This window comes from Nuphar pumila, chromosome 2 (assembly GCF_984573655.1).
Source record: "Nuphar pumila chromosome 2, dmNupPumi1.hap1.1, whole genome shotgun sequence".
Lineage (NCBI taxonomy): Eukaryota > Viridiplantae > Streptophyta > Magnoliopsida > Nymphaeales > Nymphaeaceae > Nuphar > Nuphar pumila.
This window is the reverse complement of record NC_143250.1, coordinates 109919131-109984198: the sequence shown is the minus strand read 5'-3', so window position 1 is coordinate 109984198 and position 65068 is coordinate 109919131. Positions and strand designations below refer to the sequence as shown.

Genomic DNA, 65068 nt, shown 5'->3' with positions numbered 1-65068 from the left:
CGGAAGATGCAGAACAAGGATGACGAAGAGAAGGCAAAGGCAAGAAATATTGCTGAGAATTTGAGAAGAAGGCTAAGGATTGACACACAGACGAGGGAAAAGAGGAAGAAGAATGCGGAGGAGTGGGAAAGGGATGTTAGCAATATGATGGCGGAGGCTCATAGGAGAAATTTGGAGAGTAGAGCAATGCGACAGAAGGAGGCGGAGGAGAGGCAAAGGCAAATGAATAAGGAGGAAGAGAAGGAACAGAATATTCCTCAGTTTGAGGAAGAAAAGGAAAGGCGAAAGAGGGAGTTGGAGTTCGAGGAAGCTAAGGAAATGCAAAGGCAGCAGAAGGAGAATGAGGAAAAGAAGGAAAGGCAACGGAAGGAGATGGAGGAGGAGGTAGAGAAGGAAAGAGAAAGGAAGAAGCAGGAGGAAGAATTGCAGGAAAGAAGGAAACAACAACTGCAAGAGAAAGAAAGGCGGCAGAAGGAGAAGGAGGAAGAAAAGGAAAAGGAAAGGGAAAGGGAAAGGGAAAGGGAAAGGAAGAAGCAGATGGAAGAACTGCTGCAAAGAAGGAAACAAGAAATCGAGGAGAAAGAAAGGCGGCTGAAGGAGGAGGAAGAAAAGGAAAGGGAAAGGAAGAAGCAGGAGGAAGAGGCGAAAAGGGAGAGACAAAGGAAGCAGAAGGAGAAGGAGAAAAGGCAGAGAGAAAGGAAGGAAGAGATAAAGGAGAGAGAAAGGAAGGAGAAGGATGAGGATGCGAAAAAGGAGAGAGAAAGGAAGGAGAAAGAGGAGGAGAAAAGGCAGAGAGAAAGGAAGCAGAAGGAGGAGGAGGAGAAAAGGGAGAGAGAAAGGAAGGAGAAGGAGGAGGAGAAAAGGCAGAGAGAAAGGAAGCAGAAGGAGGAGGAGGAGAAAAGGGAGAGAGAAAGGAAGGAGAAGGAGGAGGAGGAGAAAAGGGAGAGAGAAAGGAAGCAGAAGGAGGAGGAGATAAAGGAGAGAGAAAGGAAGGAAAAGGAGGAGGATGCGAAAAAGGAGAGAGAAAGGATGCAGGAGGAGAAAAGGGAGAGAGAAAGGAAGGAGAAGGAGGAGGAGAAAAGGCAGAGAGAAAGGAAGCAGAAGGAGGAGGAGGAGAAAAGGCAGAGAGAAAGGAAGGAAAAGGAGGAGGAGGAGAAAAGGGAGAGAGAAAGGAAGCAGAAGGAGGAGGAGGACAAAAGGGAGAGAGAAAGGAAGAAGGAGGAGGAGGAGAAAAGGGAGAGAGAAAGGAAGGAGAAGGAGAAACGCGAGAGAGAAAGGAATCAGAAGAAGCAGGTGGAAAAGGAGAGAGAAAGGAAGCAGAAGGAGGAGGAGGAGAATAGGGACAGAGAAAGAAAGCAGAAGGAGGATGAGAAAAGGAAGGCGAGAGAAAGGAAGGCGAGAGAAAGGAAGGCGACGGTGGAGCCGGTAGAGATGGAGATTGAAAGCCAGTTCGAGGCAGTGGACCCACCAGAAAGTCCCAGGTTGGAGCGAGAACAGCAGAAAATAGCGACCAAGGTAAATATATCCGTCCTGTCTGCGAAGATTTAATAATATGTTTAGCGATTTTGGTATAGCGATTACTGTGTTAGGTATTGATATTTATAGCGATTACTGCGATAGTATGTCTGCAACCGATATTATTTATAGCGGTTAGTAGAATAGTACTTATAAGTACAAATGGAAGTAATTTATAATTTATAGGAATAATATGTTATTTTGTGTTACAGGGAGGTCACAGGAGAAGTAGAGCACCAAGTGAAAAGCTCGGAGGTCGCTGTCAATGGCCTGTAGTTCTGTCTTGGTATGGTCAACTGAGTGCATATCAGAAGGACCGACTACAAAATATGCACTTCGGTGGCCTTTTGGACCAGCAATATTTTGAAACTTGCTGGAATACCATGACTCACCTGGTAAATAAGTGGAATGATAAGACTAACACATTCCAGTTTGATTCTTTTGAGATCACCATGACTCTAGAAGATGTGGCGAGGATCACTGGCCTTAAGTGCGCTGGCAGTGCTGTCCTATTACGGCATTCAAACTATAACGCAAGGGAAAACTGCACTGCCCTTCTAGGAATGTCGATGGACGAATGGAGTCAATGTATTTATGGTGGAAGCAATTCCACATCAATGAAGGTCTCAGTTTTCCGTAATAAATGGGAAGGCCACTCCGCTATTTGTGCATCTGAAACAGCTGACCAAGAGTTGCGCGGCTTCCTTCTATATTTTTTTGCCCTTACATTATTTTCCGATTGTTCTGGTTCGAGAATAAGTTCCATGTGGCTGCAGTACCTGGCAGACTTAGACGAAGTCGACAACTATGCCTGGGGTGCCGCTATGCTCGCACACCTGTACAGTCAACTCCACCGTGCGAGTAATGGTACGAAAACAGTTGGCGGATTTTGGCCATTTGTTCAGGTATTTGTTGATTACATACTTAGTATTTGTAGACAAATCTCATTGCAGTCTGTGGCGTTGCTAATAATATTTTTTTTGTTAGGCCTGGGCGTTGGAACATATTATCCCATTGCGTCCATGGTGTGGCCCTCCGATTTGTGGTTTTCCAAAGATCGGTCGCTGGGCCAGAATAAACGTCGCAGATTATAATGCTAAGTCCATTTTAGATGGGCTGCAATTAAACGAGGTAAACGTTCTAAAATTGTTTACAATCGCGTCAGCATTTACCATTGAGTATTATAAGTCGTTGTAATGTTCAACATTCTTAAGTATACATCGCTGCAGGATTGTCTTCCGTAGTGCATATCGTTGTTTCCATATCATGCATAAATAAATTTTAATATATTTGTCATTCGTTATTAAAAAAAATTACCAATGTACAGGTTTTGTGGAGACCTTATGGAGATGGGGAGGACGATGATGAAGACGTTGTTGCGGAGGCTGCCAGATTGTCTGGCCGCGATTTGTGGCTATTCTGCAATTTTGAAGCCGAGATGCAACAAGGTAGTCGAGTTCTCTTACAATCTGGCTTGGGGCAGTCTATCCCAAATAAGCTTTTGGAGGTGAGAAGGAAGATGAATAATGGTGGGGGCAGGCACGTGAATTGGAGCGATCGGTATAGGGACGAATTATTTAATTGGAACTCAGGTGGTGTCCGTGCCGTACCGTATGATCATGAAGGACGACAATTTGATCCCTTCTATTTCGAAAGCTATTGGGAACCAATGCGGAGAAATCGGAAGATTGAGAAAATTGTCAACCCATGCCTCCCAACTGTCCCTTCTCATGTTGTAGCCCAGCCTCTACAACCAAAACGTCGCCTCAATCAGGTTAATACGACTAGTCCATCAGTAACAAATCACGAGGAAGACTGAACTCTTGCTCCAAAAGAGAAGACTGTCTCTGCCGCAAGGTTCGAACTTATTGAGAGGGAGAATAAGAAATTAAGGACAGAAGTAAGCACTATGGGGACCCAATTGAATGCAGTGGTGGACATGATGACCAGTCTTCTTAGGCAAGGTTTCGCAACGTAGAGGCCACCCAGGATAGACGGTCCACCAATAAAAAGTGAGAGACAAGTCTATGAAATTTTATCAGATTCGTCCAGTGACTCGGAATAAATCCTAGATTTTATTTTTTATCACGCTATACATTTGTTGTAATTGTATAATGAGTTGCGGTAACGTGAAATTCTTTTACTTTTTAATTCTTTATTATTACATCTTTTCGACTTTGGGTCTCGGTAATAAATAAACTTTCCTCTATGGGAGGATTAGTAGGTTGATAAGAAGGATGGTTGTCTTCATCTATATTTTCTTTTTTACTAAACTAATTGAGTTCATCATCACTAAAAATATCATCATTTCTAGATAGTAACTTAAACAAGAAAGAGTAATCCATATTCTCTTTATGGGATTCATCCTTCTCAAAACCACTAACGTTATCTAAGAAAGTCACATTCCTAGAAACATATAGTTTGTCGTTCTTAACATCATAGCATCTAAATCTTTTTTGAGTTTCAGAATATCCAAGAAATGCATTAGGAATGACTTTTGGTGAGAGTTTGTCATTTTTGTCGGTAAGGACAAAACATTTACATCCAAAGATTCTTAACCTATTTTAGTCGGGTTCCTTTTGGTATAAAATTTTAAAAGCTGAAGTTTTGTTTAGATTTTTTGAAGAAAAGTGATTTATAAGATAAACGGATGTAAGAGCCGCCTCGGCCCAAAAACTTTTTGGAATGTTTTGAGAAATGAGTAAAGTTCTAGTTGTTTCAATAATATACCTGTGTTTTCTTTCAGCTAGACTGTTTTGTTGTGATGTTTTTGGACAAGATCTATGATGAACTATTCTATGGTTTTCAAGATAGTTTTTAAAACCATTTGAAAGATACTCTCCTCCGGAATCAACTTTAAAGATTTTTAAATTATCATTAAATTGATTTTTAATCATCATATGATATGTCTTAAACGATGCAAAGACTTCATGCTTATGTTTAAGGTATTATATCCAACAAAATCTTGAATAATCATAAAAAAAATAACATAGTAAGCTAATCCTCCCTTAGATACTACGGGTGTCTTCGCCTCGAAAGAATAGCGCACAAAGTATTGGTGAAGACAAATACAGCGATTGTTTGTCATCGCTGATTACAGCGATGCAAATAATCAATAGATAAGGAAAGGATTTGTTGCCATCGCCAGATACTTCGTGCTTTGAGTCAGAGAGCGATCTGTGGCATCGCAGCATAAATCCGAGTGCACAAGTTCAAAAGATTTGTTTGTAAACGTAGATCTTTGTTCGAAAGTCAAGCTTCTCATTTTTCCAAAAATGCAATGATTACAATTGAAATTACTATTACAGAGATCTTTGTCTTCGCAATCGTTGTATTTGTCTTCGCCTCGAAAGAATAGCGCGCAAAGTATTGGCGAAGACAAATACAGCGATTATTTGCCATCGCTGATTACAGCGATGCAAATTATCAATAGATAAGGAAAGGATTTGTTGCCATCGCTGGATACTTCGTGCTTTGAGTCGGAGAGCGATCTGTGGCATCGCAGCATAGTGATTTGTTGGTATTGTTCGAATGTCAAATCACACGTGGAAAACGTATTTTTGAATATTTAAAACTTAATGAGCGGCATGGAAAGATGTATTTTTGAATGCTTCGAACGCAAGCATTTAATTTGGCGGCGGTTATCAAAAAAAGGCGGCATGCGAAAAGCCGAACGCAAGGATTGTTCAAGTGTGCTGCGATGTGTGGCATCGCAGCGTAGGACTGTCAATCACTGTGCTGCAATGCCACAGATTGCTATTCAACGATAACCACAAATCGCCATACACCTCCAGTGAACTTCTTCTCCAGCAAATCTTTCGCGTTCCCGACATCTCCACTTGCCTTTTGAAATCATTATTGTCAGTTCTCTATTTGAAAGCATTAGCTCACATATATGCATGATTGAATCACTATGAAGTTTTTTTGACAAACTTAGAACATATATATGCTTGATTAAATCACTATGAATTTTTTTTGACAACCTTAGAAGACATATATGCTTGATTGAATCACTATGATTTTTTTTGACAACATTAGAACAAATATATGCAAGATTGAATCACTAGAATTTTTTTGACAACCGTAGAACACATATATGCATGATTCAATCACTATAATTTTTTTTTACAAACTTAGAACACATATATGCATAATTAAATCACTATAACATTTTTCTACAGCGGTAAAACACATATATGCATGATTGAATCACTATAATTTTTTTTTTCAAAAGCTTAGAACATATTTATGCATGATTGAATCACTATTATTTTTTTTTTTACAACCTCAGAACACATATATTCAATATTGAACCACTATGATATTTTTTTGACAGCCTTATAACACTTTTTTGCATGATTGAATCACTATGATTTTTTTTTATGAGAGCCTTAGAATACATATATGCAAGATTGAGTCACTATGAAATTTTTTTGGTAGCCTTAGAACACATATATGCATGATTGAATCACTATGATTTTTTTCACAACCTTAGAACACATATATTTAATCACAAATATATGCATGATTCAATGTCTAAGATATTTTTTTGACAACAATAGAACACATATATGCATGAGTGAATCACTATAATGTTTTTTGACAAGCTTAGAACACATATATTCATGATTGAATCAATATAAAAAAATATTGACAGCGTTAGAACACATATATGCATGATTGAGTCACTATAAAATTATTTGGCAACATTACAACCCATATATGCATGATTGAATCAACATAATTTTTTTTAACCGACTTACAACACATATATGCATGATTGAATCACTATGAGTTTTTTTTTACAACCTACGAACATATATATGCAAGATTGAATCACTATGATTTTTTTTAGGGCCTTAGAATACATATGTGCAAGTTTGAAATTTTTTTGAAAGCCTTGGAACACATATATGTATGATCGAATCACTAAAAAAAATTTTAACAGCCTTAGAACACATATATGCATGATTAAATCACTATGAAATTTTTTTGTCAAACTTAGAACACATATATGCATGATTGATTCTAAATGAACTTTTTTTTACAGCCTTAGAGCACATATGCATGATTGAATCACTATGAATTTTTTGTCAAACTTAGAACACATATATGCATGATTGATTCTAAATGAACTTTTTTTTACAGCCTTAGAACACATATGCATGATTGAATCACTATGAATTTTTTGTCAAACTTAGAACACATATATGCATGTTTGATTCTTAATGAACTTTTTTTTATAACCTCAGAACACATATGCATGATTGAATCATAGTGAATTTTTTTTGAGAGCCTTATAACACATATATGCTTCATTGCATCACTGTGATTTTTTTTGGGCAGCCTTAGAACATATGTATGCATGATTGAATTTTTTTTGATAGCCTTTGAAAAAATATATGCATGATTGGATCACTATGAATTTTTTTTGACAACCTTAGGAAACATATATGCATGATTGAATCACTATAATTTTTTGGACAACCTTACAACACATATATGAGTGATTGAATCACTATGAAGTTTTGTTGACAGCCTTAGAACATATATATGGCAGATTGAAAATTTTTTGACAGCCTTAGAACACATATATGCATGATTGAATCACTATGATTTTTTTTTGACAACCTTAGAACACATATATGCATGATTGAATCACCATGAATTTTTTTATAGCATTATAACACATATATGCATGATTGAATCACTATAATTTTTTTTGGCAACCTTAGAACACATATATGCATGATTGAATCACTATAAAAAAAAATCACAATCTTAGAACACAAATATGCATGATTGTGTCACTATAAATTTTTTTTGACAGCCTTAGAACACATATATGTATGATTGAATAACTATATTTTTTTTACAAAAAAGCCGTATTTATATTTTTTTTAAACGCAATCAATTAATTAGCTTCGTGCTTTGAGTCGGAGAGCGATCTGTGGCATCGCAGCATAGTGATTTGTGGGTATTGTTCGAATGTCTAATCAAACGTGGAAAACGTATTCTTGAATATTTAAAACCTAATGAGCGGCATGAAAAGACGTATTTTTGAATACTTCGAACGAAAGCATTTAATTTGGCGCGGTTATCAAAAAAAGGTGGCATGCGAAAAGCTGTATTTATATTTTTTTTAAACGCAATCAATTAATTAGCGGGCTGTTTTCAACAAATGGCTGCACGTTAAAGGACTTTACCTTTGGACGGCGTTTCAGTATCTCCGTTGCAAAGGTGCCATCGATATCTCCGTCCAGGCATGGCGCTGAAGAAGGGGACAATCGGAGCAGTATGACCAGCCATGGCAGACAAGAAAAGGACTAGTGGAGCAATACGACCCGGCACGACGCCAAAGACGATGGGAGCCCTACGACCGGGCACGGCGCCAACGAAGAGGACGATGGTAGCAAAACGACCAGGCACGGCGCCAGAGGAGTGGACGAGGGGAGAAAAATGACCAGGCACGGAGCAAACAGATAGGAGGATGGGAGCTAAACGACCAGGCACGTTGCCAATGGAGTGGACGATGGCAGCAAAACGGCCACGCACGGCTCTGAACAAGAAGACAACCACATTCACAGTACCAGGACTAGCGCTTAAGAGGTATATTCTTTGAAACGCCTGAGCGGTTTAGTAAACATTTGGCTTTTCATGTCGTATTTGGACTAGTGTTGTTTACTGTAGACAATAATTTCAATGTCCAATCCTGAATACCACGCTCATGGTGCACTCAGTGCAACATCCACAGTCTCGGGTGGGCGGCAACGCCCTGACGAGTTCGTAGATGACATCGAGCAGATGCAAGATGAATTTGCAGATGGGAACACTATCAGTAATTTTGTAAGTATTTGTCCACTATCAATTTCTAGGTCATCGGTTTGCATGTTCTGAAGTTCGTAACTTTGTGCAACCAGACAATGTATGATTTTGTCAATTACATTCAGAGCAACCCAACGAGCAATACAGTACGCATCATCAGCCCGTATTTCATGGTATGTCTGTGCCGCTGTTGTTTTGTTTGCTTTCATGACGTACTCACGTTTCTTGGTGGTTAAACCTTGCTATTTCGTGCAACAGATGTACGTCCGGCGAAAGCCATACGACATAGGATTCGACGATGCACTACCTTGTTGGAACAACGATGATGAGTGCATAGACATTTCGAAATTTGGAAAGGTAAGTGAACAAACCTCTTATCCAAGGTTTATTCGTAACATCCCCATCACGATAAGTCTCTGGAACGAAAAATGATTTTATCGATTCGCAGATTTTACTCCCTACACTCTAGCAACATCCAGACCATTGGGTCCTATACGAGATGAATTTTTAGCTAAAACAACTATGGTGCTACAACTCATTGGACTGCCACAGTGGCGTAAAACGCGATGCTATGCATTTGGTAAGCTTGTACCCAAAGGTGAAGTAGCTATTCGAGGTGGACCGGACTGTAATATATTATCCTTTTTTCACAGGCGGGATTCCTTAACGGGCAAATGGGTGTCGACATTGGTGAGTGGATGTTGCTCTGTGCTGACGATGCTCCGTTACAAAGTAATGGGGTCGATTGTGGCATATTCGTAATGAAGCATATTGAAGCAATATACAATGGAGAACAACCTTGTTTCCACGCTGTATGAGCTTCGTATCCGATGTTATTGGGTATTCCTGTTATATATTGGATTTCACATTACCTGTTTTGTTGCAGGAACATATTCCGGTAATACGCGACAAAATATGCGGAAAATTGATTGAGTTTAAAACGAAGGGCAGACAGAATAGTATAAAGTGAAACCTATCGATTGCTCTGTCTGTATAACCTAACGAGGCCCTCCATCACCGTTCTCGCCGTCCTCCTCGACAGTAACCCAGTGGTGCAGTCGCACTGAGGGTGGCCAGCAGGAGCTCCGCCAAGTCATGTAGTGTATAACTGTAATGTTTCAAGGTGTTAGTGGGTATCTAAATTTTTGTCATGTAGTGTAAAAGAGGGTTGACCCCTATATGTTGTAACCTTTTCAGGGTTTTGCGCTAATGAAGCTTAAGTTGTCTTCCCTCTCTATTCTCCTCTCTTCTCCTTTTGTTCTTGCTGGTTTCCCGATTTCAATATGGTATCAGAGCTCTATTGAAAATGAAAGGGTGCTTTGTTGAAGATCGATGAGAGGAAGAAGCTTCATCTGCATCGGTCGTGCTGAGACCCACCTCAGCTTGTGTTCTCCACAGCTGACGTCCGTACCAACCTTGAAGTCTTGAACTTTTGGTCGACTGATGTTGGATTCCATTAGCTCTTGATTTTTGTGATTGAATGAATCAAGAATTTTAATGGTCGGATGAAATCTCAATTTTTAGTGGATTCAATTGTATTTTCTGAAAAAACTGATGAACAGTACCCTGAATGCAAAAAGTTTGTGATTGTGATGCTATCGGTGGGTTTTGTTTGCCCAAATCAATTGTAATCTGGTCATTTTTTGGTGTGTGATAGATTGAGACTGATTTGAAGGGCTATTTGGGTGTTTGGGTGCAATTTTGATGATAGATTTGGGTTCCTAGTTCAGACGGTAACCCATTTTCTGTAGTTTTTCTCTGTTTCGACTAGCATATTGTGTTGGGTTGCTGGTGCTTTCGACCAGCACAAGTACGACCAGCATATTTTTCTCTGGCGAAAGATATTTCTAAATATCGCATTACGTGAACTTATCAATAAGAAAGGTTTGTTCTTAGAAATCGCTGTATTGATGAACCAACGGTAATGTACACCTAAGGCGATTTCTTTAGACGTACTTGTGGATTTATTTGAGACCCAAAGATTCGGTCAAATCGCATTGACTACCATTCAGAATAGGCCTCTGGCATGACATTGTTTTCTTTAATGCGGAGTGCTTTTTTATTTAAGATTTGCTTTTGGTTTAATGAAACTGACGTATATACTGGAAAACTGACGGAGGGTGATAGGACGTTTCATTAATATTTGAATGACATAACACACAGTTCCACTTTGCTTCGCGAATAAGGAACCGACATAATCGACAATTCCTGCATACACGACTTATTCTTCAATCGAGTGCATAGGCGGCTTCGACGCAGTTGTCGTATTCGTCTATACCTTTTTCATAGGTCTGTAAGATCATAATTGAAGAAACCGTCGTTTAAAATTCAAGCAATTTTCAAATGCTGGCACAGGTTTTCATGGTCGTAGCAGTGTAGTTTGACAAAAGACCACCAAGCGTATCTCTTTGTACTATTCGTAAAATAAGAACGCGACATTAAAGCGATGTTTAAGCATACAACATTTCATAGCGATGTTGAATATTATCATTTCGAACATTAGAAGTCTTTATTCATTGCACACATCGCAGTCTGACCCTGTGACTGTCAATCACGCGGGTTGAGCGCACATCTTTTATCAAATACAAGCCTTTTAGACCTCGCCTCCGTCAGTTTCTCCTCCGAAATTAGAAAGGACGTCAACTTTTTGCAGAGTTCTTCGCAGAATCCCGGTATATCAACCTGCATAAACAGATTGTAAACTAGAAGCAATAGACATGCCCTTAATTGCCAATAACAAAGGCCAAGGAATGGCATACAGCGTTGAAACAGGGTTCTACACCATTGTATATCACTTCAATGTACTTCATTACAAATACGCCGCAATCAACGCCATTATCTTGTAAAGGAGCATGGTATGCCGTGCGATAGATCCACTCGCTGACATCGACTCCCAAAATGGCTATGAGGAAACCGATCTGAGAATAATGCGACCGAAAGTAAATTCATGACCCCAGTACACTACACGATACTCATATAGATGAAATCTTACGAGATGGGAAATGTCTAGCCGTAAACCACTGTCAACTTCCAACGAATTGTAACACCATAGTTGTTTTTCGCGTAAATCCATCACGTATAAGACCCAATGCTTTTCAGACTGCCATAGTGTAGGAATCAGTATCTGCAAATAGATCGAAAAAATGTTGTTACCACTGTCAAGCTGTAATATTGCACTGTAGGTTTGTTTGCTTACCTTTTCACTTGTCATAAGGTCTCTGCAGTGATTACCGTTAACCCAATAAGGTTTGCCGTCTTGAAATCCACTGGAGTATGGCAAACGGCGTAATATAGTCTGCAAACCGAAAGAAACATTGCTAACACCAACGTTAACATACGAATCAATTGGACTAAATCAATAATGAAAAACAACATAAAATACAACCGATATACCATGAAATATGGGTTGACGACGCTCACAGTCTGGCTTGGTGCGTTGCTTTTAATATAATTTACGAAATCGGATATAGTCTGTTTGCAGCAAATATGGTGTTGTATTGATCATACGTACACATGGCTTACGTTTATAGACAACTACTACTAGTTTAATACTAACAAAATTACTGATCATGTTGCATTGTGCGAATTCACTGCGCATTCGGTTGATGTCCTCCAGGAGTAATTGACTAAGTTTTCGCCCAACTTCGTTGGTAGATGTTCGACTGAAATGAATGCGGACATTGCAACGACTGATATTTAAATTACATTATATAGTATACAAAAACAAATCGCAAAAAATGCATGAAAGAGACGGATTTTGCTGAACATGTAGACTATGTGTAGACAATATACCCATGATTCGCCATTGTTGGTCGTGTAGCTGTCTTCGTCTGCCTCACCGACTATAATTTTCTATGTTCGAGGGCGGATCTCCAGGTTTATGAAGGAACCGTCGGTTTGGTTGTTGCTGGTTCACGAAGTAGAAGAAAAACACACCTTCCAGTGCTTGTGCGACTATTTATGACCTAAAAGATGTACTGCTCAACCAACATGATCAATGACTACTGTACGACAACTCAAACATTTATGGGTATCCGTTGGAAAATACACATTGAGTAGCCTTTTATTTATAATATATAGATACAACTTTTCACAAGAGAACTGACAATAATGATTTCAAAAGGCAAGTGGAGGTGTCGGGAACGCGAAAGATTTGCTGGAGAAGAAGTTCACTGGAGGTGTATGGCGATTTGTGGTTATCGTTGAATAGCAATCTGTGGCATCGCAGCACAGTGATTGACAGTCCTACGCTGCGATGCCACACATCGCAGTACACTTGAACAATCCTTCACATCACGCTAAGATTGACAGTCCAATAATAATCAACAACGTTCTACGCTGCGATGCCACATATCGCTATCCACGTGTGATTAGACATTCGAACAATACCCAAAAATCACCATGCTGCGATGCCACAGATCGCTCTCCGACTCAAAGCACGAAGCTAATTAATTGATTGCGTTTAAAAAAAATATAAATACAGCTTTTCGCATGCCGCCTTTTTTTTATAACCGCCGCCAAATTAAATGCTTGTGTTCGAAGCATTCAAAAATACGTCTTTCCATGCCGCTCATTAAGTTTTAAATATTCAAAAATACGTTTTCCACGTGTGATTTGACATTCGAACAATACCCACAAATCACTATGCTGCGATGCCACAGATCGCTCTCCGACTCAAAGCACGAAGTATCCAGCGATGGCAACAAATCCTTTCCTTATCTATTGATAATTTGCATCGCTGTAATCACTGTATTTGTCTTCGCCAATACTTTGCGCGCTATTCTTTCAAGGCGAAGACAAATACAGCGATTGCGAAGACAAAGATCTCTGTAATAGTAATTTCAATTGTAATCATTACATTTTTGGAAAAATGAGAAGCTTGACTTTCGAACAAAGATCTACGTTTACAAACAAATCTTTTGAACTTGTGCACTCGGATTTATGCTGCGATGCCACAGATCGCTCTCCGACTAAAAGCATGAAGTATACAGCGATGACAACAAATCCTTTCCTTATCTATTGATAATTTGCATCGCTGTAATCAGCGATGGCAAACAATCGCTGTATTTGTCTTCGCCAATACTTTGCGTGCTATTCTTTCGAGGCAAAGACAAATACAGCGATTGCGAAGACAAAGATCTCTGTAATAGTAATTTCAATTGTAATCATTGCATTTTTGGAAAAATGAGAAGCTTGACTTTCGAACAAAGATCTACGTTTACAAACAAATCTTTTGAACTTGTGCACTCGGATTTATGCTGCGATGCCACAGATCGCTCTCCGACTCAAAGCACGAAGTATCCAGCGATGGCAGCAAATCCTTTCCTTATCTATTGATTATTTGCATCGCTGTAATCAGCGATGGCAAACAATCATTGTATTTGTCTTCGCCAATACTTTGCGCGCTATTCTTTCGAGGCGAAGACACCCGTAGTTTCTAAGGGAGGATTTGCTTACTATGTTATTTTTTTTATGATTATTCAAGATTTTGTTGGATATACTACCTTAAACATAAGCATAAAGTCTTTGCATCGTTTAAGACATATCATATGATGATTAAAAATCAATTTAATGATAATTTAAAAATCTTTAGAGTTGATTCCGGAGGAGAGTATCTTTCAAATGATTTTAAAAACTATCTTGAAAACCATAGAATAGTTCATCATAGATCTTGTCCAAAAACACCACAACAAAACAGTCTAGCTGAAAGAAAACATAGGTATATTATTGAAACAACTAGAACAACTAGAAGCAAAAACCCGCTATCTATCGATTTGAACAAATTCAACCACGAACCGCAAGTCGTCAATGACAAACGACTATAAACTCTCCAAAAACCCGGCATTGTGGAGATCGGGTCATGCAAAGAGGCATGTCAACTAAGTTAATAGCCCACACGAGATTCCTGTGTCCCAAACCTATCTGTCGACTGCATCGTAGCCTGTCATGAAAGAGAAAATATTAGACACTGAATTAAGTTTCACAAGAAATGCCTACCTCCTCGCAACATCGATAACATACCAAAAGCCTTGTAAAACTGTAGCGATCGTTGCCGGAAATCTAGTCGGGAGGAATGTAGGTTTGAACGTTTGCCGGTACTTCTGCAGGGTATTGCTGCATGATGGACATTACACGAGTTAGCTATTTGACAAGCTTCACGCAATAGAGAGCAATATAATGTTTTACATACCTGTTCATTCGAAGGGCTTTGTTGTTTTTTATTACAGGTTGGTTGTTTCTTAGTCCTTTTCTTGCCAACCAATTCTAGTGCACCCTTTGCCCTCCGACGACTGCGATCAGAGGCAGATTTTCTTTTGATACCCTTTGCTTCATGAATATGTCCATCATAATCAACAATGTTCACTACTGACTTATTGAAGATAACGTTTACGCTTCGGCGCAACTTCTCGGGAGTGTCAAGCGAGACATGATTTTGACCTACGTTGTTCGATCCCATTATCTTCGGCTGGTATTCATTCGCTGCAAAAGACTTAATGTGAATTAACTCCACGTTTTCAAGTAACTCCGTTGCAGCTTTTCTCGCACATGCATAGCCTTCTTCGCTTCTCGATGCCAAATCAGCAACATGCATGAATGACCTACACAGTTGTTGGTAACGGGAGGCTATGTGGCACTTCTTGTCAACACCAGATTTACTCGCATTGTCCATAACGAGCATTTCAATCTTCGCGCGTCTCGTCCATCTTCGCATTACGTAAGACTCAGGTATTTCTTGTATCTTCTCTTGATTGAGTGCCTTTAATGCATGACAGCATAGGATACCTTTGAATTCATACATTTTGCACGAACATTCTACCCTTCCGTTGTCGACATTGTACGTGACATGCGCTTCTTGCCTTTCCTGATGCTTTTCGCTCTGACAAAAAATATGGTATTTATGCATATTCTCGGTTTGCACCAGTTCTTTTATTCTGCAATTCATGACATGCAACACCTCTTTCTTGATCCATTCAAATACAGTTAGTGTATACAGAGCTGCAGGTCACATCAATATTTTCATGCCAAAAGTTAGAGGTCGTGTATTGAAGCATTTCACGTCTTGTTCAAGCTCATTCTGTCTTAGACCGTCTACAAATAATTCATATTGTTCCATGAAACGAAACATTGTTAAACATGAATACAGGGTTTTCTTCAGCGTGACATGCATAGATTCAGCTCTTTGTGTGCTTATCATACCTGCACAAAAGTATTGTCTTCCATATGCCAATGCCCACTTCTCTTTTTCTGCATATAAATTTTGTAACCACAGACAGTCAGCAAGGTCGTATGTCTTAATCATTTTGTCCCAATCTGACTTAAAGGTGACCTCGCCTACACTATGAAGTACACACCTTGTAAAATGTTTGTCAAACCCTGTATTCTGATTAAATATGTGTCCTATGTTCTTTGCTGCATTTTGAAAGATATGCCACAAACACAGGCGATGATGTGCATCTGGCCACACATGAAGCACTGCAGCCGCAATTGCGTGATCACCATCTGTAAGTACAGTTTCAGGATGCTTCCCGTTCATTGCCTGTGTAAATACTCTAAACAACCACTCAAAGGTTTCCTTGGTCTGGTCATATACAAAAGCACCGCCTAATATACAACTCTGTGCGTGATGGTTCACTCCCACAAACTGCGCAAATGACCACTGTTCAGTGTTAATCTTTACTGTAGTATCAAACACAAGCACATCATTGAAGCATTCATAATCTAATCTAGACCTTGAATCTGACCAAAACATATTCACGGCATATCCATCTGCGTCCACTTGCATTGCACTAAAGAAACCATGTTCATTGCTTGATTTATTCTGTAAGTAACGAACCAAACAACATATTTCTCCGTTCTTCATGTTATCTGTCCTCTTCCTGCTCAAGTGGTTTCTAAGATCCAAAGGTGTGAATGGCACATTTTCGCGACCACCATCTATGCGGGTAAACAAATTGTATGTCTTCCTTGGTGCAATGCCGGCGCTATCGGCTATTTCAGCCATTGCAGCATGAGCTACAGTTACTTTACGATGTGACCTTAGCATAGGAGTCATAAATGATGCAGATAAATCATGATTATGATCACTGATTAAAGTACGCACGACAAATTTCCCATTCGGATGTCTTCTCAAAACCAATCTCGCCTGACATCCACATCTTGATTCTGGCGTGCTCCTAGTTGGATTTCCCATTGATTTCTTCCAACCTTGCTTGGAACAGACATATGTCTTTCTAACCAAGACACCCTGTGCATTTTTTGACCAAGAAAACCTTCTCACACTGAAGCCAACTTTTAAGGCATAATCATTGTAAAATTTATATGCATCTTCTTCGTTATTAAAATGCATTCCTTCTACAGGAACATAGTCAAGTGCAATTCCATGTACATTCCCAGTTCCTACGGTTTTATTAAGTGTACTAACATCAAAATCAGGATCATTACTGAATTGCATTTCTTCTCCTGGAACATTGAAGTCAGGTGTACTTCCGTGTACATTCCCGGTGCATACGCTTTTATTATGTGCGCTGTCATGGTAGTCTACCTCATCATTTAATTGCATTTCTTCCACTGGAACATTCAAGTCAATAGTGGGTCTAATGCCTGCACCTTTTTTTTCATGTGCATCGTTAGTGCAGATGTTCAATTCTTCAGTTGGGTAATAAGTATAGATATTCAATTTTCCAGATCTTTCTATTGATTGAGCTACATCGTCTTTATTACAACCTGATGATAAGCTCAATAATGTTTTAAGCAATATATCAATTTGTGTTTGCAGTAACATGGCAAACAAGTCGATATTATCTCACAAAAATGAGAGTCTGTTACTAATACAACAATTTGAGATACAATGCATTTGATGAGTGAATGTAGGATACCTGATGGGGTAGAGGCCCTTCCTAGCATCTGCAAACAAGCATTCCTGTCAACAGGTCCCAGTGTCTTACAAATATCGATAAGTTTCCAACCTTCGTAAGAACACGATCTACCTGCAATAACCAAACAAAGCCTTAATGACACACAAGACGACATGCCTTCTTCATCGATAGCATGATGCTGGGAAGCTACTCACGCCGCCTTGATGGAACTGGTTGGAATGTTTGTGCATCATTGCTTTCTTCCTTAATGCCTAACAACAACGACAAATAAAAGAAGACAGTGGAATGTTTTGTAAGCAATATATCGATTTCCGTTAGCAAGCGGCATAGGTTTACTACGATTTAATCAGGATGCATATAAGAACGGATACCACTAGGGTTACGCAAGTCAAAGAAACAATTTAATGAATGAAAGTATCAAAGCAAGTGCGGTTTGATGTTTGCTTGTGCTGAGCATCGACGTGTCGCTTACCATGCCAATAAAATAAACATGTCGTACACGTGTGTTGACGATAACGCTCTCATAATATCCACGAGGCTCTAAAGCGAGTTCAATAGAAGTCGCTGAGAGAGCAACGATATGCATGCGAAAATCGCCCCGCCATGCGTGTCAAGATGTGTTTCTGCACCCAAACGTTTTCAAAGTCTGTGTACAAATATCTTACAAATACATATTACAAAACATATAATATCTTACAAAACGATATGTATAACGATTTGTCAGATATTGAAAATCGATACGGCAGTTCAGTTTTTATAACTTATAACTCGACGATACAAAAAATACTATCTAAAAGGTCGATAAATATATCGCACAATAAATTACAAATCGATAAGGAAGAACTTGAACATAATAGCAAACAAATCGATATTAACTAACAAAAATGTATCTCACAAAAACGAGAGTCTGTTACTAATACAGCGGTTTGAGATACAATGCATATGATGAGTGACTGTAGGATACCTGATGGGGTAGAGGCCCTTCCTAGAATCTGCAAACAAGCGTTCTTGTCAACAGGTCCCAGCGTCTTACAAATATCGATAAGTTTTCAACCTTCGTAATAACAAGATCTACCTGCAATAACCAAACAATGCCTTAATGGCACACAAGACGACGTGCCTTCCTCATCGATAGCATGATGAGATGAAAAGCTACTCACTGTGCCTTGATGGCACTGGTTGGAATGTTTGTGAATCATTGCTTTCTTCCATGATGCCTAACGATAGCAGTAATGAAGAGAAGACACTGGAATGTTTTGTAACACTGGATCGTTGATAATGGGAGCACTGTTACAGCAGATGGCGCAGGCGAACGTCTCCACTTTAAATGGTTAACATCAAACTTTCTGGAATTTCTGCTTTTTTGTCCTTTTCCCCACCCATCGTTTCACAACTTTTGAATGGAGGATATTTTTGTCATTTCCTCGAACCGTCATTTCAGGGCAAGAAAAGCAAGTAAGGGTGATTAAGTCTTTGCAACAGCACCAGAGTCCGATGCAAAGTTATGTCAACATACATGGGAATACGAGCCCCATGTGCATGAATACGTGGCGCTCATTCGATCCCCCGAACACGGACGTGGGATTCAGTGAATCATCGGGGGCGAACATACACAACCCTCTCGTTAATCTCTCTCTTTCTCTCTCTCTCTCTCTCTGCATGTGCACTCACACGGGTATCATATTTATTGAACTTCTTGTTGAAATATAAGAATTCTTTGAATTTTTTCCCTCATCACAAAGAGAGATATTTTTCAACATGAGTTTTTTCTAGAGATAGCATTTTACTAACGGGATTGAGAATGGGGTGGGGCAAAGCGTAAGTTCATTCCTGCTTCCATTTTCACACGGGTTTTGATTTTAACCTCCATCCCCGTTTCATGTCCTCCATCTCCGGTTCAAACCGGGCAAGGAGGGGCGGGAGCCCATTTTTCCCCGGGTCCACTGCCATCCATAGTTTTTTCTAACCTAGATTAGATGAAGAGTGAGAGCCTTGCACGTTTTACATACTTAATGAATTAAATTAGTTTGACTCTTTGATAGATCTATCTGCATTACCTACATGTGACAAGCTCTAACTGCTTGCTTTGTAATGAATAGGCGGATAGTTAGAACTCTAAAAAACATTGACTTGATGCATATCTCCTATAATTGCAATGCAAGTTTCATAATTATCAGTGCAATGGAATAGCTTGCCCTAGTGGATAAGGATGTTAATTCTGAATTTCATTCACAATTTTTCTTTTTTGTGGAGAAAACAATATCAAATGAAATTGGTGATATTTTAAAGTTTGTTATTACTAATAGAACTGGTTTGCGATTTGTGGTCATAGGATCACCAGGCTAGTGATCTTCAAACCATTCAATGATGATACATCTTGAATGCATTTACTATAGGTTGACTTGTTTGAAGTTCAAGCGTTCATGGCTGGTGTCACGAGCTTGAAGTCCACAGATGAATGCCTTTTGCCACGACACTTGAGCTGGGTCTACTCAAATCAAACTTGACTAAACGGGTTCGAATTTATCAGATATCCAACTCGAACCCTCACCCTAGTTTAAATTCTTGGCTCCACCCCTGTTTCAAATATATTGAGATTTCCCCAACAATTTACTGATTTTTTTCTTTTTAAATTTATGGCTAGATTTTTCACTGCTGCAAAAATTAGGACACTGGATTTGTCACCATATCATAAATGGCTAAGAAATTCAATGTTTAGAACAAACTGAGCTTGTTAAGGGCACCGGCACAATCACTGGTGATATGGAGTTGCGGCTTTAGCAGGGTGGCTGATTTAGTGGTCGGTTGAGTACTTTGGAAAAGGTACTCAATACACTATTGATAGATAGAAGAAACAAAAACGAGGAGAAGAGAAAGAAATCAATTATTAAAAAGAATGAGAAATTTACGTCGGCAAGAGAGTTACCTACGTCCACGTCCGCACTGAGATTCACTATTAGATTTAGATACGCCACACAATTACAAAAGGTAGTTTGTCCTCTTTAAATACAAGGAGTCTAGAGTAACTTATTGGGTAAAATTACAAAAACTACCTTAAAAATTTGTGCTCCTGAATCCCTACCTTATGGTCAGGGATCTGTGCTCCCCGCAACCCTCCGCAAACTTACTATGAAATTGGATACTTAAAAATTAAAATTTTATGTCAAGGTAGAAATAAGGTCCACACTCCACCAACATCAGTGGGACTCGGACTAATCCCAACTTGCCTATCAAAAAAAAAAAAAAAGAGGGGCTAGTAGAGATTGGACTGATACTCGGTCCGATCACCCACCCGTAAATTGCTTCCTTTAGTGGGCCTATGCAAATGAGAGCAGCCTAGCAGTATCACGAGATTTATGAAAATCTCTCGATAATATTTCGAGAAATTGCCTGAAAGTTTAAAACGGCAATTTCTCGCGAGATTTATGAAAAAACATAAATACCGCGATTTAAACGTGATATTTACGTTTTAAAGGGCTATTTATCGTGAAAAAACTCGCGAGATAGAACCGCCACGTTGTAAACTAAGTAAAACCGCTCATCAATTTCCCCAAAACCGCTGGTTTTCACCAAAAAGCGGTTCAAAAAACCACTAGTAAGCTCACCTATAAGAGCCACCTGTCAGAGTCGCTCTGAAACGCTTACGCTACCGAAAATGGCTGCCGAAATCTACATCGGAATATGGCAGACTCGTCGGTTTGCGGCAAAAAAAAAAAAAGTGGGGAGAGAGGATGGGATACATGGGGATGATCTGGGTGGTTGTCGGGGTTGCGGTGGCGCACGGTAATGTGGATCCAGATCTCAGGTGGAACCTCATCGTCAGATCCATGGATCTGGGGTCGACCAGGCTTAGCCAGGCCGTGCCTGTGCCAGAGCTCGGCGCGGTTTTGGAGAACGGGAAGGCCGAGGAGAGGCGGAGGCAGGCAGACGAGTCTCTGCGGAAGGTGATGTACGTCAGCTGCTGGGCCTGAACTAGATGGAAGCAGATCAGGTCATGCTGAAAATGAGAGTTTTTGCTCATGCTGACATCGTGGCCATCCGATTTGCATTTTAAAAAGCTCAAAAGTCAACAAAACCACGTGGCATTTATCCAAAATGCAAACAGACGGCCAAGATGCCCGCATGAGCAAAAACGCTCATTTTCAGCATGACCTGATCTGCTTCCGAACTAGATCGGACCCTGCCATGGGTTCGGATGGGATCCACGGTTTTTTTTTTCAATTTAATGGAGCATGCGAGGAGTTCGGGGATTTGGAGTGCACGCTTGGTCGCTGGAATCTGATGGCAGGGAATATAAGGGCGAGAAAAGGCCCATTTGTGAGTTATGAGCTCGGAGAAGGGAATATCTAGGGATTTAATAAGTGGGTAGGATCGGGTTGATCTCGATCCCGATGTGAAATCAAAGAGGTCGGGTCGTAACGATCTCGATTCGGTGTAAATTTCGATTCGCGATATTTACGTTTTTATATTTTTTAATTAATTTTTTTATTGTCGAGATTTTGCCGAAAAAAATGCGAGATTTATGAATTTTTTTCAATTTCTGGCAAGTTTTTGAAAAATGAGAAATTACCGATAAAAACGTTTGTCACTATGCAGCCTAAGCATAATAAAAGTAGAACAAATCTTGGTAGCTGTTGACATTAGCCATTACTTCCATAACTAGAAGTGTTAATTGCTAAACTTGGCAACAAGTCAAATTAACATTGATCTCTCAAAAAAATATTGAATAATGTCGAAGAACAATGGTTTCTGGCAACAAAAGTTTTTTTTCAGTGACTTGGTTATTCCCAAAGACAAATGTTGGTTGGGAATGTAAATGGTTTGGATTTGACTCAGACATGGGAAATTGGGAATAACTATGGCTGTCAACACGTCGGGTTTGGTTTGGACTCAGGTAGAACCAGACTTGGACCAAATTTTTGGATATAGTATTGGGTTCGGATCTGAATCTAATTGGGTCTACTATAAGAGAAACCATACACGGACTCCATAAGAACTACATGAACCATACCTGGTAAAATAATATTTTTTTATCATTTTTACATTGAAAATTTTTGGGTCTTAATCAGAGCTCAGGTCCGACCTGGTTCTGGTAAAAAAATTCACAAACTATACCCGGATCCATGTATTAATCGGAGCTTTGTGTCCAAATCCGGGTCTTCTTATTTGTCACCATTCCCGGACACTATAGGGTTTGGTCTGGGTAAACCCAACCCGTTGACACCCCTAGGAATAACCAAAACTAGCTTAAGATGGTCTAGCATATAATGGGGTTCAATTAGAGTTGAAACTGGGCGTGAGATTGGCTGAGAGATTACTTAATTGCCACATCGAAATCTGAGAGGCTTCCTGCCCTTGCTGGACCTAAACTTACGCTAGAATCACCTAACTAAATTTGAAACTTCCATCAGATTTGGAGTCCCTTATATTCTAGCGTGATTTACGTTTTGGAAACCCTATATGGACTCAACCAGTGACCTAGGACAGGGGTCACCTAAACTAACAAATAGACTTGGTCAAGTCTGACATCTAACCTATGTCCACAACAACATAAAGACAAGAAAAGAGCAAGAGAAGACACAAAATTTATGTGATTCAACACTCAAAACTATGTCCATGAGCGAAGAAGAAGCAAAAATCCATTAACAATATGTGAAGAAATACAGAGACAAAACAAGATAGAGAGCTCTCAAAACCCTAATCCCCAATACACTTGAAACACTTATGTCTTACTATCAAAAGAGGGCATAAATCCCTGGCCGTTACAAAAGAACAAGATTACAAAACTAGACAAGTTCATACCAGGGCCGAGGGGCTTCACATCGGCACCCCCAAAGAGGTTTGTGGTAGGCTTTAGTCTCGGGCCTAATGGCCCAATCCCTCCAATACCACCACAATCACTCATTGAAAATTCCTAGTATACAGCCACCAAAATATTTTCGGATTGGGTCATAGATCAAAACGGGTCTAGAATTCAAGACACCCACAAATAGGAAACAGAATGAAAACCCATCTTGTTTTACTTAATGATTATAGTGCTTAATTCAATGCAGAGTCCCCAGTCTTTTGAATGCAGAACTAGAATTTTTCTAGCCTTTGAATAGGATGATAGATGCTCATTTCAAACACGTTTTCATGGTAATAATATAATTTGTCTTACCGTGAGGTAGTAAAATTTCTGGAAACAAAGAAATAATCAACTGCTTCACACATGTGCGTGCACGCGCATGCATTGAATCCAATTCATCACCATATATATATATATATAACTAATTTAATAAAAAAAAAGCGGGAAAGATTTTGGATGCGGATCAGGGGCGACAAGCCACTCGAGGTCAAAATATCCGTTTAACCTTACAATCTATTTTTAGTATTTGAATAATCATTTGGATCTTTTGGATTGTATTTAAATATTGGATCAATATATTCTACATTTAAAATTAAAATTTATCGGAAATATTCATCTGTGAATAGAGAAGAATAGAGAGAACTTTTGAAGAGTTTAGTTATTTTGTTTCGGGATATTTCACGGAATTTTAGTTAATTTTCATTTAGCGTACTATAGACGGCAGATTCATGATCCCCTCTTTGATTTGGATCAATTTCACACGATTATGAAGATCTCTGAATATCTGTTTTCATTAGAATAGCCAAATGCATAGAAAGAATCTCATGATCTATTATTACTCAGTATTATTTAAGAATATCTGCAACTGCAGATTACAGAATCTGAAACAATGCCAAAAAAGTATCAAAGCAGGTTAGCGTAACTTATATACAGTGCTTATCATAAGGGCTGCTTACTCTAAATCTCTAAACAAGAGCTGTACAACTAGAAGTCTTAGGATCCCACATAGCAGGCAGTAGATACTGGCGCCCATTGATGCCGTTTGCATTGTAGCTTGCACCACTGCTTGTATCAACCAGCAACTCCCCTGCATACCCAGGGTATGCATTCTTTCCAAATATTCCTGGGCAGGCTGATGCAGCCTCCAAAGGAGCAGCAGATGGTCCCAGAAAATAGCCATTCCCAAAGGGGTTGGTCACTGTACCAGCCAACAGGCTTGCAATGTTTATGACCATTCCATCCACACCCGCATCACCATTTGGTGCCACCAGTGGTGGGGTCTGAGGCCCATAAAGAGGCTGGTGGAATGGCCAGGCACACTGCCCTGGGCATTGGGTCTCAGAGTTGCCTACCCAAATGTAGGCAAATTTCTCCTTCAGACCTTTGGTTAGAGGAGCAGAGTCATGGAGGCCGCAGCTGCTCATGCAAAATCCTTCCACTGTAACATCCTTGGATGTGAGGACAAGAGTGATGCCATTGGGAGTGGCAGCCTTGGCAGCCAGGCCCGTGATTTGGGTCCTCTTGAGTGACTTCCCCAACGAGCACTTCTCATCCAACACCTGCTTCCCGAGCACCACTTTGGTTGTACCAGGCTTGCCTACCTTGGCCAAGTACCCCTCTGTGAGCTTCCACCAGGATGACACAGATGGGCTTTTCTCTTGACCCTGTTGGTTGAGAGAGGTAATGAAATCACCCAGAACGGACCTCTGAACGGCTGTGAATTGGCCATACCAAACAATGTTGATGGGGAGGTTGCCTTGGAGCAGAGCACCCTTGTGGTAGGTGAGCACAAGAGGGGGTTGCTGCACAAGAACAGTGAGCCTCCTCCCTCCGAGACACACATCAACTAAACAAAGCAAAAGAGCAATCTTGACAAACAAAGCCATTTCTTCTCTTTCTTCAGAGAGAGGGAGAAGTTTGTTGTTGACAGACCTGTGAAACTTGAGAGTGGAGATGAGAAGGGATTGTGTGCCAAACGACCCTTAAATAGAAGGGTGTTATCGGGGGGAGTGATTGATTCAGCCTCTCATTGATGACGTGCTTCACATGATTCACTTGGTAGTAGACGCGTTACAGTAAAGAACACAACCTGGCAGTCTGGCGCTGAGATTTGCATACCCCCACCGCACGGGGTTGCCTTCATCTCAAGTGAGGTTGCAGGTCAGAGGCTGCCGCGTTTATTCTGTTGCTGTCAACGCGTGGTCCCACGTACCATAGGAATTAAAGCTCAACAAGAGATCCGCGTAGATGGGACCCACCCTTGTTACCCAAGCTCAACAATAGATCCGCGTAGATGGGACCCACCTCTACAACTTTGCATAACTTTGTGGTATACCTAGTACCAACGCGCCACCTAAGCATATCCTTCACTAATATTCGTTAATTGTGATTTAGCTTGAACTACATGGTCTTGTGTTGAATGCAAAATAGAAATTGATTGATCTTCCTGTATCTAAAGATCAAGTGGGACTAGACTAGCCAGGCTAGTTATACAATTTTATGGACGTGTTACATAGCACCGTAATCAATAATTTCTATATGATTGGTTTTACTATTCTTGGCTAGATTCCGTGGTTTTTTATGTAATAACAAAGTGGGGTTTTTTAATTTCTCAAAATTCAGAGGGGAAACATCATAATAAACCATCTCAGCCACAGAGGAAGGAAGCTTTGTGCTGAGAATAGGTAGTCTTATGGATATCCGGCTTTTGTTTCAGCAAATCATGAAGAGGCTTGGCATAATCCTTGTATTAATTGTGCAAATGTCCACTGTTTGTAGCTTCTGTTTTTATACATCATAGTTTTTTGCAGGGTTGTCCCCTTTACAGATTCACTGACAAGGAGAAAAAGCAGAAAAGAAAGGAAAATGAAACGGTGAACTGGTACTCCATTTGGACAGATTGGTTCTGTAAATTATATAAAAGTTGAATGCATTTAGTGGTGCTATAAACGATTTGGGTGTGGGGGAAAGCTTAAATTAATTAGATTAATTGCACCATTGGGATGGGGACATAGATTGTTTCAGTTCAGCATCTTATTTTTCTAAATTTTGGAGGCAAGCTGTAAGTCGTAAAGGCTACGCCTCCGAAGTTTTTCTTAGGAGAAATTCTTCTCAGAGTTTTGTCTCGAGTCAATTTTTCAAACCACTCTTGATGTTTTATTGGGAAAAGTAATCTGAAATTGCACTTTTTTTCGTGACATGCTTATGTGGTTTGTTGAGTATGAAATAGAAAGACTTCACTTGATACAATTATATACTTGAACAACTTTTTTCATTCAATCAAACGGACCCATATACTAAAAGCAAAGAAAAAATATCAAATGCATCCCACCATGTTTAATATGAGTATCAAGACCCAATGAAATCCAACCTCTTCTTCACCTTTGCACTTTAAATATAGTAGCGTTTGATCATGTAACATGTTACTGTAATTTCCTGAATTTCAAGGGCCTTGTTTATCGACAGTTTCAAAATAAAAAAAGTATTATCCAGAGATGACCATGATAACTCGATATTTTAAATTCAAAATAAGTGTTGGGTGCGCATAGCCTCTTTTTATAGTGGGGGTGTCGGCTCAAAAAACACTAAAGACATATTCCAGCAAACAAAACAGTTTATTTCATTATTATCTCATAAACAATCTGGGGACGAAGACTGAAACAATATTTTTTATATATATATATAATCTTGAAACGCCTAGAGGTATCAAGACCAAACTTTGATCCTCCTCCCAGATTGAAATCCCTGGCTGATGATTTTCCTTTACTGCAACATGGCTAAGGACATTATTTTCACACGATGAAATTTACTTGGTTATGACCCTGGGTAAGCTATGCTTGGAGAGCAATGGTATCACGTTCTTTCTCTTGGTTGTTCTCAGTGCTGATTAAAAGGCCAAAATTGAACCATTATCGAACTGATTACAGTGAAGTTGGTTCTTTTAGTCTTTATAATTCGGATTATATTTGTGAAAAAACTTTTGATTAGCTTAGAAAGATTTAAAAAACAGAACCATGAGAGGTTCACATAATGTTTAGGTAATGCATAGTCTATCTCCATTTATAGTATCAATTTATATAATGCAGCTCGGTATACAAAGGATAAAAGAATGAACAAATGAATATAGGTCTATAGGCTGTGTACAAAACTATCGCTTGCTTCGCATCTTCGTCTCCCTGAACTCTTTGGCCTCTCTACACAATCGTCGAACAAGTGGAGGTCTTAGGATCCCACAATGCTGGCAACAGAAACCGACGCCCATTGATCCCATTTGCGTTGTAGCTCGCACCACTGCTTGAATCCACCAGCAACTCCCCTGCATATCCTGGGTATGCATTCTTACCATATATCCCTGGACAGGCTGATGCTGCCTCCATAGGAGCAGTGGCTGGTCCCTGAAAGTAGCCTTTCCCAAAGGGGTTGGTCACTGTGCCAGCCAACAGGCTTGCAAAGTTTATGACCATTCCATCCACACCCACATCACCATTTGGTGCCACCAGTGGTGGGGTCTGAGGCCCATAAAGAGGCTGGTGGAATGGCCAGGCACACTGCCCTGGGCATTGGGTCTCAGAGTTGCCTACCCAAATGTAGGCAAATTTCTCCTTCAGACCTTTGGTTAGAGGAGCAGAGTCATGGAGGCCGCAGCTGCTCATGCAAAATCCTTCCACTGTAACATCCTTGGATGTGAGGACAAGAGTGATGCCATTGGGAGTGGCAGCCTTGGCAGCCAGGCCCGTGATTTGGGTCCTCTTGAGTGACTTCCCCAACGAGCACTTCTCATCCAACACCTGCTTCCCGAGCACCACTTTGGTTGTACCAGGCCTGCCTACATTGGCCAAGTACCGCTCTGTGAGCTTCCACCACGATGACACAGATGGGCTTTTCTCTTGACCCTGTTGGTTGAGAGAGGTAATGAAATCACCCACAACAGACCTCTGAACGGCTGTGAATTGGCCATACCAAACAATGTTGATGGGGAGGTTGCCTTGGAGCAGAGCACCCTTGTGGTAGGTGAGCACAAGAGGGGGTTGCTGCACAAGAACAGTGAGCCTCCTCCCTCCGAGACACACATCAACTAAACAAAGCAAAAGAGCAATCTTGACAAACAAAGCCATTTCTTCTCTTTCTTCAGAGAGAGGGAGAAGTTTGTTGTTGACAGACCTGTGAAACTTGAGAGTGGAGATGAGAAGGGATTGTGTGCCAAACGACCCTTAAATAGAAGGGTGTTATCGGGGGGAGTGATTGATTCAGCCTCTCATTGATGACGTGCTTCACATGATTCACTTGGTAGTAGACGCGTTACAGTAAAGAACACAACCTGGCAGTCTGGCGCTGAGATTTGCATACCCCCACCGCACGGGGTTGCCTTCATCTCAAGTGAGGTTGCAGGTCAGAGGCTGCCGCGTTTATTCTGTTGCTGTCAACGCGTGGTCCCACGTACCATAGGAATTAAAGCTCAACAAGAGATCCGCGTAGATGGGACCCACCCTTGTTACCCAAGCTCAACAATAGATCCGCGTAGATGGGACCCACCTCTACAACTTTGCATAACTTTGTGGTATACCTAGTACCAACGCGCCACCTAAGCATATCCTTCACTAATATTCGTTAATTGTGATTTAGCTTGAACTACATGGTCTTGTGTTGAATGAAAAATAGAAATTGATTGATCTTCCTGTATCTAAAGATCAAGTGGGACTAGACTGGCCAGGCTAGTTATACAATTTTATGAACGTGTTACATAGCACGGTAATCAATGATTTCTATATGATTGGTTTGGTTGGTTTTACTATTCTTGGCTAGATTCCGTGGTTTTTTATGTATTAACAAAGTGGGGTTTTTTAATTTCTCAAAATTCAGAGGGAAAACATCATAATAAACCATCTCAGCCACAGAGGAAGGAAGTTTTGTGCTGAGAATAGGTAGTCTTATGGATATCCGGCTTTTGTTTCAGTAAATCATGAAGTGACTTGGCATAATTCCGGTATTAATTGTGCGAATCTCCACTGTTTGTAGCTTCTGTTATTACATCACAGTTTGTTGGAGGGTTGTCCCCTTTACAGATTCACTGACAAGGAGAAAAAAAAGAAAAGAAAGGAAAATGAAACGCTGAACTGGTACTCCATTTGGACAGATTGGTTCTGTAAATTATATAAAAGTTGAATGGATTCAGTGGTGGTATAAATGATTTGGGTGTAGGGGAAAGCTTAAATTAATTAGATTAATTGTATCATTGAAATTGTTTTCTTGTGACTTACATTGTAAAATTGCGTTTAGAGTATGTTTTGCTTTTGTTGAGTCTGATGTAAGTTATCCGGTTCAGGTGAATCAATACCACAAAGAGACAACCCGTATACTTGAACTATAATAGTTAGCGGACAAAATTGTGAATGAATCAAATGCGTTAAACTTTCTTTTGTTCACTCTCGTTGTGATTACTTCTTGTGATTGCAATTCTTTTTCCTCCATTCTCTCTTGCTTTCTGATTACAAGCTTTTGCGACTAGCAAACAAGCGATAAGTAAGCTTGCGACGGTAAGAAAGGACTGTCACGTCACACTGCCCTATTAAAGAAAATAGGCCAATGATAAGTAGTACTAGAGCCCGTTCTCGTACTAAAAAAAAGTCTTTGGAGTCGGTGTCGACAGATACATCGACAGACTACGATTTATGAGCAAGACATCATGGCGCTCTATCAAAACTTGCGTAACACCAAAAGTAAGGCAGTGGTCGAAGTTGAGGAGATAGGTTCACCTCGGAGCAAGAGCAGATGACTGCAACTGTTAACAAGCTGGTGGAAGATGTGACTTCGCACGAAGAAGCGATTTCACGCACAATTGAATCATTCGGTGGACTGAATAATGTGGTGGCGAGCCTGCAAGAGCAGGTGATCTTGCTGACGGACTAGGTCACTTCGCTGACGACAACGATGATCGACTTGTAGATTGAAGTAAGAGAGCTTCAGTTGAAAAACCGTATATTGCAGCGGATTGTGACCCTAAATGAGGGAAATAGTGAGAGGCCATCAAGGATTGATGTGCCAAAATTGACAAAGTTTAATGGTTCTCGTGACAACAAGGCCATTGAGAATTTCTTGTTCCAAGTAGAAGACTACTTGGATATTCAGAATGTGATCATTGAAGATCTTAGGATTAAGGCTGCAGCAGCTCTACTAGATAGAGATGCTATCGCGTGGTAAAGCAGAAAGCATAGTGACATGGAGATAGATCAATGCATAATAGCCACCTTTGACGGCTTCAAAATGGAGCTGCGCAACTACTTCATGCCGAGGAATGTGCAGAGACAGACTTATAGGATGGTCAGTGAGCTTAAATATACTGGTTCATTACAAGAATATGTCAAAATGTTCCAGAAGTTTATGCTGGAGGTGCCTAACATGCCAGAAGAGAAAAAGCTCAACTAGTACATTGTGGGACTTCAACCATGGGCATAGTCTAAAGTGAAAAGAAGCAACCCCAGTAATTTGAAAGATGCATACGTGACGACCTAGCGCTTAGTTGACATTCAGTGCAAGCCCTTCACCCCATCAACCAAGTTCGGGAAAAAAGCCTAACCACGGAGGCAAAAAGGATAAGCGACGCGATAACAAAGGTAAGGCATCGATACGCCATCAATCTGATAAGAAACAGAACTATACAAAGTATAATAACATTAACAAGGGTGCAATCGTGACATGCTGGTTCTATGGCAATAGGCATATCGCTAGGCAGTGCCCAAAGTGCCTTGTAAAGGACGATAAGCATGCCAATGCTGCGTAGGTAGAATGCAGTGATATTGAGGCCATGCAACCAAGGATGGGGCCATGCGATCGGTTAACACAACTAAAAGTTACGCAGTTGAGAACATGCAAGTTAGCAAAGAACAAATGTATCTCGAAGTCATTACGAATAGAAAGTCTACTTCATCAATGGTAGACTTTGGGGCCACACACAACTTCGTCTTGCGAGAAGATTGCGAGAAGAGGCAGAGCGGTTGGGCTTGAAGTCAGGGCCAAAGCAGAGGACCATCAGAACAGTGAACTCTGAGGCCAAGCCCATCCTTGGTGAAGTAAAAGATGTGGCTATCTAAGTGGGGAGTTGGGCCGGTAAAGCCAACTTCTCTGTAGTGCCCTTGGATGATTTTAGGTATAGAGTTTCTGCAAAGCCAGAATGTTATGATGTTGCCAAAGTTTAACACGTTGACGATCATGGGGCTAGACTTGTCCCACACAGCGCAGTGCTTTACACAGAAAGGAAAGTCTTCAGTGTTATCGACATTGCAACTGAAAAAGAGTGTCAAGCGTGGAGAGCAGACATTCTTAGTTGTCGTGCGCGCAGAAGAAGAGAAGGTTCAAGCAGCAGTGCCACCGACCCTAGCCCCACTGTTGGAGGAATTTCGGGGGGTGATGCCTTCGGAATTGCCGAAGCATTTTTCACCAAGAGGCGAGGTCGACCATAAGATTGAGTTGACCTCGAAAGCGAAGCCTCCCACAATGGTTCCATACTGCATAGGGCCAACTAAGTTGAAAGAGTTGCGTAGGCAGCTGAACGAGATGTTGGATGCATGCATCATTCATCCATCGAAAGCCCCATTTGGCATTCCAGTCCTACTTCAGATGAAACATGATGGCTCTAAACAGTTATATGTAGATTACCGTGCTCTGAACAAGGTCATAGTGAAGAACAAGTACCCATTACCACTGATAGCAGACTTGTTTGATCAACTAGGCAATGTCCGTATCTTTTCCAAGCTAGATCTGCGATCGGGTTACTAACAGGTGAGGATTGCTGAAGGTGATGAGCCGAAGACAACTTGCGTCACCCGCTATGGTGCTTACAAATTCTTAGTAATGCCATTCAGGTTGACGAATGCTTCATCTACGTTCACGACTTTAATGAACCAAATCTTCTATGCTTACTTAGACAAGTTCACGGTAGTCTACCTGGATGATATCGTGATCTACAATAGCAACATAGAGGAACATGTCAGTCACTTGCGAACAATATTTTAGGTGCTGAAGGAGAATGACTTTTGTCTCAAATGAGAGAAATGTCTCTTCTGTTAGGAGGAGATCAACTTCCTTCGTCACGTTGTGAGGCGTGGTGTGTTGCGTATGGATGGACAAAAGATAATGGCCATCCAGAAATGGGTTCCGCCAAGCAAAGTGTTAGAGTTGTGATCTTTCCTTGGTTTGACAAACTACTATCGACGTTTCATCGAAGGCTACTCCCTCATTACTGCACCCCTCACTGATTTGTTAAAGAAGAATCGGGTATGCCTCTGGACAAGAGTGTGCCAAGATGCTTTGATGGATTGAAGAAAGCCTTAGTGAGGGAGCCAGTGTTGGGACTGTCTGATCACTCAAAACCCTTTGAGGTCCACACAGATGCCTCAGACTTTGCCATCGGTGGAGTTATTATACAAGAGGGTCATTTGATTGTATATGAGAGTATTAAGTTAAAGGATGAAGAGAGGCGTTACATGGTGTATGAACGTGAGATGACAACCATAGTGTATTGCCTCAGGACTTGGCGGCACTACCTTTTAGGTGCCCAGTTCATCGTCAAGACGAATAATGTTGCCATGAGCTATTTTCTGACACAGAAGAAGTTGACGCTTAAGCAAGCTTGGTGGCAAATATTTTTGGCTGAGTTTGACTTTACCTTGGAGTACAAGGTTGGAAAAACCAATGTTGTGGTGGATGCCTTGAGTCGCAGGGCTGAATTGACAGTTATGCGCATAGAGCCTTCTAAAGTGCATTTGGAGGGCACATTGCTGAGCCGCATCCACGAGGGTACGCAGCAGGATCCGACATCACAACACCTTATTTCTCTGGCGCAAACAGGGAAGACTCAGCGATTTTGGTTACAAGATGAGCTCCTCATGACAAAAAAGGGATGCATCTTTGTGTTGCGGTGAGAAAGCCTCCATCGAGAACTACTTAAGGAGTGCCATGATACACTATGGGTTGATCATCCTGGTCAGGGGCGGACCTTAGCACTCCTTGAGCACGGCTACTATTGGTGACAGATATAGGACGACATAGAGGGGTATATGCAAACATGCCTCATATGTCAGCAAGATAAGAGGACAAACCAGAAGGTTGACTGTCTCCTTGAGCCTCTACCAATTCTAGAACGTCCTTGGGATAGTATCTCCATGGACTTCATTGTTAATCTGCCAAAGGTAGAGGGCCTCAGTTCTATTCTGATTGTGGTGGATCGTTTATCAAGGTATGCTACCTTCTTCTCAGCTTCTAAGGAGTGTCCTGTAGAGAAGACTGCAGAGTTGTTTGTAAAGCATGCGGTGAAGTACTGGGGCATACCAAAGAGCATTATGAGTGATCGCGATGCTTGCTTCACGGGCAAGTTTTGACATGAAGTATTTCATCTACTTGGCTCTGATTTGTTGTTTTCAACAAGCTTCCATCCGCAGACAGATGAGCAAACAGAGTGCATCAATGGGATACTTGAGCAGTACCTTAGACATTTTATTAGTGCCAATCAAAAAAATTGGGTGAAGCTCCTTGACGTGGCACAATTCTGTTATAATCTGTAGAAAAGCGCGTCTTCAGGCCACAACCCGTTTGAGATAGCCAATCAAAAAAATTAGGTGAATCTATTTGATGTGGCACAATTCTGTTACAATCTGCAAAAGAGCGAGTCTTCAGGCCACATCCTGTTTGAGATAGCCACCAGGCAGCAGCCACTGACCTCGCACACTTTTGCTGCACAAGAAAAGGGAAGGCCATCCTTCGCCTATCAGTTTGTTTGCGACTAGCACGTGTAGAATGAACCGACAAAGGCATTCCTACACAAGGCGGCAAAGAGAATGAAGAAGTGGGCGAACAAGCATCATTGGTCCGCTGGGTTCCAAGTTGGGGACCAAGTGTTGGTGAAGTTATATCCAAGTCGCACATGCATCTTCCGCAGATGACACTACAGACTGCTCAGAAAGTATGAAGGACCATTCACCATCACAAAGATGGTGGACAAACTAGCGTACAAGCTGGAGTTGCCCCCAAATTTTAAGGTGCACTCGGTGTTCCACGTGTGCAACCTCAAGCAGTTTCATCCAGACAATGGAGATCCAGAATGCAGCGTGCCACAACACACTCCCATCATACAGAGGGCCCTGACAGCACAACGGGCCGAGAAGCACTTCAGTCAGATCCTTCGCCACAAGGTCAACTACTTGAGCAAAGCGAAGAAATATCTAGTGTAGTGGAAGAAAACAACAAAACCTACGTGGGAGCCAACTTTCTTGATGAACAGCCGCTATCTGGCTGAAGTTAGGGCTTACCATGAAATAGATGACACCGAGGACAATGCATGATTTGAAGGGGGGAGCATGTTTCCTTGCGACTTACATTATAAAGTTGCATCTAGAGTCTATTTTGCTTTTGTTGAGTCTGATGTAAGTTTCCCGGTTCAGGTGAATCAATACCCCGAAAGGGCAGCCTATATACTTGAATTGTAATAGCCTGCGGGAAAAATTGTCAATGAATTAAATGCGGTGAGCTTTCTTTTGTTCACCCTTGTTGTGATTGTTTCTTGTGATTGCAATTCTTCTCCCTCCATTCTCTCTTGCTCTCTTGCACACTCATTACAAGCTTTCGCGATTGGCAAGCGAGCGATAAGTAGGCTTGCGGCGGTAAGAAAGAACCGTCCCGCCGTGCTGGCCTATTGAAGGAAATAGGCCTATGACAAAAATGGTGCCATAGATTATTTTAGTTCAACATCTTATTTTTCTAAATTTTGGAGGCAAGTTGTAATCAGATTAATTACACGATTGAAATTGTTCCCTTGTGACCTACTTTGTACAATTGTGTTTAAAGTTTGTTTTGCTTTGTTTGAGTCATGATGTAAGTGTTGAGTCACTTGTAACTTTCTCTGGGCCACCCTTGTACCTCGGTTCAGGTTGATCAATACCCTGAAGGGTTAGCCCGTAGATCTGAACTGTAAGATGCCCTTGAGGAAAACAGTGAATGAATACAAATGCATTGAGCTTTATTTGTTCACCCTCGTTGTGATTATCTTCAAGTGATTGCAATTTCTTTTTATCTTTTCTCTTTCACTGTCTTGCACTCCCTATACTCAAAGCTTTCGTAGCGACAAGCGAGTGACCAAATAGGCTTACGATGGTAAGGAATGGACCATCGTGCCACACTGACCTATTGAAGAAATAGGTCCATGACAAGTGATACTAGAGCTTATTCTCAAACTGGGGAAGGGACTCCGAAGTCAGTGTCGAGAGACGCACCGACAGACCATGATTTGTGAGCAAGACATCGTGGCACCCTAATATGACTTGTGCAACACCAAAGGTAAGGCAGTTGTTGAGATCGAGGAGATGGGTTCACCTTGAGGCCATGAGCAGATGGCCAAGGCTGTCAATAGACTGGTGGATGATGTGACTTCGCATGATAAATCGATTTTATGAGCATTGAAGTCGTTTGGAGGACTGGACAATGAGGTAACAAGTCTGCAAGAGCAAGTGAACTTTCTAATGGGGCAGGTTACGTCACTGACTATAACAATAACCACTCTACAGACTGAAGTAGGGGAGCTTCAGTTAAATAACCGCACGTTGCAGCAGATCGTGACTATAAATGATGAAAATGTTGATAAGTCATCGAAGATAGATGTGCCGAGACCAACAAAGTTTAATGGTTCTAGAGACAGCAAGGTCATTGAGAATTTCCTATTCCAAATGGAAGACTATCTAGATATTTAGAATGTACTCGCCGAAGACCTCAGGGTGAAGGCTGCAACAACTTTGCTTGACTGAGATGCTATAGTCTGGTGGAGAAGGAAATGCAGCAACATCGAAAGTGGGTATTGCATCATTGATACTTTTGAGGCCTTCAAAACTGAGCTACAAAACTACTTTATGTCATGGACTGTACAACGTCAAGCATATCAGATGGTGTCAGAATTGAAATACACTGGAGCCTTGATAAATTATATCAGGACATTCCAAAAGCTCATGTTGAGCGTGCTCAATATGCCAGATAAAGATAGACTCAACTGATTTATTGTGGGACTATAGCCGTAGGCACAGTTCGAAGTAGAAAGAAGAAATCCTGAGACTTTGAAAGATGCTTATGTGACAGTCGAGCACCTAGTGGATACTCAACGCAAGATGTTTACCCCATCGACCAAGGTTGGGAAGAAGCCAAACCAGGGAGGCAAGAAAGAGGATCGACACAACAACAAGGGTGAGGCATCTACCCAACACTACTTCAAAAAGAAGCAAAATTTCAAGAAATACAACAATGACAACAAAGGTCAGGTTGTGACTTGTTGGTTCTATGGTGATAGCCATATCACAAGGCAATGTCCAAAGCGATTTGTGAAGGACGACGGACATGCCAATGCAGTGCAAGCAGAAAGTAGTAATGTTGAGGCCATGCAACCCAGGATGGGAGCCATGCAGACTATAAATGCGGTCAGAAGATGTGCAGTGGAAAACATATCAGTTAACAAAGAACTCATGTACTTAGAAGTCATTATGAATGGAAAATCTATTATGACAATAGTAGACTCCGAGACTACACATAACTTCGTCTCGCTGAAAGAGGCAGAGCGGTTGGGCTTGAAGCCTGGGCAAAAGTAGAGGACCATTAAAACAGTGAACTATGTAGCCAAGTCCATCCTTGGTGAAGCAAGGGATATGGCTATCCAAATTGGGAGTTGGGTCGGCAAAGCCAACTTCTCAGTGGTGTGCTTGAACGATTTTTGGATGATTTTGGGCATGGAGTTTCTTCGCAGCTATAATGTAATGTTGTTGCAGAAGGTGAACTCATTGACAATTATGGGGTTGGACTCATCGCACATGGTGCAGTGCCTCACTCTTGAAGGCAAGAATTCAATGCTATTTACGATGCAACTGAAGAAGGGTGTCAAGCGGGGAGAGCAGACATTCTTAGTTGTTGTGCGTGCTGAAGAAGAGAAGGTTAAAGCAACAGTGTCACCGACCCATGCCCCCACTATTGGCGAAGTTTCAAGAAGTTATGCCTCTAGAACTATTGAAGCATCTGGCGCCAAAATACAAGGTCGACCATAGGACTGAGTTGACCCCAAAAGCAAAGCCTTGTGCTACGGTCCCTTATCGCATGGGACCAACTGAATTGAAAGAACTGCGCAGGCAGCTGAACAAGATGTTAGAAGTAGGCATTGTTCATCCCTCAAAAGCATTCTTTGGCGCCCCTGTGCTCTTTCAGGTGAAACATGATGGCTCCAAACGGCTATGTATAGATTACCGTGCGTTGAACAAAGTCATGGTGAAGAATAAGCATCTGTTGCCACTGATAGCGGACTTGTTTAATCAATTAGGCAATGCCCGGGTCTTTTCAAAGTTGGATTTGCGATCGGGTTACTGGCAGATAAGGATTGCAGATGGTCATGAGCCAAAGACAACTTGTGTCACTCACTATGGTGCCTATGAATTTTTGGCGATGCCATTCGGATTGACTAATGCTCCAGCCACATTCACGATATTGATGAATAAGATTTTCTGCCCTTACTTAGACAAGTTCATGGTAGTCTATCTTGATGACATCGTGATCTATAACAATAACATGGATGATCATGTTGGGCACTTGCGAACAATGTTTCAGGTGCTGAAGGAGAATGACCTCTGTGTCAAGCGAGAGAAGTGTCTCTTCAGACAGGAGGAGATCAGCTTCCTTGGCCACGTTGTGGGGCGTGGTTTGCTACGCATGGATGGGCAGAAGATAAGAGTCATCCAGGAATGGTGTTCGCCAACCAAAGTGCCAGAGTTGTGATCATTTTTTGGCTTGACAAATTACTATCGACAGTTCATCGAAGGCTACTTCCTCATTGTTACACTCCTCATGGATTTGCTAGAGAAGAATAGGGTATGGCTCTGGACAGGAGCTTGCCAAGATGCCTTCAATGGCTTGAAAAAAGCTTTGATGAGGGAACCTGTGTTGTGATTGCTGGACCGCACAAGACCCTTTGAAGTTCATATAGATGCTTTATACTTCACCATTGGCGGAGTTATCATGAAGGAAGGACATCTTATTGCTTACGAGAGTCGAAAGTTAAAAGATGTTGGGAGACACTATATTGTGCATGAACGTGAGATGATGACCATCGTGCACTACCTCAAGACTTGGAGGCACTACCTTATGGGTGCCTAGTTCGTTGTCAAGACGAACAATATCGCCATGAGGTATTTTCAAACGCAGAAGAACCTGACGCCCAAGCAAGATCGATGGCAAATGTTCCTAACTGAGTTCAACTTCGCTTTAGAGTATAAGGTGGGGAAGACCAATGTTGTTGCTGATGCCTTGAGTTGCAAGGCAGAATTGGCGGCTGCACGTGCGAAGCCTTTCAAAGTTCACTTGGAGGGTGCACTGTTGGACCGCATCCGTGAAGGTATGCAGCAAGACACAATGATGCAACACCTTGTCTCTCATGTGCAAGCGAGAAAGACTCAACAATTTTAGCTATGGGATGGCCTCCTCATGATAAAAGGGGGATGCGTCTTCGTGCCGCATAAGGGAAGCCTCTGCCGTAAACTGCTTAAAGAGTGCCATGATACACTATAGGCCGGTCATCCAGGTCAGAAGCAGACCTTAGCACTTCATGAGCATAGCTACTATTGGCTGCAGATGAGGGACGATATGGAGGGGTATGTGCGAACATGCTTCATCTGTCAGCAAGACAAGGAGACCAATCAAAAGATTGTCGGCCTCCTTGAGCCTCTACATATTTCATAACGTCCTTGGAAAAACATTTCCATGAACTTTATTGTTAGTCTGCCGAAGGTAGATGGATTTACCTCCATCTTGGTGGTGGTGGATCGTTTATCTAAATATGCCACCTTCATCCCAGCCTCGAAGGAGTGCTCTATAGAAAAGATTGTAGAGTTGTTCATCAAGCATATTCTGAAGCACTGGGGTGTACCAAGAAACATTGTGAGCGATCGCGATGCTCGCTTCACGGGCAAATTCTAGCGTGAAGTATTTTGGCTACTTGGCTCTGATCTATTATTTTTAATAAGTTTACACCCACAGACAGATGAGCAGATAGAGCGCATCAACGGACTGTTGGGGCAGTATCTTAGGCACTTTGTTAGTGCTAATCAGAAAGACTGGGTGAAGCGCCTAGACATGGTCAAATTCTGCTACAATCTTCAAAAGAGTGAGTCTTCTGTTCACAGCCCATTCGAGATAGCCATGAAGCAGCAACCGCTAATTGTGCATACTCTAGCCGCACAAAAGAAGGCAAGGACATCCTTTGCCTATCAGTTTGTTCGAGACTAGCATGAGTAGACTGAGCTGGCAAAGACATTTTTGCACAAGGCGGTGATCAGACTTTTGTAATCGTTATTTTAAAACATATTTCTCATTGAAATACTTTGAAAAATCGCCAATCAAGTAATAAAACCGACTTTTCACTTTCATGGTGAGTTCGGATTGATTCACAGAGAACGAAGTATACTCGATTTAAAACTAAAATTTGCACTTTATTGATATCAAACTAGTTCAATTACAAGGAATAATACAACAAAAATTAAATTGAACAAGTATGAAAAGAAAAACTATGAAGTGAGTCCAAAGCTTTACGAAATACGCTAATTTGCAGTTTCGTATCACCTGCAAAACACAAAAACGAAGTTAGTATGGATATAAAAAACAAACAGACAAGTTAAATTTATACTAATATTAAAACTACGTATTATCCTAAAACACTAATTATGCTTAAAAATGACAAATAGAAAGGACTAATTAGACTAATTATACAAACCTAATGCTACACTAACTCTGTACTTATAATAATATTATGCTAAAACAATTAGAAACAAATTTAGAAAAGCTACGTAAAATAGGAAATGACAATTATGCCCCTACGCAACCCTAAACCCCAATTTCTGATAGATGTTCAGAAACTGAACAGTAAATGGCCCAAACGAAGTTCGATTGAAGTGATTTTTGTTCTGTCCAACACAATTTTCGGATTACGAATATCAATCCGAGAGCTTTGGATATAGGCATCATAAATTCAGTTAGAATTCTGTGACAAGTCTATCGAGAAGAACAAATAATGCATGGACGAAACTAGCAACAAAACTCTAACCTAAATGTTAATTTTGCTACTAAAACATGCATATACTAATTACTACACTACTTACACTATTACACCACAGAAAACAGTAACCCTAAACTATTGATTTTCCTCGCAAAGACCAACAAATTTGACTAGAGATAAGGCTCTAGCCGGTTTTGGCATGGGAGGCTAAGACTATTGCAACGAAGTTACAAAACATAAACGAAACCTAATCTAACTGAAATAGGCTATTAATCAGTTTACAAACTAACTAATTAGCATCTAAACACCTGCTGTAATAGTAAGCTAACAGAAAATTAATACATCTTATCTACTATGCAATACTAACATTGACTAACATGGAAATAAAACCAATTGATGCTAACACAAAAGCTAAACTAATTACACAAGTAAAAATTAGCAAAATAACAATGCCCGACTCTAAATTAACCTACTACATAGCAGCTAATCACATAAAGAGGTGATGTAACCAGAAAAAAATTTGGAAAGCAATAGGCTATACCCTTTTTGGGAAAAATGCCCAGATTGGTTAGAAAAACTTCTAACCGATTTTTAGCATGAGGGTTTCATAATTCCTAAAAACCAATGAAAATGACAGAAATTAACTAATCTACTTTACCTATATGTAAACACCCCAAATTTTCACCCTCATCTAGTGTTTGTCCATTTCATATGTAATTACATATCACTGCATACATTTTGCATATCATTTCATCGCATTGCATAGCATTGCATGTCATTGCATCTCATTTTCGAGATCAAGCACTCCTGTTTTCAAAACATTCAATCCAGATTTGAGTTTTAAAGCTTTCTTTCAAAATCAATTTCAAAATCTGGGTTTTTATTCAACATTCTATCATTTTCCAACCCCAAGACCTCATATTTCAAAATATTTTCTCAGAAAATGATCTGGATTCATTTTAAATGCAAATTTCAATTGATTTCAATTCTCAGATGAGACCCATTTAGGTGGTGTCGCTTCTGGATTCCTTTACTTGTCAAAAATCTCCAAAAATTTAAGAGTCCTAATTGGATCATGACTCTTTTTCCAGAGTCTTAGTCGGATCAAAACTCTACTTTTCACTACCTTTTTACCTGTTTTTGAAGAAAACCTTTCAAAATATTCTGTTTTGGCCAAAATTTCAGAGTCCTAGTTGGATCAGGACTCTTCTTCAAGAGTCCAATCGGATCAGGACTCTTCTTCAGAGTTTCAATTGGATTGGGACTCTAATCTTTTACAGCTATTTTATCTATTTCAATCAAATCTTTTAAAATCTTTTAAAAAGAGTCAGAAACTCAGAGTTTTAGTCAAAACAGGACTCTATTCAGAGAGTCCTAGTTGGATCAGGACTCTGATCCTGATTTCAATTTTGAGAAAATCTTTCAAAAATCTTTTCATTTATCAAATTTGTTACACTTTTATCAAAGAATTTCAAAATTATGAGGTTTTATCTCAGAGTCCTGATCAAATCAGGACTCTACCCCAGAGTCCTGATCGAAGTAGGACTCTATCCAAAATTGATTTTCTCACTTCATTTTCACTAGTTTTCAAAAAGCTTTGCTTAAATTTCATCATTTGCTTATCAGAAAACCAAAATTCTTAGAGTCCTGATCGAATCAGGACTCTTTCTCATAGTCCTAATCAAATCAGGACTCTGAACCAAAACTTTGATTTCATCTTGTTTTTAACTGTTTTTCAAAATTCTCTCATTTGTTTTCTCAGAAAATCCAAAAATCTAAGAGTCCTAGTTCAATTAGGACTCTGTCCCCAGAGTCTCAGTTGAATCAGAACTCTGTTTTATTCCAATATTTATTATTGTTTTCACTGCTTTCACAAGTTCTTTCATTTGTTTTTCAGAAAAATACCAAAAATCTAGAGTTTCAGTCCGATCATGACTCTGTCCCAGAGTCCTAGTCCAGTCAGAAGTCTGTTTTGAAGTCTGTATATATTCCATTTTCATTTATTTCCATTTGTTTTCAAAAATTAGGTCATTTCGTAGAGTCCAGTTAATTCAGGACTCTATTTCAGAGTCCTGATCGAGTTAGAAGTCTAACCCTGACTGTGTTTTTGACTTATTTCGTCAATTTTTGATAAAATCTTTCAAAAATTCTTCCATTTGAATTCTAAAATCTCATAATCCTAAGAGTTCAGGACTCTAATTCGGAGTTCCAGTTCGCTTGAGACCCTATTTTCAAAGATCTTGAATTTCAAATACTGATTTTAACCCCTTTTCAAAGCCATTTTCAGTGTTTATTTCAAAAAAATTCAAAACTCGATGTGGGCCCACTCAGTTGGCACCATATCCAGAGGAGTTCTGACTCGGTTAGAACCCTATGCCATTTCAAAAATTCTAATTTTAAGTTTACTTTTGAAAATCTTTTGAAAACTCCTTCAATTTCAAGTTTTAAAATCGCTTTTTGAAAAAAACTCAAGTAGGGCCCGCTCGGGGTGGTGCCACATTTGAAGAAGTCAAGGTTAGACTAGGGTTAGTAAATGTCCTAGTTAGGTTAGGGGTTTAGAGGAGTCAAAATCAATTTTAAAAATCCATTTTATTTAAGTTTTAAACCATTGGTTTTTAAAGGTTTTAAATTCAGGTTTTAAAAACCAAATGTTGGTCCATACTAGGTGGTGTCACATTTGGACTTTTTAGGGTTTAATTAGGTATTAATTAGAGTTTAATTAGAGTTCATTTAGGGTTAGAAAACCACAAAAAATCGTTGCCCTTAGTGGATTTATTAGAAAGAGTCCTGAAAAAATGAAAAACCTCTTAATTAACCCTAATTAAGTGACTTTTTGAAAAACTATAAAAAGAGACCTAAGGGGGGTCAAAGGAGAGTCTTTTTTCTCTCAAATTTTAGTGGGTTTTCTCTCCTCTCCAGCATCTCCACCTTCCTCCATTGCAGCTGCAAGCACCAAGGTAATATTTTTAATATTTTTTAGTTTTATTCAATACTTTTTCATGTTTTAAATCAATTTTAGCCATTAGTGCCATCCTCTTCATGGATTAAACCATAGATTCAAGTCCAAGAACCTCAAGAGAGGTTCAAGAAAGTGATCTAACTCTGTTTCATGGTGTTTACAGGGATTCTAATCCATTAGAATTGATTTTAGCACTATTCTTTTTATTATTAACCAATAAAACATGTGATTTACCCTTTTAATAAGTTAAATCTATGTATTTAAAGGTAAAATCGAATTCCAGCCTTTGATTCCCTGATTTTATTTTATTTTTATGTTTATTCATGTTTATGTTACGTCATATAGCATAAAAATATTTTTTATTTACTGTTTTAGTGTTTATTTTATTGTTTTTCATTAATTAATGCATGTTTTCTCAAGTTTCTTAGATTTCTGTGTGTTTTTTTAGTTTAGAACAGAAAAGAGCATGTTGTTTAGGATTCAAATATGTGCTGTTAATTTCTGATTTTTTTATATGTGATGCATGAATATGTGATTGATCTACTGTAAAAAAATCAGAGATTTTGGATTTCGGGAACCCTGTCAGAAAAATCAGACACCAAATCGGGTTTTTAAAACTTTAAAATCGTTGTTAAAATCAAGAGGGTAACTTGCTGTGATGATATTTTTCTCATCCTATATTCGATTTTAAATCTGTAAATTGCTATGGATTTGTGTTGATCAGATCTATCGACTGTGAAATTTTCAGAATTTTTGACCACTGTTTATTATTTTTCCTCTGTCAAAAACTCTGATTTTTAATTTGAAACTCGTTAGGGTTTACCAAAACCCAAATCAGACTTGTATTGTTTATAAATCCCAAAATACAGATTTGATTCATGATCTGTAAAAAGTGAGTATTGTTATTTTTATGTTAAATATTCACTGTTAAAATCTCAGATATTTTAGAATAGTATTGATATTTATCCCTGAATTTGTAATCTGCAGTGTCTGTTTTAACTCATGTTTGGTTTGCAATATTCAGGCCCGGATTGCCGGTAGGGGATCTCCTGAATCCTAAGTGCTTTTTCAGATTTGTAAAAAAGAAAAGTTCTGTTTTTATGTCTATTTGGTCTCTGTCAAAAATCAGAAATTTTCATGGAGGTTTGACCCCTGGTTCGGGTCTTGGACTGAGACTGGTTGGTGAGCTAGGTCAAAAATAGCATATTTTTATGGTTTAATGTAATTTTCGGATTAATTTAATGCCAAAAAAATATTTTTATAATTCTAATTTGATATTAGGGTTATCACAAGTGCAGGTACCAATTTTGAGGATTTTTAGAATCTGTTTGATGCTTGAATGACTTGAATTGCAAAATAGGGTACCCGAAGAATTCCAAAACTCTGCAAAAATCACAAAATTTGTGATATTCTTGGATTTTCGTGTATAAGCATATATTTTTAGGGTTTAATCATATTCATAATCATATTAGGATGCTTTAAGTTTAATTTGATGTTCATTTGATTTCATTTAGTGCATAAAACCTAAGTTTTACCAAAATATTTTCTAAAAACCCTGATTTCAAGGCCATAGTCTTGCCATCGGGGGCAATTTGGTCATTTGACCTCAATTTCGAAATCCCTAACCCTAATTTTCATATTTTTAATCATGTCACATCATATTTGGTTTGATTTATTCTCATTTGTATTTCAAAACTTGCATTTTACCAAATATATTTCTGAAAACCCTAATTTCAAGGCCATAGTCTTGTTATTAGGGGTATTTTGGTTATTTTGACCCCAATTTCGAAATTTCATATCTTATATTCATGTTTGTTCAAGTTTAATTCATATTTTTATAATTTTGATTTAAGGGAATCATGGAAAAGGCTTATATCTAGCAAAATCCAGTAATTTCTAGATATTACTGGATAAACCTAGAAAAGCCAACATATCATCACGAACAAAGTTTTCTAGTTTTGCAGGTACATTGAAGACTTTATTTTTCATGTATTTAAATTTCAATAGTGATGTAAACTAAATTAAACTTTGGAATAAGAATTTACATTTCCTGCTTAGCTTAGGCAGCATTGCATATAGTTTATTTTTTTAAATAATGTTAATGTGTGATGGATGATGATTCATGCATATTCAAACTCACTATGGTCTACACGAATGGCATATACACTAGCTTTTATGAAGTTTATAAACTCGGTGGAATTTGTATTTATGGTCATAGTCAGAATACGAATGATACCTAGATTTATGATCTTCACATTAGCCACATTCAGCCTACACTCTTAGGCTAACTTCAAAATGCACTGCATTTCTCAAAAATACAAAAAGTATTTCTCAATTCCTCAAATTCATATTCATTCATTTCATGCATTTGCCAATTCCAATTTAAATTTCAATTCAGAGAAATCATTTTCTCAAAATTCTCTAAATCTTATTCAAAAATCAATTTTCTAAAAATATGGATTTGCCAATGATATTTCAAGTATTTCCCAAGTTCCAAATTTGATTTTTCAAGTTATATATTCAATTTCAAAGTTTGAATTCAAAGAAATCAAGTTTTCCAAAGTTATTTCACATTTCTCAAAATCGATTTTCACCAAACCTCTAGATTCTTCAGAAATCGATTTTCACTTTCTCAAATACAGTATCATAACCTTGATTCATGATTTTCAAAGAGTTTATTTTCCAATTATTTTCAATATTCAAAGCAAACATCATGTTTTCAAATGTGCATTTTTAGAAATTCATAGCACATGCCTGATTCTATGTGCATTTAGAAATTAGAATATGATTTAGACAAGTTGAATAGAGCAGAGCAGTAGATTGATCCTTGGTTCAATTACCCCTGGAAAAGGCGCCAGGAACGGTTGAATCTCATACCGACAGGCGAGTCCCATTCTTCGGAATAATCCCGCATTTTAAAACGGAGGCGAGTTATTTTCAAAAACTATTTCAAAGGTCAGTTTGACTCGCAAAAGTTAAAAATTTTGCGATGATAACACTATACTACACAATGAAATGTAAATTAACTAATCACACTAAATAATGCAGTAAAACCGAAGGGTGCCAGAACATCTGCCCTTTGAAAAATGCTTCCATCGGCTAGAAGGACTCTATCCAATGTAAGGCATTAGAGCGATAAAATCATTCCAACAAAACTCGAATCCAAGGAGCAAGAATATCAAAACCCAATTAATCTAAAAATGCAAACAAACCTTACACTAAAACATGCATAATATACGGCATGAGGCCTCAAAGCAAAACAATAAGAATCAGCTAGAAGAACTCTAGCCGATTCTAGCGTACAAGCCATAACAACTAAAACCCAACTTTAACAACGATACTAATCTGCTAAATAACTCTACACTCGATCTTAGGTGCTGGTATATGCACAACCACTACACTAAGGTTGGACTCAACTCAGAAAACACAGACAACAAAAACTAAAAACACATGCAAGTCGGTTTTAGCTAAAAGCAAGAGGGAAGAAGACAAACCTTATATAGGTTGTCCGGTGAATGGAGGGATAGTTGGTGAGCAAATTTAGCCCATGAAAATGCCCCTTAAGGTCTTCAATGGTGCTGTTGCTATGTCTCTACTGTTGCGCCTTGTTGTGGTACGTAGGATGGAGGTACTCCGAAGGATGGAAGGTGAATCGAGCCTAGCTCGAGTGAAGAGAGGACCAGGGAGGTAGAGTCGGTCGATCCTTGTTGGGGCAGACATCACCTCAACAAGAATTGGTGCACTCCACAAGCTGTTGTAGCTGTAAAACACCACAAAGAGAGATCAACAACAGCAAGGATGATAAGAAATGGAAGAACAAGAAGCAAAGTGGAAGAGAAAGAGGGGCGGCTAGATGGAAATGCAAGAAAACTTCATGCAAAACCAATGAAGAAGAAGGAGAAGGGGAACGTGGTGGCTGAAGAGGGAGGCGTGAAGGAGGAAGATTCAGAACTTTAGGTGCAAATCCCTAGGCAAAAATGATTTGCCTAGGGCTTTGTGTTGTATTTAAAGCTGAATCTCCTTTTTAGAAATTCCAAAAAGGAGATTAAAATAGAAAATATTGCTAGGCGCCATTTTGAGGTTTTTTTTTAGCAAATACATTTCGAAATAGGCTTGGGTCTTGTTTTGGGCTGGATCTTGGTGTTTGTGCATTGGCCTAAGGCCCAAATTGGCCGTTTGGATCGGATCTTGACGTGAATTGCCTTGAGGGCCGAACCCGTGCACTACAAATGCAATAACTTTTTTGTTTTAATTCTGATTTAAACGAAATTCGAATTGTAGCTCATTCATGTTCAAATGCATCTAAATGTGGGTTCTAAACCTAAAAATGATGCTTTAATACATGATTATTGTGTTATCTTGATGCGCAATTCATGCTTCATCAAATACCCCCATGCTAGAATATTTGCTATTCCCTAGCAATTTACACTACCTCGACTATGAGAATGCAAACTAGCCAAATAAAATACATTTTTTATTAAACTAACTCACTTTTGTAGGAATTACAGATGCATTTAGCTCATACAACAAGCCCTTTTTGAACCCCTAGGTTACCCCAGTGGACGAGCAAGGTCTCGTGAGGGTTTACAGAGATGCTACCCACAAACATCCTGGTCATGCAGAAATTCAAATTCTTTCTCAAAAATGTTAAGCAGTTCAAGAAATTAATTTTAGCAAACATTTCATATAATTTTCATTCTCAGAACATAGTTAGAGATTCTTTGCCTCCATGATAAAAACTTTCCTTTTACTTTTCTAAAAATTGTATTTATTTGTGATTGTTTCTTAGAAAATCGTGTATTATCATGTTATTGTTCATTTTCATCACTTGTATATTTTTTTGCACAGTCTTTCATTCTACTTTTATGCAATAATTTTTTTTCATTGAATTTTTAATTTTTCTAATTTTCAATTCTTTTTTTTTTCAATTTGATGGCATGTGTGTGGTCTGCTTTTATGCCCTGTGCAATGTCAATGTCTTTTTATACTTTCTTTTTGTATGTCAAGGACATTGACTAGGCATAAAAGTGACTTCCTTCATTTACCCTTTCAACATGAGATTCAAATACTTCAACTTGTGTTTGGTATCAGTTTCTAGAGCTCGCAAAGATTTTCACTCTCCTTTTCGAAGGGATTCAAACGCTTCAACTTGCGTCTGAGCCCAACTACTAAAGATTGTGAAATTATCCAAACAACCTAACACATGCTCTTTTACTTTTGAGCTCAAGCTTTTTCTTTCTACTTTTTTTTATTTACCTAGTAGTTTATTTCAAACTGTGCATACTTAATACTTTGTGATTCAAAATTAGCTTTTCACATTCAAATACAGTCTTTTCTTTGAACTTCACATAAATACTTACTCTTTTTAGCTTCGTTCAGAATTTTTTTTTCCTCACAGAGCTTTTTCAAAATTTCTAACATGTCAAATTATGTCAAAAACATTCATATATGCTAAAAAAAAATTTTGAAACACCTAATTTGTGAGTTTTAGCTACCTAAATAGGATAAGATAGAACAAAAAGTGTGTATCTACTAAAACCACCCCCCATGCTTGAATGACACTGTCCATAGTGGCTTGCAGAATATAAGAATGCAATGTAGATGTACACTAAATAACTTGAAATAAAGACAGGAGAAAGGATAGATACAACCTGATATGCACGAGGCCTCTGGAATTGATGATTGACTTGAATTCTCTCCACCACTAAGCATATGCAAATGCTTAATTTCCAGCTGATCTCATCAATTATCTACTCCTAAAGCCATGTCCTGCTTAGGGTAACCTGTACTCACACATTGATCGTCAGATAAGCCTGCATGACACAAAGCAAATGTAAAGCTCATATGCAATCAAATACTAATCGAAAATGCTGCAACTGAAATTTCTAATCCTAATATATATATATATATATATATATATATATATATATAATGCATCATTCCACTCGGACCCTATTCCTTTGCGAGATCTTAGACCTCACACTCACCAGTCTGTAAGGCATCTGAAATGTAGGGCTTTAGTCTTTGCCCATTCACCTTGAATGTGCCTTTTGTATGTGGGTCAAATAATATCACTGCCCATGCAAAAACACTTCTTTCACAATGTAAGGTCCATCCCATCATGACCTCAACTTTCCTGGGAATAAATGCAGGCGAGAATTGAATAGCCATACTTTCTGCTCCAGCTCAAACACTTTTCTGACAATGTGCTTATCATGAAAGGCCTTAGTGCGAGCTTTATACAACTTGGCATTCTCGTACGCATCATTTCTAAGCTCTTCTAGCTCAGTGAGCTGCAAAGAACGCTCTCTGCCAGCCTGGGTGATATCAAAGTTGAACTTTTTAATCGCCCAGTAAGCCCTGTGTTCCAACTCGACAGAGAGGTGGCATGCGTTTCCAAAAATAAGTCGGTATGACGACATGCCTATAGGGGTCTTGAATGCAGTTCGGTATGCCCATAGAGCATCATCTAAGTGTTGGGACCAATCCTTGTGGTCTGGGCAGACTGTTTTCTCTATAATCTTCATGATCTCCTGATTTGAAACCTCAACCTGTCCACTGGTCTGCGGATGATAGGGAGTGGTGAATCTATGGTTGATAGAGTATTTTCTCACTGATCATCGCACGTGGCACACCAAAGCGACTAAAGATATTGTGCTTAATGAACTTAAGCACCACTCGGTGATCATTGGCTTTGGTTGCCACTGCCTCAACCCATTTGGATACATAGTCCACTGCCACTAAGATATACATATTGCCAAACGGTGGCGAGAACGGGCCCATGAAATCTATGCTCTAAACATCGAAAATCTCAACAACTAAAATTGGAAACAAGGGCATCATGTCCCTCTTGGACATGTTTCCTGTTTGCTGACATTTGAGACACTTTTTGCAAAACTAATGAGCATCTCTGTAGAGTGTGGGCCAAAAAATCCAGACAACAAAACCTTTGCAGTTGTCTTCCTAATGCTAAAATGCCCTCCACAAGCTAATGAATGACAGAAACTCAGGATGGACTCATACTACTTCTCTGGGACGCACCTCCTAATGATCTGATCCGCACAATATCTGAACAACCTTTGTTCATCCCAATAATATTGCCTCACCTGTGCTAAGAATCACTCCCACTCATTCTTATTCCAATACAGAAGTATCTGCCACCAGATAGTTCACAATGTCTGCTAACTAAGGTAACTGCGAAGTGCTGACGACCATGATCTGCTCATTGAGAAACGAATCACTGATCGGTCTCTGGTCCTGAGTGGAATCCACGATCAATCTAGAAAGATGGTCTACTACTACATTCTGACTACCTTTCTTATCTCGAGATTAAACTCTTGTAGCAGCAGAACCCATCTGATGAGCCTCGGTTTGGTGTCTTTCTTGCTGAGAAGATACTTCAATGCAGCATGATAAGAATAGACAACCACCTTGGAACCGAGAAGATCGGACCTAAATTTGTCAAATGTGAACACTACAACGAGTAGTTTCTTCTCTGTTATAGTATAATTCATCTGCGCATCAGCCAGAGTTTTGCTCGCATAGTAAATCACATAGGGCTTCTTGTCAATCTTTTGTCCTAAAATGGCCCCCATTGCATAGTCAAACGCATCGCACATAATCTCGAATGGTAGCGTCCAATCTAGAGATCTCAAAATGGGCGCAGTGGTCAAGACATCTTTGAGTATCTCAAATGCATTTATGCAATCCTCATCAAATTCAAAGGGTTGATCCTTTGCCAATAACGAGCAGAGCGGTCAAGAGATTTTGCTAAAATCCTTGACGAATCACCTATAAAATCCAGCATGCCTTAAGAATGAACGTATCTGCCTAACCATGGTAGGAGAAGTCAATCGTGAAATCGACTCAACCTTCGCTCTGTCCACCTCAACCTCTCTCTTGGACACAATGTGTCCAAGTACTATCCTCTCCTAGACCATAAAGTGACTTTTCTCCCAACTGAGCACCAGGTTAGTCTTCATACACCTACTCAGTACTCGAGTAAGCTTCTGGAGACAATCCTCAAAGGAAGAGCCATAAACTGAAAAATCATCCATGAACACTTCCATGACATTGCCCACCATGTCAGAGAAGATAGCTATCATGCACCTCTAGAATGTCGCTGGGGCATTGCATAGCCCAAACGGCATATGCCTCAATGTGAAGGTACCATACAGACACGTAAATGTGGTCTTCTTCTAATCATCAGGATGAACCACTACTTGATTATACCCAAAATATCCATCCAAGAAACAATAGTAGCTCTATCCGGCGAGTCTCTCCAAAATCTAATTAATGAATGGCAACAAGAAGTGATCCTTTAGTGTTGCAGCATTCAACTTCCTGTAATCTATGCAGACTCGTCACCCTGTGGTGGTCCTCATTAGAATACTTTCCCCATTTTTGTCCTCCATAACAATGATTCCTAATTTTTTAGGCACAATCTGAATCAGACTGACCCACTAACTATCAGAAATGAGGTATATGATTCACGTATCTAACCACTTGACCACCTCATTCTTCACCACTCTCTTCATATTGGGGTTCAATCTTCTCTGCATATCGCGCACCAGTTTGGATTCCTTATCACAATGAATCTGGTGCATGCATAATGAAGGATCAATCCCCCTCAAATCTTCTACCCTCAGCTGATAGTTGCCTTGTGTTCTTGCAAAATGTCAATTAATCTATGCTCTTGCTCCTCAGTGAGCTGCGAGGAGATGATCACAGGCAGAGTCTAGCTATCTCCCAGATATGCATACTTGAGCAAGTCTGGCAAGGGCTTTAACTCAAGTTGTGTGGGACACTCTATTGACAACCTAGCTGGGATCTCACCAAGTGGTGGGAGAGGCTCAACACTTCTTTTCTAATGATGGGGGATCTGATGACACCAACGACACATCAACACTATCGCTACAACTCTCCTCAATAGTATAATACAAATCAAGGGACTCCTCTGTCATGTACATCTCCGAATGTGCATACACTAAATCTTGGGCTATATCAACCTGGAAGCACTCCATATCTCCCACTGGACCCATCGCGACATTGAAAATGTTCAGCCTGATCTTTCAGTTGCCGAACGATAAGTCCATGGCTCCGATTCTGGAATTGATGCAAACATTGGTAGTCGCCAAAAATGGTTTGCCCAGAATGATCAGAGTCTAGTGTTGGTTGTCAACTCCTTCCATGTCAAGGATGATGAAATCGATCGAAAAGTAGAAATCATCGACTTTCACTAGCATGTCTTCCAAGATACCTCTCAGCACCTTGACAGAGCGATCTGCTAGTTGAAACATAATCGGGGTCGGTCTCATTTCTCTTAGTCCAAATGAATCATAGAAGTATTTGAGCAGAATGTTCATGCTTGCTCCAAGATCGAGCAAAGCACGTTCTATCTTGATGTTCCCTATGATGCATGATATAATCGGGGCTCCAGGGTCCTTGAGCTTTAATGGAGTCTCGTGCTGAAGCATCGAACTCACATGCTCAGTGAGATGAACCTTGGTAGGACCTTTTCCTTTAGATTTTCTCTTCTGGGTACAAAGTTCGTTGAGAAATTTGGCGTACACCAGCACCTGTTGAATGACATCGAGCAAAGGCAGGTTGATCTGTACATGCTTGAAGATCTCAAGCATGTCTTGGACCTTCGTGCCTTTCTTTCCTCTGCCAAGGGGAAACTCTAAGGCTTTGGGATAGGGCAGCTTGAGAATATACATCGGGGGATCCTTCTCTTTGTGAGAAGGTTCACCATTATCCTAGACCTGAATGGGGGATGATGGTTGGGCCGCAGAAGATGGTATGATCAGTTCTGGCTCATCTGTCCTCGCTCTACTCTCGGCATGATACTCACATCTGCTCCTAAGGGCCATAACATCTTTGACCTGTTATTGTGAATCTATCATGTATAATTCTCCTGACATCGGCTCCTTGCCCTTAGGGTTCATAACAGCCTGACTCGGCAAGCTACCCTCAGGCCTCCTATTTAGCGCTTTCGCTAATTATCCCATTTGTGACTCTAATTTTGCAATAGATTAAGTACGAGAACTCAAAATATGATTATACTTCTCGAAGGCATTCTGATTAGAGGGTTTCACCTCTTGAAATGCTTGGAGAAGTCTTTCCTCAAAAGATGTTTGCAAAGCAGACTCCTGTGAAGGCTGAGAGGGGTAAGGAGTGGCCTGAGGAAAGCTCGGCCTCTGAAATGTCTGAGTAAATGGTGGCGGTCGAGCGAGCTGTGAGGGAAGAATCTGAGTGGAAGTTTGAGGACTCTTCCATGAGAACTTAGGATGGTTACGCCACCCTAGGTTGTATGTAGACAAGTATGGGTTGTTCAGGGGTCTGGTGTAACCCTAAGCGACCTAAAATTTTTCTTGCACAAATTCAGGATACTGAGCTGCCAAAGGGCACTCAATGACAGCATGTGTCAGACTGACACATAGTGCGCACACCAGATGAGGTTGGGATGGGCCTTAGAGAAGCTGGTCCAACTTCTGAGAAAGCATATCTACTTTGCTTTGCAACTCAGAAGTCGGGCTAATCTCCAAAACACCCCCCTGCTTTGATTTGCTGGGTGTGACTCTCTCAAAACGAGAGGTAGAGGTATGGTGTAATGAATTCTTGGCAAGAGTATCAAATAAGTGTCAAGCCTTATCCTCGCTCTTCAACATGAATGTCCCTCCACAAGAAGCATCGATCATCTGACAATTTTGGTTAGACTATCCGTCGTAGAAACTCTGCACCAGTTGCCATCTGGGCACATGGTGATGGGAACATTTTCTAAGAATCTCCTTTATCCTTTCCCATATCTCATGAAATTGTTCGCCATCCAGTTCAGAAAAATTGGTGATGGGCCTAAATTGGTTTGTTTGACCTATGGGAAAGTACTTTTTCAGGAACTCCTGTTGTAATTGATCCCATGACCCTATAACAATCATATCCAAGGATTTAAGTCAATACTTGGCTTTATCCTTCAATGAAAATGAAAAAAGGGTCAACTTCAATGTGTCGTCCTCGAAATTTTGAATTTTCATAGTGGAACAAATTTCGAGGAACTCATCTAAGTGTCGGTAGGGATCCTCATGATTAAGGCCGTAGAATGATGGTAACATATGTATCACGCTGACCTTAATATCATAGTGCAGTGCCCCTATAGCTGGTCTTCTAATACACGACATCTGGGTGTACTCCGTAGGTAGGAAGTACTCCCTGAGAGGGCGTGTAGGTACTTCGGGTTCTAGATCTCCCATTTCGGTTTGGTTCTGAGGAGAATATAAAATTTTCTCTGGATCCTCAATGAAAGGATGTAACGGGATACCCAAATTCCTACGCCCTTGCATACACTAGCGCTAAGTCCAGATGTGTGTAACCTAACCTAATCTATCTAACAATCTAACTACGTAAGTAGAAAAGAGAGACAAAAAGCAGTAAAGAATATAAAAAGCAGGAATTGAACTAAGTACAATTAAACTACGCTAAGCATGCTTAAACAAAATTCAAATAACAGAAGTAAATCTACTCTAAGCAGGCTAAATCACAGAATTAGTACTGAAATAGAAATCACACTATGTTATCTAGAACTCACCTGTCTAATTGCTCGAGAAACATACAAATTGTGAATTCTAAGTAAACAATACGTGAATCCTCTATGTACTAACTATGTTAATCCTATATTCACTTACTAATCCTATTAACTAGAACAAATAAAATACGACTAACTTAAGCAAATATCAACACATTGCAATATTAGAAGTAAAAGAGTATAATCGTCGTTCCCCGACAACGGCGCCAAAAACTTGATCAAACTTTTGGAATCATTATTTTAAAACATATTTCTCATTGAAATACTTTGGAAAATCGCCAATCAAGTAATAAAACCGACTTTTCACTTTCATGGTGAGTTCGGATTGATCCACAGGGAACGGAGTATACTCGATTTAAAACTAAAATTTACACTTTATTGATATCAAACTTGTTCAATTACAAGAAATAATACAACGAAAATTAAATTGAACAAGTATGAAAAAAAAAACTATGAAGTGAGTCCAAAGCTTTATGAAATACGCTAATTTGCAGCTTTGTATCACCTGCAAAACACAAAAACGAATTTAGTATGGATATAAAAAACAAACAGACAAGCTAAATTTATACTAATATTAAAACTACGTATTATCCTAAAACACTAATTACACTTAAAAATGACAAATAGCAAGGACTAATTAGACTAATTATACAAACCTAATGCTACACTAACTCTGTATTTATACTAATATTCTGCTAAAACAATTAGAAACAAATTTTAAAAAGCTACATAAAATAGGAAATGACAATTATGCCCCTGCACAACCCTAAACCCCAATTTCTGATAGATGTTCAGAAACTGAACAGTAAATGGCCCAAACGGAGTCCGATTAAATGATTTTTGTTTTGTTGGATTCTTGACTCAATCAAGAATCCAAAACAACTTTCAGATTACGAATATCAATCCGAGAGCTTTGGATATAGGCGTTACAAATTCAGGTAGAATTCCGTGACAAGTCTATCGAGAAGAACAAATAATGCATGGACGAAACTAGCAACAAAACTCTAACCTAAATGCTGATTATGCTACTAAAACACACATATACTAATTACTACACTACTTACACTATTAAACCATAGAAAACAGTAACCCTAAACTATTGATTTTTCTCGCAAAGACCAAAAAATCCGACTAGAGATAAGGCTCTGGCCGGTTTTGGCATGGGAGGCTAAGACTATTGCAACGAAGTTACAAAACATAAACGAAACCTAATCTAACTGAAATAGGTTATTGATCAGTTTTTAGACTAACTAATTGACATTTAAACACCTGCTGTAACAGTAAGCTAACAGAAAATTAATACATCTTATCTACTATGCAATACTAACATTGACTAACATGGAAATAAAACCAATTGATGCTAACACAAAAGCTAAACTAATTACACAAGTAAAAACTAGCAAAATAACAATGCCCGACTCTAAATTAACCTAGTACATAGCTGCTAATCACATAAAGAGGTGATGTAACCAGAAAAAAAATGGAAAGCAATAGGCTATACCCTCTTTGGTAAAAACGCCCAGATCGATTAGAAAAACTTCTAACCGATTTTTAGCATAAGGGTTTCACAATTCCTAAAAATCAATGAAAATGACAGAAATGAACTAATCTACTTTACCTATACTACACAATGAAATGTAAAATAACTAATCACACTAAATAATGCAGTAAAACCGAAGGGTGCCAGAACATCTGCCCTTTGAAAAATGCTTCCATCGGCTAGAAGGACCCTATCCGATGTAAGGCATTAAAGCGGTAAAATAATTCCAACGAAACTCGAATCCAAGGAGCAAGAATATCAGAACCCAATTAATCTAAAAACGAAAACAAACTTTACAATAAAACATGCAGAATATATGGCATGAGGCCTCAAAGCAAAACACTAAGAATTGGCTAGAAGAACTCTAGCCGATTCTAGCGTACAAGCCATAACAACTAAAACCCAAGTTTAACAACGATACTAATCTGCTAAATAACTCTACACTCAATCTTAGGTGTTGGTATATGCACAACCACTACACTAAGGCTGGACTCAACTCAGAAAACACACACAATAGAAAATAAAAACACATGCAAGTCGGTTTTAGCTAAAAGCAAGAGGGAAGAAGACAAACCTTATATAGGTTGTCCGGTGAATGGAGGGATAGTTGGTGAGCAAATTTAGCCCATGAAAATGCCCCTTAAGGTCTTCAATGGTGCTGTTGCTATGTCTCTACTGTTGCGCCTTGTTGTGGTACGTAGGATGGAGGTACTCCGAAGGATGGAAGGTGAATCGAGCCTAGCTCGAGTGAAGAGAGGACCAGGGAGGTAGAGTCGGTCGATCCTTGTGGGGGCAGATAGCACCTCAACAAAGAATGGTGCACTCTATAAGCTGTTGTACCTGCAAAACACCACAAAGAAACATCAACAACAATCAAGGATGATAAGCAATGAAAGAAATGGAAGAAGAAGAAGCAAAGTGGAAGAGAAAAAGGGTTGGCTAGATGGAAATGCAAGAAAACTTCATGCAAAACCAATGAAGAAGAAGGAGAAGGGGAACATGGTGGCTGAAGAGGGAGGCGTGAAGGAGGAAGATTCAAAACTTTAGGCACAAATCCCTTGGCAAAAATGATTTGTCAAGGGTTTTGTGTTGTATTTAAAGCAAAATCTTCTTTTTGGAAATTCCAAAAAAAAAAGATTAAAATAGAAAATATTGTTAGGTGCCATTTTTGAAGTTTTTTTTAGAAAATACATTTTGAAATGGGTTTGGGTCTTGTTTTGGGCTGGATCTTGGTGTTTGTGCATTGGTCCAAGGACCAAATTGGCCGTTTGGATCAGATCTTGACTCGAATTGCCTCGAGGTCTGAACGCGTGCATTGTAAATGCAATAACTTTCTTGTTTTAATTCCAATTCAAGCAAAATTGAAATCGTAGCTCATTCATGTTCAAATGCATCTAAATGTGGGTTCTAAACCTAAAAATGATGCTTTAATGCATGATCATTGTGTTATCTTGATGCACAATTCATGCTTCATCAAATACCCCCATACTAGAATGGTTGCTATTTCCTAGCAATTTACACAACCTCGACTATGAGAATACAAACTAGCCAAATAAAATGCAATTTTTTATTAAACTAACTTACTTTCGTAGGAATCACGGTTGCATTTAGCTCATGTGATAATCCTTTTTTAAACCCCTAGGTTACCTCAGTGGGCGAGCAAGGTCTCGTGAGGGTTTCCAGAGATGCTACCCACAAACATCCTGGTCATGCAAAAATTCAAATTCTTTCCCAAAAATATTAAGCAGTTCAAGAAATTAATTTTAGCAAACATTTCATGTAATTTTTATTGTCAGAACATAGTTAGAGATTCTACGCCTCCACGATAAAAAATTTCTTTTTACTTTTTTAAAAATTGCATTTATGTGTGATTATTTATCAGAAAATCATGTATTATTATGTTATTGTTCATTTTTCATCACTTGTATATTTTTCTGCGCAGTCTTTTATTCTACTTCTAAGCAATGAATTTTCTTTTATTGAGCTCTCATTTTCTTTTTCATTGAATTTTCATTTTTTCTAATTTTCAATTCTTTTCATTTTTTTCAATTTGATGGCATGTGTGTGGTATGCTTTTATGCCTTGTGAAATGTCAATGTCTTTTTATACTTTCTTTTTGTATGTCAAGGACATTGACTAGGCACAAAAGTGACTTCCTTCATTTACCCTTTCGACATGAGATTCAGATACTTCAACTTGTGTCTGGTCTCAGCTTCTAGAGCTCACGAAGATTTTCACTCTCCTTTTCGAAAGGATTTAAACACTTTAACTTGCGTCTGAGCCCAATTACTAAAGATTGTGAAATTATCCAAACAACCTAACGCATGCTCTTTTACTTTTGAGCTCAAGCTTTTTCTTTCTATTTTTTTTTATTTACCTAGTAGTTTATTTTAAACTATGTATACTTTATACTTTGTGATTCAAAATTGGCTTTTCACATTCAAATACAGTCTTTTCTTTGAACTTCACATAAATACTTACTCTTTTTAGCTTCGTTCAGAAATTTTTTTCCTCATGGGGCTTTTTAAAAATTTCTAACATGTCAGATTATATCAAAAACATTTATATATGCTAAAAAAAAATTAAAATGCCTAATTTGTGAGTTTTAGCTACCTAAACAGGATAAAACAGAACAAAAAGTGTGTATTTACTAAAACCACCCCCATGCTTGAATGACATTGTCTATAGTGGCATGCAGAATGTAAGAATGCAATGTAGATGCACACTAAAGAACTTGAAATAAAGATGGGAGAAATGATAGATACAACCTGATATGCACGGGGCCTCTGGAGTTGATGATTGACTTGAATTCGCTCCACCACTAAGCATATGCAAATGCTTAATTTTTAGCTGATCTCATCAATTATCTACTCCTAAAGCCATGTCTTGCTTATGGTAACCTGTACTCACACATTGATCGTCAGATAAGCTTTCATGACACAAAGCAAATGTAAGCTCATATGCAATCAAATACTAATCGAAAATGCTGCAACTGAAATTTCTAATCCTAATATATACATATAATGCATCATTCCGCTCAAACTCTATTCCTTTGCGAGATCCCAGACCTCGCACTCACCAGTTTGTAAGACATCTGAAATGTAAAGCTTCAGTTTTTGCCCATTCACCTTGAACGTGCCTTTTGTATGTGGGTCAAATAATGTCATTGCCCATGCAAAAACAATTCTTTCACAATGTAAGGTCCATCTCATCATGACCTCAACTTTCTTGGGAATAAATGCAGGTGAGAATTGAATAGCCAAACTTTCTGCTCCGGCTCAAACACTTTTATGACAATGTGATTATCATGAAAGGCCTTAGTGTGAGCTTTATACAACTTGGCATTATCGTACGCAGATGGCACCGAGAGCAGCGCATGATTTGAAGGGAGGAACATGTTTCCTTGTGACCTACTTTGTACAGTTGTGTCTAGAGTCTATTTTGCTTTGGTTAAGTCATGATGTAAGTGTTGAGTCACTTGTAACTTTCTCCGGGCCACTCTTGTACCTAGGTTCAGGTTGTCAATACCCTGAAGGATTAGCCCATAGATATGAACTATAAAATGCCCTCAGGCAAAACAATGAATGAATATAAATGTGTTGAGCTTTCTTTGTTCACCCTCGTTGTGATTACCTTCAAGTAATTGCAATTTCTCTTCCTCTCTTCTCTTTCGCTCTCTTATCCTCTCTATACTCAAAGCTTCCGCGGCGGCAAGCGAGCGACCAGATAGGCTTGTGGCGGTAAGGAAAGGATCATCGCACTGCACTGGCCTATTGAATAAATAGGCCTGTGACAGGAATGATGCCATTACCAACCAATATTAGATCATTGGTCAAAATTGAGATGTGTTTCCATGGTAGGACTTAAATAAGCAGTTGGGATAAAAAAACTAGGCGGCTAAAACATTTGGATCATTTGAACTTTGAGCTAGTCAAAGGTTGTGTAATCGGATCCTAATAGGTCTGGTCAAAGGCATGGGATAAAATCATGCTCGATAGCAAAAAGGTTAGATTAAACCAATGCGGACCTGACTAAGTTCAAGCCAAACCGAGCTCCAGTTAAGCTGGCCAGAAACCAAAGCCAAAGCCTATGACTAGAAGATGCGTGATTCCAAACACACTAAATGAATGTTGAAAGGTGGTGTAGGTTCAATCCCATGGAGTCGCCCCTTGCACAAGCCTAATCATGGTAACTCCCTTGGGGCAAGGGTAACTGCAGTTGCCAGCACAACAACCGTAAGTACGCCATACAAAAAATTTTAAATGTTGAAAGATGTCATACACGTTGAGCTTGAAATTCCATGAACTATAGTAAATCCAGGTATTTGACCTTCTTGGGGCGAGCCAGCTTCTCTTAAGGTTCTATTTGATTGCTGGTGAAGGTATTTAAGAAGGGTGTAATTAATACCACTTACCTCATATTAGGGATGGCAGTCAACGAGCCCCGCCCCAGCTCGGTCCGTTTGGATTGGTGATGGAGGCCATGAAACGGAGTTCGGGATAGAGGTTAAAATCAAAACCCATACAGGATGGAGGCTGGGGATGAATTTACTCTTGTTCCTATGCCGTCCCCGATACTCATCAAGTAAATTACTATTATACCTTTATACATATTATAAAATCCTATATATATATATAAAAGCTTAACATAAAATTCTTTCTCTAATCTCTAATCTCTTATTCCTCGCATTCTTCTAACAAGTCAAGTGAGCTCTCATTTCTCTTCTATCCTTTCTCTTTTTTTTAACGGCGAAAGGTGACAATGGCATAAGACAGCAGCGACCAAAGTACCAAAAAAATGGAGGTCCATCCCGCCTCACCCCGTTTGGATCGGAGATAGAGGACATGAAATGGAAAATAAACTGGGGATGGAGGTTAAAATCAAAACATGTGAAGGGATGGAGGGCAAAATTTTGAGACGGGATGGGGGTGGAGACCTTGTCCCCAGCCCCCACCCTATCCACTGCCATCCCTACCTCACAGGTGTTTGGTTATTGGGAACACTGTTTTGGGAGATGAAAATGGTGTTGCGTTGGAGACTTACCATTCTCAACCACACCTTTCAAAAGGATATTGTTGGCAAACTTGGGTAAGGAGCAGGTGTGAGTTTAGATGTGGGAGCCTCTACTGAGGCACTAGGAACTGACCAAGAATCATGCCCTTCCTCTATTTGGCATAGACCACGTACCCTCACCAACGTTGTCTAGTAGGAGTAGCTAGTGCACGTCACCTTGTATTAGGACGGGTCTGCCCATAGTTGCAAGATAAAATCCCAATGGTATCATTGTATAACTGGTACGGGTCTGCCTATGGTTACTAAAGTTAAAAACAACAAATATGATCTTTTAAAAACTCATGATAATTTGATTTTTTTTATAAATCTCACATTTTTTTGGCAAAATCTTGGCAATAAAAAATAAATTAAAAAATACAAAAAATAACTTTTATAAGAAAAATATTAATAAAAATTATTTAAAAATAAAAACACATGGTCTTTTTAGGATAAATAGCCGTTTAAAACATAAATATCATGTCTAAATTATGGTATTTATGTTTTTTTCATAAATCTCACGATATTTTGAAAATCTTGTGAGAAATTGCTGTTTTAAGCTTTTAGACAATTTCTTGCTATATTATAGCGATATTTTTATAAAACTCGCAATATTTGTCACTGGATCTGTCGAACCCTGCTTGCCTTTTTTTTATGACCAGGAACCCTTAACCCCCCCCCGTGTGGGTGCTCCACGACTACCTGGGGCTTGTGGATTTATGCACTAGGAGAAATGCATTTTCTATATAATTTGATACTTAGTTATAAGGGTAGAAGAAAAAAAGCTACCCAACACATTTCAAGTATTTACAGGAGCAACCCAATTTTTTTGTTGTTTACGTTCAACTTGCCTATTTTCAAGATTACCAACCTCAGGTATAAAATCACTTTTGTGTCCAGTTCACCACCGCTTGGTCAGCGGGGTGGTTGTGAGGGTGTTGAGATGAATGCACCAAATCAAACCTCCCTCCACTAGTGCATCTGTAACTTAAAGAAGTGGGCGCTTCCTAGGGTTTTATTCGCTTCCAAGAAGGTTCTTTGTAATAATAATAATAATAATAATAATAATTCATTTCCACTTCAACTCAACCGACCCAAAAACAGGTTCCATGAAGTGAGTCCAAATCTACCGACACCAGTACACTGAACCTCAGTGGATCCTTGGCAGCACCAACCAGGCCCCGAACCCACCTTCACCTACAAGGGTCTCATTCCCACCGAGAGGTGGGACCCATTGATGCTACATGATGCTTGTGCAATTCAAAAAGGCAAAGCAAAGTCTGGCATATTTGACCAGGCACTAAGCGCGGTCTTATGTTTTGGACCACTTAAAAGAGACATCACATCCAAAATAGGTAATCGTCAACGAAGGAAAAAGCCAAATAGAAAATGCCAATGACAGCTGGGTCCTCAATACTCTCATCATTGTTAGCACCAAGTAGGAGAGAAGGTAATCAGAAATAAGGCTGTGAAACTCCAATAGTCAAACCTCTCTCTCTCATACTCTTTTCACTCCCTATTTAAGAACCCTGCTATCCACACCCTGCAAAGCAAAGCAAAGCAAAGCTAAGCTAACAAGCTTCCCTTTGGTTTCTCTCAAGCTCAATTTGTTGTAGCAGTCTTCAAAGTTAGTGAGAAGTATTCCTGGTTCAAGAAAGCTAGCAGAAGGTATATGTTGGGTTTGGTACTGGGTCCGCCCATGATGGGCGAGATCCGGACCTGGCCCACCATTTGAGGAGGGGACGGTTTTGGAAACCACCCACTCCCCATTTACGGTGGCTCTCTCATTTGGGAGAATATAGAGAAGAAAGGTAAGGGAGCACTAAGTACGCTGATATACACAGTGAGTTACAGTGCATTGTGTTTTTGAGAGAGAGAAATCTCAACAGAGAGATTTGTGCACAAGAAATGAAACAGTAAGAAGAAGAAGGAAGTGTGTTTTGTGGTGAATCAACGTGATTAGCATTTGGACTCGTGGAATCATTGTTCTCTCCAAGTGAGAGCACACATCCGTTGAGCAAAAGCAAGCATCATCGATCCGCTGTTTTTCCGCTTCCGCAACAACCTGAAAGGTATGTATTTGTATCTCTTCATTGGTATCAGAGCAACGGGTTTTAGATGCTCATTTTTGCTTGCGAATATATATTTTTTTGTTGATTCATGGCCGAAACAAAAGAGGTTCATGGTGGACGCATGCTATGGGGGATTGTCTACATCCCTAGTGCCGAGGGCAACCCGATGGACCAAGCCTACTCGGCTTGCCATGGGACAGGTTAGGGCTAACGTTTTTAGGCCAGGGCGTGGGCTGGGCATGAGCCAGCCCGACATGATGGGTCTGACCTGCAGCCAGAAGGGCTGCTAAAACTCAGGCCCGGTTTTGGACCAAATGTTGAAGCACAGGCCGCAGGTCATGCCTTGGCCCTGCAGCACAGGCCGCAGGCCTGCCCAGGACTTGTGGCGGCAATGGCCGAAATTTTTTGCTCCCAGTTTGCGGCATACCGGCATATGCCACAGGCTCAGTCCGGCCTTACCCGGCCCTGTGGCACAGGCCGCAGGCTTTCTCATCCGGCCTGACCCGGTTTTGCGGCTCGAGCCGCAGGCTTGTTTGCTCCTGGCCCTGCGGCATAGGCCGCCGGCCTGACCGGCCTTGCTGCACAGGCCGCAGGCCGAGTTCTTGGAACTACAATGCGGGCTGAAAAAAAAAATTTTTTGGATGAACCCCGGCAGGACCAGGGTCCATGTGGGTTGAGGCATATTGACTAGTAGTTGGAGCCATATTTTGTTTATGCCACGGATAAGCCTGGGATTCATGAATCCATTTTATTATATATTTTATTCATGTATGTGAATGAATATGATATAATCATATTGATTATACGATAAATTTTTTTAAGTACTTTGGAAGTACTTATTCTATGTGTTATTTTTTAAAACAGTCATAATACAGTTTAGGTAAATATAATTATCTTAGGGAAAGTGGGAGATGATTGTGAACGTAGTGAGCTTTCGATTCCATGCCCTGTGAAAATTATATGTTATCTAATCGTGTGATTATGACTGCATATAGATGTGCTAATGATTAGATCATAACATGCTTGAATAACAATTTTTTTTGTGCATTGCTTTATTCTTATCTAAAAGGACATGGCTGCACCAAGTAAATCAATAATGGACTTGGCATGAATTGAAAAACTGAATGGTGATAATTATGATATATGGCATAGAAAGATTCAGTTTACACTGGAGGAGGCTGAGGCCTTGGAGGCTCTCAACCATACTGTGGAACGACCTGAAATTGGTACTGGGGCACAATCTCGTAAGGATATGGAAACCTATGAGAAATGGAAGCGCATGAATACTGTTGCGCGTGTCACCATGCTATGTTCTATGCAGGATGACATTATGTGCCAATTTGAGCATTATAAGACTGCTCAACAGATGTGGATGGCCCTTAAAGATAAGTTTGGGGGAACATCAGCCACAAAACTAAGGAGGTTGACCATCAGGTTCGATTCATACAGAAAGTCCCCTCAGCACACCATGAGCCAGCATCTCAAGGAGATGGCAAACATGATTAGAGAGCTCAATAGTGCAGGGCATACCCTTACAGATGAACAACAGGTCCAGGCTGTGATTCGTTCTCTGCCACACAGTTGGGAACATATGAAAATTAATATGACTCATAACGAAAGTATTAAGACTTTTGATGATATCGCCCGTCATGTAGAACTGGAAAATGATCGCCTTGAAGCGACTCAACAATCTGGCATGAGGGCATATGTGGCAGAAAGTTCGAAAAAGCAAAAATCTTTTAAG

General features: G+C 39.7%; 3 protein-coding genes and 1 pseudogene across 3 annotated transcripts; all 4 read right to left on the bottom strand.

The window, feature by feature from the left end:
- Positions 1 to 23877: 23877 nt before the first annotated feature.
- On the bottom strand, positions 23878 to 25041 carry LOC149846701 (protein PHOSPHATE-INDUCED 1-like). The gene has a single exon (XM_089996507.1). It carries the CDS (start codon positions 24948 to 24950, stop codon positions 24030 to 24032), a length of 921 nt encoding a protein of 306 aa, XP_089852633.1. The 5' UTR covers positions 24951 to 25041; the 3' UTR covers positions 23878 to 24029.
- A 2055-nt stretch (positions 25042 to 27096) lies between these two features.
- LOC149846700 (protein PHOSPHATE-INDUCED 1-like) lies at positions 27097 to 28281 on the bottom strand. Its single transcript, XM_089996506.1, has one exon. The coding sequence runs from the start codon at positions 28176 to 28178 to the stop codon at positions 27258 to 27260; it is 921 nt and encodes a 306-aa protein (XP_089852632.1). The 5' UTR covers positions 28179 to 28281; the 3' UTR covers positions 27097 to 27257.
- Positions 28282 to 49153: 20872 nt separating this feature from the next.
- Positions 49154 to 51022, bottom strand: LOC149846699 (uncharacterized; annotated as a pseudogene).
- Positions 51023 to 52246: 1224 nt separating this feature from the next.
- On the bottom strand, positions 52247 to 52801 carry LOC149846698 (uncharacterized). Its single transcript, XM_089992208.1, has one exon. It carries the CDS (start codon positions 52799 to 52801, stop codon positions 52247 to 52249), a length of 555 nt encoding a protein of 184 aa, XP_089848334.1.
- Positions 52802 to 65068: the final 12267 nt, after the last annotated feature.

Coding starts and splice junctions, on each gene's coding strand:
- LOC149846701 (XM_089996507.1), bottom strand. CDS start 24,950: ATGGCTTTGTTTGTCAAGATTGCTCTTTTGCTTTGTTTAGTTGATGTG.
- LOC149846700 (XM_089996506.1), bottom strand. CDS start 28,178: ATGGCTTTGTTTGTCAAGATTGCTCTTTTGCTTTGTTTAGTTGATGTG.
- LOC149846698 (XM_089992208.1), bottom strand. CDS start 52,801: ATGTATATTCTCAAGCTGCCCTATCCCAAAGCCTTAGAGTTTCCCCTT.